A 72,089-nucleotide genomic window follows, 5' to 3' on the forward strand; every position below is an offset into this window, starting at 1 on the left:
GAAAAGTAACAGTACCTTTGATGATATCATGTAAACAAAAGGCTCATCAATATGTTGAACAAAACTATAAGATTTGACTACAGTGTCAAATCTTATATTCCAAGATCTAGATACATGTTTCAATTTATAAATGGAACGTTTAAGCTTGCAAACCTTTTGCTCTAACCTTGTTTTATGAATCCCTCTAGTTGATTCACGTAGATGCTCTCATCAAGATTGTCATTAAAAAAAGTAGTCTATTTTCCATATTTCATAATCATAATATGTGGCAATGGATAATAGAATGCAAATAGAATTTTAACATGGCAACGGGAGAGAAGGTTTCTTCATAATTAACCCTCTCTATTTGGGTATAATCCTTTCCCACAAGCCTAACCTTAAAGTTCTGTACCTTTCCATCAAAACCACTTTTTTCTCTTGTAGATGCACTTACAACCTATAGATTTTACCCCATCAAGTCTATCTACAAGATCCCAAACCGAATTCGACTACATAGACTTCATTTCAAGATCATAACTCATTCATCTTGTCAATATTATTCATTGCCAATTTAAAAGACAATGAATCCTCAACATCATCATCAAGTATGACGACTTGGGCTTCTGTTAAACCCATATATCATGAAGAACGGGATATAACCCTCCCACTACAACGAGGCTCTCTTAGTAACTCTTTTCACTGGATAATAATTTTTTTCATAATTCTTGAATTTAAAAAATTACATCGGCACTAACTAAAAGCTTTATTTTTTTTAATTATAGTAAAAGTCTTTTTTTTTTTAGGAAAAAAAAATACTCTTTGTGTCCTTAAGTTTTAAGTCTAGTTTTGTGGTTCCTAGCTTTCAAAATGTTGTACTTTTACCCCTAAGTTTTGAGTTTGATTTTTATTAGATCAATAGGTTTCAAAATATTACATTTTTATCCTTATGTTTTGAATTTAATTTTCATTTGGTCCATATGTTTCAATATTTTACTCCTTTACCTCTGAGTTTCCATAAAATGTCTTTGACAGTAACTTTCAATTAATTAATCAAAAACAATTATGAAGTGAAATTTTAAAATAAATTTTAATCATTTTAAAAAATTAATGAAAATTAATTAATTATAATTTTTTAATTTATAATAAGACATTATCACTAAAGATCGAAATAATTGTTTACTGAAAAAATCAAGGTTAAAAGTGTAAATCTTGAAAACCTAAAGAAAAGATGAAAATAAAACTCAAAACTTAAGATACAAATAAAAAATTATTTCATAGTCTAGGAGACAAATGAAAATTAAACTAAAAAATTAGAAATAAAAGTATACTAACTTTAAATCAAGGAACGAAGTAGAAACTCAACCTAAAACCTTGATCCGAAAAAATATTACCTTCTTTAATTTTGTGTAATTATGTTATTACCTTTTTCATGGTTGGCCATTAACTATATTAAACAAAAGGTATACCAACCAGCCTATCCTCGTCATTAAAAATTGTAAGAGATAACTCGGCCTTATTTGATAATCATTTGGGTTTTTAGTTTTTGATTTTTTAAAGTTAAATCTTCCCCTTTCACCTCTAAATTTTTTTACTTTATTGTATTTTCTATGATGTTTTAAAAACGAAACCAAAATTTGAAAATTAAAAAAAAATAGTTTTTAGAAATTTTATTTTTATTTTTGGAATTTAGTTGATAATTCAATTTTATTACTTAAAAATGATGAAAATTATGATAAGAAATTGAGAGTAAAGTAGACCTATTTTTTTTTTTTAAAAAAAAGCAAATAATTATCAAACGAGACCTCAATAATACATTTATGACTGAAGTGGAGATATTTAGAATTCGTTTAAAAAAAATGTTATTAAAATAATTTTAATGGGTTTTAGGAATTAAAGATATGGTTTTAGTTAAATTACATATTTAATTTGAAATTTGCATCAATTTAGTCTCTGAACTTTTAAAATATATAAAAACTTTCTACATTTTTAATTTTATACATAATCAACTTTTAATTTTCGATTCAATAGACCTACGAATTTGTAATTTTTAAATTTGAGGGATCGGATTCTTCAACACCATTCTTTTGGTTAAAGATCTCAATCAAGAGTTAATTCTTTGATTGAGATCTATTTAAATACTTGATGTTACATAAAGAGGAATATGAATTTGAATGTGAGAAAAAGAAAGTTATATTCAATCTCATAAATCCAAATTATTCATGACCTTATGACACAGAAATAAATGTCATTTGAGAGATTGAATAAGTGGATTCAATTATTCTTGAAAGAGGTTGCAACTACTAAATTTAAGAGAATATTAAATAGTTTCAACAACTAAAGGAATAAGTTTGTTCAAATGTTCATAATACCTTTTAAGATAGAAAGAAGCATATGGTAAATTTGTATATATGTGGAAAATTCTCATAAGTCAAAGATTTCAACTAAGGTGAGATGGATTTAAATGAATTTGAAATAAATAAAATTCTGTTAAAAAGAAATGCTTTTGGTATTAAAAATTTAGAATTTTAAAAGATAATGAATAATCATTTTACTAACAGATTATCAAACATTTCTCGATAGTCTATATCGATGACGTTATATCATTTTTTAAAATAATATTGAATTTTGTAACAATTCAATTGAGTTAAATTTAATAATTATATTTAAATTTTGTATTTATTTGTTTTGATTTTTTTAATCTTGTAGAGTTACTAAATTGCTATAAATAGCAATTTATTTCTTCATTTGTAGCATCTCATTCCAAATTGAAAAGTCATATTTTCATTCTTTCTTTTGAACTTGAGTTGAATTGAGTGCAAGTATCTAAACGTTCTACCAGATCCAAGTAGTTCAAGTGTTGCATTTCTACTAGAATTAGTCGTTGTATCCTATTGAGACTATCGTTATAATTTGCTTACAGCCTGTGCAAAACAAATAATTGTCTTTCAGACATCGCTTATCAAAAGCGTGCCTTGACCACCTTTTGAATCTCCACAAGTTTTTGAGATTTTTATAAGTTCATGGTTATTTCAATTTATGAGTATCGTAATACCATTTGGCTTAATTTGGAATGTGAATATTATTATTGTATACAGTGTGTGTATTGTATCTAATTGAGGTGTTAATCTAATTTCTAGCCTATTCAGTTTTTATATAATTTCCCCTAACAAATATTTCAAGAATCAATTTTCTTGATTACAAAACTCAAGGTCTTCGATCATTTTAAAACATGCTTTTTAAATCATACTAATGTCAAAACTACATAAAAGAATTAGATGCTCTCAACATACTAGCCACTAAAATATGCATAAACATTTAGAACATCAATCATTTACCATATAAATTCCAATTATAACATAAATAAATTTGGGCTTTATTGACCTACGATTTTTTACCATCAACTAAAAGTTTTTTTTGTTCATCAATAAAAAGAATAATAGATACTACCTATATTGACGAGCAAAAACTGTTAATGAGTATATTCTTTGACATTATTCAAATGTCAAAAAAAAATGTTTCAGTGCCTCAACAAATGGTATGTTGATATGAAGCCTCTTGAACATGTCTAGGAATTTAGAGAATTGTGAATCCAACTACCTTTAAAAAAGTCATACCCTTCTCTAGATTCTCCTTTTAACCCAAGAAGAGATGTGAAGCCAATAATTGTCAACCCTCTTATTGCAACTACTGGCCAACATACTCCTGTAATCCTATCTAGACATCCTAAAATAGTGTGCAATATTAGGGGCATTACATCATTACATGCTCATAATCTAATGCATGAGTCTGTTCCCAAAATCTCTTGCTCTGATACCAACTTGTCATACCCCCTCCCAGGTTCCATTCCTAACCAAGGAGAAGATATGCAGACAGTAGATGCCAACCCTTTAATGACAACTAGTGCCCCTCTTAACTCTCATCACCTGTTCGTAGACACCTGATGAGCAACTTATAGATATACACTTTCTCATACACTTTACATTAGATGCAACTAAAAGCACCTGCATAAGCTTATATATATATATATATATATACACACACATACATATACGCACATACATAATAGAGATATACACATGAGTTCATAACAGTAAGTCCCACTCGATCTACCTTTTGTCCCTAATATGTACATGATGTTCATTCTCAACAAGACAAGCTTAACAACCTAGACTTCTCTTTCTCTTCCTTTATTCTCAAACCTCGCACTTGAATGGCAAATAGCAGAACAATGACCTTCTGAGGAGTTGATCACTACCTGGGGGAAAAGAAAACATTGAAAACAATGAGCTACTAACCCAGTGAGTGACTTAGTTTTAAAAACATTCTCATTAAACATCAACTTAAATCATTTAATAAAAAAACATTCATAAAACATGTCACTCACAATCTTGGGCTATTTCCTCAAAGGTTTGTAGGCTTTCTCTATTTGTGTTTGCCTTGCGACATCCATAAATACCTTTGATTAATAAGACTAGCTCCATTTTAAGCTCAACTTTAACATTAGAACTTATCATCAAACTTAGACATTCCTCTTAATATATCATCGCATAGCCTAACTCAACTCATCACATCTCAACCCATCGAATCACATCATCAATACTTAATCAATTTACCTTACAGTTGGCTAAACAAAGGCAACTCTTGCTTATGGGTGCTCACTTAGGTGTCAGGACACGCTTGCCATGCCTATGCTACGAGGGTCCACTGCGTGTCTCCCTCAGCATGCCTTGGCTACTAACACCACACATTTCCATAGCCTCATGCTTCATTCTATCCGTGCACCTTACTCAACAACTTCCTTCTCTCGCGTAAGCCCTCGCTAATCACATATGCACATCATTGAAGCATCGTTGGGTCAGCTTCTTGTTTATTCTTTGGGTGTAGCTGCATATTTGTTCATCCATAATTTTATTCTAGATTTCAACTTCTAAATTCATAACTTAAATGCAGTCATTATATAACTAAATTTCCTTCTAAGAACTTAGTCATAAACATCGTAGCTTTATTATCTTAGAATTTGAGCTTCAAATTCCTTTGAATAGGCTGGAAATTCTCTAATCTCTCGTGCTTACCCAAGAACTCTTTAACACCTTCTAAACTTCAAGTGGCAGTAATCCCCTTCCTTAAGCATGTGCAAATTAGCAAACAGATTTCTTCTTCGCAAAACTTATTTATACTTGAGTTTGCATGTAAATTTATCTTAATTAAATGTCACCTAACCCATAACCCCTAGTTAATGTTTCTAATATTGCCAGTTGTCCCATTTACTAAGTGATTAAGTTGAACTCTTCCACTTAATTTCATCACATAGGGATTGCGATCATTTAAGTTCCTCCTTCATCTTTGCTTAACTCTAGCCTTCAATCATATCACCTTGTCTTAGGCACTTTCACAAGCCTTATCCAACCATCTTCCCCTGAACAATCTCCATAGCATACCTCGTTGCATCATCTATGTGACACCATTCCTTATGTCATCGCCTAATGTGTTCACGGTAGCCTTGCCTACCAACCTTTAAGCCTCTCAGCCAGTCCTTATCTTGCACCTCTCTTAGCACTTTTCCTTGGCATCACTTGGAGCATCGTCTAGGTGACTCGAATGCTCACATGTTGCCTACATTTAACCTTTATTTACATCACATGAAACTGGTTGCATACACCTTTTACCAGCCTTGGCCAACACTTTACTCACCCGATAGCCAACTTAACTTCCTTTATGGTCGTCCGCATCCATTATGGGCCATACTTAACCAAATCTTCCTCTTCTTAAATACCCGGCTACATAGCTTGGGATGATTGGCCGTATAGCTTGACTTGACTTTTTCGCATCAAGCTCACTGCTTTTCTTCTAAGTACTAATCCCCTCCCTCCCACCATCTCATCCGAGAACTTAACATCCCATACTTAGAACATTTTTTCTTCCTCTTATCATTTCATACATCCTCATTATACCTTCATATCATTTCAACTAACCCAACATCATTAGCTCATAATCACAGAAACTTATGCATAATTAATCAATAAAATAGGTTTAGGGGTTTACAGCTTATTACTCCTAAGTGTCACTACATTGAATTACTCATGAAGTCTCTCTCCAAATGCAATAGGAGTACCACCTACTTGGATGGAATTAACTGCAACAAGTTACTTCATCTTAGCCTCCATGTGGTGGATGGCTTTGTCATGACTTATCAATGTGCTCATTAAGCTTTACATAGTAGTTGTCATACTGTGCATATTGCTTGTGATGGCCCGCATAGTGGTCTCGAATGATGTTGTTCGATTCTTTAACTCCTTGGTGAAGTCAATCATTATTCCCTCAAGAGATGATTACTTCTCAATATCTACCGAACCTACAGCAGAGAAGCCTAGGGGAACCTACAACACATTTTTATTATTAGCATAAGAAAAACTTTCATGATTTTTCAAACATGAAGTATAATGTGTTGGAAAATGCTATTGTGAGCGTCCATGATGTCCTTGATTTCTGCTAAAAAAGTTTGTTTTTTCCCATCTCATTTGTCATAGCTACTTGGGCTGCTATGGATAGAGGCTTCATTGGGGTTTGACCATTTGTAGTTAGTTTGCTCAATACGTTAGTAAATGAAGCTAGTTGAGCTTTCAAAAAGCTTACCTCGTTAAGTTTATACAATCCTGCTACTCTAGGTGCAGATGATCTTTCACGGGGCTAGTTGTAACTTGCACTGGTGAGGTCCTCCTATAGTGCCACAAGATGGTGTGAGCTTCCTAGGTTGTTTTCGCGAACTCTTCTACAGTAGCATCCAAGAGAAATTTTTGACATTGGTCAAACTATTGTAAAAACATCTAGATTTGCAACCAGTTAGTATATATCCATGTTGAGGACATTTCCTGAGGAGTTTCTTGTACCCCTCTCATGCCTCGTAGAGATGCTCATCAACTTGCTAATGAAATGTTCCAATTTTTGTCCTCAGTTGGGATGTCTTACTTGGCAAGAAGTATTTATTAAAAAGAAAATGTTTGTGCTAGCTCATCCCACGTATTTATGCTATCTGTGGGAGATTTCCAACCACTCTTTTGCACTTGGTTCAACAATGAAAAAGGAAACAACCTCAGTCTAATAGAATTATTAGAAACATTGTTAATCTTTTCTGTTCCACAAATTTCATTAAATGGTCTAAGGTTTTTGTGAGGATTATCAATAGGATGTCCTCTAAAAGTGATATCTCGCCATTTGGATCAAGCTCGACTTCAACGTAAAGTTGTTTGCATTGATTGGGGCATGTACAATGCCAAGTCGAGCTGGCGGTAAGATAGGCCGGGAGTAGCCTCTTGTTGCCTTTAGTTGGTCTTTCGCATCTCTAATGATTTGTTTTTGTTGTCCTTCAATTTTTTCCTGAAAATTCTTTCAATTTTTTATTAATAGGTAAAATAATAGATTCTATAGTACGTGCATATGTCACCATACCTCCACAAAACAGCACAAAAGTAAAATACACCTTAAATTAAGATCTATCAAATTCTTTGAATATTTAACTAATTCGTTATTTTGATCCCTGACAACAATACTAAAAACTTGATGCCAAATCTTGATGTAACACAAGTGCATGTATCAAGTTATAGTATAGTAAAACGATCTAAGAGATCGAGTATCATTTTCTGGAGATCAAATGTCTGGATTATGCTTAGCTATTCTAGAATTGTGTTGATTTTATCTATGGATTGAACTTGTAATGAATGATTTTAATTTTTTTTAATTAAAGAAAACAAAGTAAAGAAAATTTTTGAAGTTCAAGAGACAAAGGTGTTTAAAGGTGTTGATTTCCTTAATTACTTCATTAGTCATGCAAAGGTTTCTATGGATTATTATATTAATTAATGATATGTTTATGTCTATAAACTATTGTTCAGATTATTATCTCTCAATAAAAAAAAAATCTCATGTAGATATAATTTATTACTAATTTTTTGAAACCGAATTAAGAAGTATGACATTAATAATAGTCATGATCAACTTTCATTACCAACCTAACTATTCTCATGATAGATTAGATAATGATCCAATATTATAGGTCCAATTAAACATACAGTCTTTCTAATTGAACATTTAATTTAACATGAATTGAAGATTAATCAATGTAGTAAGCACACTAATATAGAAAACAATCAACAACACAACATCCATAGAAAATACTATGAATTAATTGTTGGGATTAATGTCCTAAATCTTCTTGTAATCTCGTAGTTTGTAAACTTTGTATAAACATATTGTTGTTAATAAAATAAGTGTTATCTTATAAGCATATACATAAATTTAATAAACTAAGATCCTAGGTTATTTTATGTAATTTAAACAAGTATGTAAAGACATACAAGTAGATCTTGTTTAAATAATAACCTAAACGGTATGTAGTAGATGGATAAGGCTAGGTACCTTATCCTGGTGACACTACAGATACGACCCCTTTTGTAGGTGTTACAAGTGTTGTAAAGTGCTACAAATGATCTTATCCTGATCATTCTTGTAGAGACTTATGTGTGGAGGTATCCTATACGTAGAGTTTGTGTAAGACCGGACCACGAAATGATTAGTCTCTTTATATAACGCCATAGAGACTTACATGCCACTAGGATGACCATAGTTGACATGACCTGAATTATGAGTGAGTTGTGAACTCCTGCTCTTGAAGGTGGTCCTTTGATTTGTATGGGTGAGAGTGGCCAAATTGCCAACTCAATAAGCCTACCGTTGTGGGGACTCGTCTAACTGGGGAGTTGGGAACACAGCTACACGAGATGGAATTCACTCCTTCCCCGATATAGGGGCAAGTAGATAAATTGCTTCCTTAAAGGTTGATTCTGGGGCTTGAACATAATGGTCACACCCTCTCCTGGCCCGAGAGCAACTTAGTCATAGTTGTACTATGACTTATTGTTCATTAGAGGGATCAGTGGTACTTAAGGAGTTAGATGTATCTACAGGAAAAAACGGTAATTTTGACCCAGTTGTACTTACGAGTAATTTGTGAAGGGTTATCGCACTGTTGATTGGTTATATCTAATGGACATAGAAATTTATCTGTAGTGCGAAGAATACAGTTGTCGGTCTTTAGTGGAATGACCGACAGTTAGTACACATTGGCTAATTTAATTAAAGAGTTTAATTAATTATCCAAGTATTGTTAGAGCTTCAATCTCAGATCCGTAAGGTCCCCTCCGTGGCTCAATAGGAATTTAATTGAGAATTATTTTTGGATTAATTTGAAGTGTTCAAATTAATTGAGGGAATTAATTATATATGATATAATTAATATAATGTATTTGATACATATAATATAAGGTACTATGAGAGGAATTTGAATATGGTTTAAATACTAATTATATCAATGAGATTCATGTAATTAAGTTTAATATAAATATGATTTATATTAAATATCATAAATAAGTTAAGAGGAATTAAATATTTGGATATGATCCAAATATCAATTATATGAATGAGATTCATACAAGTGAGTTTACTATAAATGTGATTTATATTAAATATCATGTATGGTTGAGAGAAAATACATCTATAGGTTATATTGTATTTGATACAATATGTAACTATAGATTATGTGCTATACGAGATATAACATATAGTTTATATACATATAATAACAAATTATTATTAATTTAATTTTATTAAATTAATATTAATTAATTTTACAGATAGAGTTACAATTCTCTCTTCTTAATTTCTCCCAATCAAATACGTGATGAGAGGGGTCAGAGAAAAATCATGGTGCTTAATTCATCTTCCTCCATAAAAACACTGAGAGAATAGTTCTCTCTTAAAAAAATGGAAAGAGAAGAAAAGTTATTATCCTCCCTTTCCTCCTCTCCATCTCCTTTCCTCTTCCAAAATCCTAAGGCAGAGCCCACTCCTCATGCCATTCTCGATCTCTAAGGAGAATACAGGAGGCCCCGTTTGGTGGTGTCTCGTTTGGAGGAGGAGATCTGTTCGTGACTTGCTCAAGGGATTCTTGAAGAATAGTCTTCAAAGGTAAGGGTTTTTGAAACCCTAAGTTTTTCATTATTAATGCATGCTATAATTTATGTAAATGCATATCTTGTTCTTCATTTATTGTAAAACTTACATTCAATGAAAATTGGATTTGGGATGATCTTGCTTCCGCTCAAGATTCTCTCCTCATAGATTACTTCATTAACAAGTCTATAAAAAGTTCATCAACACCCTAAAACTAAAACGTTTGGCCACTCATCGTTGCTAACAAAATATTCTCATACATTGCAAAACCATGAAAAAGTAAAAAGAATAAATAGAAGAGGGAAAAAATACTATCGTGCTGAATCCTGTCGATGGAATGCATAAGAAACGCCTTAATTTGCACATTGGGATCTTGAACGGACTCCAAACGAAGCTCTAATCTTTAAATTCTTTTTTTTTTTTTTAAGATGAAACACTCTTTAAAGCTCTCTAATTTTGTGGTGTGCAGATTGAATTCGGCTGCCCAAAATCCTATAACATATAAAGAAAATAATTCAAAAAATATAGGATAGTGTTGTGGTGTTGGGGGTTTTCTTCGTGCATTGAGTGTTCTCTAAACAGCGTTGTATTGTAGCATCGTAAGACGCTCTAATATTGGCCTGTTTTGTAGCCACCTTGGTCTTTTTCTCTCTCTTTTTGATGCTTTAACTTAGTTTTGACTTCCTTAGACAAATTTTGGTTGTTGTAACTCTTTTTAACTCTAAATCTCGATTTCAAACACAACCCCTAGAAATAACTAACAAACTACGTCAAATCTAATAAAATTATATAGAAACTATTGTACATCCAAGGCAGATAATGCACATTGTAGTTGTGCTTAAGTGATAAAATGAGTGATTTTGAGGCTATTTGCAAATAATAAAGATAAACAATAATAAGAAACAAGGAATTCAAGTCAAGTTTCAACCCAGATAAACTTCCTTATGCTATGCAGCCCCATCAAGTCAACATCGACCGATTATGAACCGAGAACAACCCATATTCAACCTTGTATTACAAATACCCTTAGAAGCCTAAGTAATTATTCCTATATTTCTATAGCTAATTAGATATATAGAGTTTCATGCAATCCCTTGGTCCTATAGCGTGCCTTGTGTCTAAGGTCACCTGACATTCTATGTTTGTACTTTTAGTCCCATATTCTTTTGTGAGATCTATTTATATCTTAATATTCTTAGCATTAAGATGCAACTAGCATGCTAATTAAAGTTATCAGTTCAAATTAACAAGATAGCATAAGTTTCAATAAAAGAAATAGAAACTGAGAGTGATGCAATTCGATGTGGTTGCAATAGACTGAGTCATGTTATTTTTAGGGTATCTACCAAACCGAATCCCTCAGAAAGCTTAACCATGATTAGATAAGAATGAATAGATTTCATTAAATCCAATGTCATACGTTACGATGTAAAAATAATGAAATAACAAGAAAAATGAAAGAAAAACCACAAATTACTAAAAGAATAAAATATGGAAACAGTAAATAGTGATTTTGAATCAAGCCAACAAACTAAGGTGCCTTCTAAAGGCAAATACTTTATGTAATGCAAGTATCAAGTTATAGAATAGTAGAACGACCTAAGAGACCAAGTATCATCCTCTGGAGATTAAATGTCCAAATTATGCTTAGCAATTCTAGAATTTGTGTTGATTTTATCTAAAGATTAGACTTGTGATGAATGATTTGATTTTAATTTTAAAAATAAAAGAAAACAAAGTAAAAGCAAGTGTGAAATTCAAGAGATAAAAGGCGTTGGTGTTGACTTCCTTAATTACTTCATTATATCATGTAAAGGTTCCTATGGTTTATTGTGTTAATGACATGTTTAAGTCTAAAAACTAATTTCTTGATTATTATCTATCAACAACAATTTTTTCTCATGCAAACATAATTGATTACTAATTGCTTAAAACCAAATTAAGAAGCATGACATTAAGAATAGGCATTATCAAATTTCATTACCAACCTAACTATTTTCATAATAGCTTGATAATGATCCAATATAGTAGGTCCTATTAAATATACAATCTTTCTAATTGAATATTTAATCTAGCATGCATCGATGATCAATCAATATAATAACCATAATAATATTGGAAAACAATCAACAACACCCATATAAATTACTTGTATATTAACTTAAATCCATAACAGCTAAAATTGTTTAGCCACTCATCATCGTTACAAACATACTCTCATACATTACAATAATCATGAAAAAGTAAAGAGAACAAAGAGAAGAGGAAACACTACTACTATGATGAACCCGTCAATCGAATACATTAGAAATACCTTAATTGCACCCCAGATCTCAAACAACCTCCAAATGGGACTTCCATTCTCTGAACTCTTATTTTTCGAGCTAATAAATTCTCTGTGACTCTCTAGTTTTGTACTTGACAGAATGAATTCAATTACCTATAACCCAAGAACATATAGAGAAAAGATTTCCAAAATTGTAGAAATTTTTGTAATCTGCAGCGTTGGTGTTGCGGCACTCTTTGATAGCGTTGTGGTACTTTACAACGATGCAACACTTTTGCATAGTGATATTAGGAATATTATGTGTTAGAATGGTTGCCTATCCTAAATTTTGACTAGTTGGAATGAGTTGATTCGTTGGACTGTACTGTTGGTACATATTCTCAGTGTGTATTCCATGACTTTCGCAATGTGTAACTGATACACATAACGAAATCCAGGATGCATCATTGCCTTCTAAAAAGAAGCTAAGATCTTCATCGTCGACTTTGTCAATTGGGGAGTCAGGTGATGACATATAGAAATGCATGTCATCTTAGGCCTTTTATTTAGAATTATGAGGGCTATTAAATAGAATATGCGACAATTATGTTAGGAATTTATGAGAAAATGAGTTTGCGGCACTCTTTGATAGCGTTGTGGTACTTTACAACGATGCAACACTTTTGCGTAGTGATATTAGGATAAATTGGGGATACTTTTAAGAGTAATTGTCTTTAGAAATCGTACACAAATATCAAGTTTTAACCCTAAGCATGAAAATTAACTAATCTTGAAAGAGGAAGTTATTGATGATAGTATCTTCTTGGCTTATGTATTTTACATGATAAAAGTAGTTTTTTGATTGGTTGAGTTTATTATTTTATTGCATGAATCGTATCTTAAATTTTATCTCTAATTGTTGTCTCCACTTAGCTAGGAGTAGGAGTAGTAGTAATTTAAATAATTCACCTTCAAATATTTAATTTCTCTAGATAAAATGAGGTAGAAGTAATTTTGGTACTTAACCGCCCAATTCAGTAGACTATACTCAAATTCAATCACTATATTAAAACTTGACATCGTATATGTGCAGTTTTGCATGGTACAAAAGTCACACAACAATAATTACCCGTTGAATGCCGCTAAACAACCTCAATTTTGAAGGCATTTACAGAATGGGTAATGTAAATCCAAGGTCAATTTAGCATAGGTTGTCGATAAACAGTTTTCATCCATATACTAGCAACAAGAACATTTTTTAACTTCTTTGAAAGGTTAAGTATATTAACATAACTTTGAAAGTTTAAGGGTTTTAATACAACTTTTGAAAGTTAGAGGCATTATTCACACAATTTATCAAGTTCACTGATATTTTCTATAGTTTAACCTACTCGTTTCAATAATGTAAATTGACCTATTAAAGATAACATAAGACCATTGACGTAAATAGAAAAAAAAAAATCTATGTTCAAACTATATGAGGTCGATTTAGTAATTTAAGCTAACAATCCCCCAACCAAATAAAGTAATGGAAGACAAAACCTATCCTATATAGTACACATGTAATTGAAGGTTTGCCTGTTTCAATATTTTAACAATAGGATGGGCACAAAAATCCTTCAATTTTGGTCATATTTTTTCCTCATTCTTTTCCTTTCATCTCATGGATGTTTTTCCCAAAATGAAGAAGAAGAAGGAATCAAAAGATCAGATTTTCCAAAGCATTTCCTCTTTGGAACTGCCACTTCCTCTTACCAGGCACTCATACATTTCTTCTTCTTCTTCATTTTTTTTCCCTTTATTTTATGGGTCAAAATTTTTTCTTGTAATTGCAGATTGAAGGGGCCTATAATGAAGATGGGAAGGGAGTAAGTAATTGGGATGTTTTTTCCCATATTCCAGGTTAATCTCACCTTCTAATTTCTCAATTCCATTCAAACCCGCTCCTTTAGAATCTCGTGATTTTGAAAGATTTCAATTTATAATTGATTTCAAATGAATTTCATTATTTGTTAGGGTAAGAAAGATTATGATTTTGAAATCTAAAGTGATTTCAAATCCTTTTTTAACTTAAAAATTTTTTCACACTAAAATGGTTATTTAAAAGTAGATTACTTATTTAATCTTATCACATTCTAATCTTCAATTAATGTGTCACATTTTTGGTGTTCCAAATAAAGTAATTAATTTAAAATCATTTATTAAATTTTCTTGAATCTAAGATTAAGATTTTAGTAATATTTTGAAAATTTGCAGGAAAGATTAAGAACAACGACACCGGAGACGTTGCCAACAATCACTACCACCGGTTTCTGGTACTCTGTTTTTAACTAATTTTCCGATGAAGAGTAGAGTTGAAATTGAGGTGATTTTTTGTTTTTTGATTTTGGCAGGAAGATATTGAGTCAATACATTCCATGGGGATGAACAGTTATCGCTTTTCCATTTCTTGGACTCGAATTTTACCTGGTAAGTTTCTTTCGGAGTGATTTTATAATGATTTAAATAATTTTATCGTTTTCAAAATTTGTTTTTAATCTTTTTAACCAATTTTTATGATATAAAAATTGTAAAATTTAAACTCTGATGAGTAACTATTAGGTTTTTTATTTTTTATTTTTTTAAAATTAATTTTATAGACATACTTCAATCTCCAAATTTCTTCATTTATTATCTCCTTTTCAACAAAAATTTGAAAACTAAAAAAGTAACTTTTATATCTCGTTTGGTAACCATTTTGTTTATAGTTTTTTGTTTTTGAAAATCAAGCCTATTTCTCCTCTTTTCTTATAATGGTTAGTATTTTTATTAAGTACAATGGTTGAACTCTTAGTCAAATTCAAAAAATAAAAATAAGTTTTTAAAAGCTATGTTTTTAGTTTTCAAATTTTGACTTGATTGTTTTAAATCATTGGTAAAATATAGATAACAAATGAAGAAATTTGGAGGTGGAAGTAGTGTCTATAGGCTTAATTTTGAAAAACAAAAAACTAAAAATCAAATGGTACTTTAAAATTTTGTTTTGTTTTTGGAAATTGGCTAAGAGATCGAATATTGTACTTAAGAAATGAAAATCATTGTGAAATGAAAAGGAAATAGACTTAGTTTTCAAAAAACGAAAACAAAAATCGAAATAGTTACCAAACAGAGTCTTAATATTAAATTAATTTGATTGATTAAAAGGATATTTTAGAATGATTTTAAAAATGACAAAAACGATTTTGATGATTTTAAAAAATCACATGCACTCATAACTAAACAACTTTACTCCTTTCTCAAAATGAATAAGTTATTATTTTAAATACGATAAATTACGAGTCAAAAAAGTTTATTTCTATTTAGTGACTAAAGTTGAAATGATTTATGATTTTGTATATAATATTAGGTTTTGGACAATTTTTTTTTTTAAATGAATTGATATATTTAATTTAACTAACATAACCTTTTAAATATTTGTGTCTAATAGAGGGTTGATTTTAAAAAATTGGAAGTTAGAAATTAAATTTGAAGTTTAACTTTTTATTTAATATGTTATTACATATTACTTATTGTTCTACTAGCTCACTAACATAATTGGAAAATGTCATTTTCTTTTTAGGAGTGAAAAAAAATATCAATTATTAATCCCACATGTTAGTATTAACTTCTTTGACAATTATTGACTTTAGTAATTATTTATTTATTTATTTGAAGAATAAGATGGCAGCAATATTAACATTTATTGATGATGGAGACCTCTTTTTTTTTTTTTTTTTTAAGTACATTGATGTGAGAGTTGGGGTGGTATAGAAAAATACAATGAAACCTAAATATACATATTAATGGGAATTACTTTATTGTGAGGAAAATGTCTTTTATATTGTTCATACTATCAACCTCGTGATTTGAGGTTCGATTCCCCCATTCTACACTTTAATTATAATATCTTTAAAAAAAATGTCTTTTATATATTGAAATAATCAAAATTCAAATACTTTAAGATAAAAAAATGTCAATAAATAAATAGTTGATACATATTTTTGAAAATCGTTATCGTGAAGATAATTATTCGCTATACATGAATGGTAAGCTGAATACAATCATTCTCATAATAAGATTAACGACTAATCCAATAGAATATATTAATTAATTAAGTATACTTTGTGATAATAATGTAGAAGGAAGATTTGGTAAAGTGAACAGAAGAGGGATCACTTTCTACAACAAAATCATTGATAGTTTGTTGCTTAAAGGTACTTCTCTTACAAATTACTAAATTTAGTTTTTTTTTTTCTTTTCTAAACTATATAGGTAAGTGAAAGTTTTTTTAACCATATTAAATTGAATATAAGATTGAAAAAAAATAATTAAAAAAAATATTATACCTATACAAATTACTAAATTTCATCAACTAGCTAAAATGAGTATAGTCCAATTGTTTTATAGAAGATTTAACCAATCTTCCACATCTGTGTATTTGAACTTAAAAAGGCAGAATTTTCAATTTAATATCGAGACTACTAACAAGTTCATAATATTTATTATTAAACATTTATAAATTTGTTTATGGCGGAGGATAGGTATGGGTGAATAGGGTTGTTTAATCAAATTAATTACTTCTTTTTTTAATATTGGTCCAGTTAAACAAATTAACAATTTTTTTTGCTAACAGGTAATTTAAACAATAAATTCAACCCAGATAATTATGAAGTTACTCTTTTAAAGCACTCTATATGATTCTAATAACAAGATTGATAATGAATGTGAAAATTTAAGAACTACCCATCAAAATATACAAATATACATAGGCAATTAACTTCTAGAACAAATATTGCAATTAATTTCATATAATAAACTATAATAACACATTAATTGCAAAATTAAAGTAGTATAGAGATAGAGAAATTAACACCGAAAATTTTTATAGTGATTTGGATAAACTCGACCTACATCCACTTTTCCAAATGCCTCTTGGGATTTCAAATAAGGATCTCACCAACTCTTTCCATGGATTTGAGGCCAACCACTATACTGTTTTTTTTGTGAGTTCAGGAGCAAACTCAATCCTTTTCATGGATTAGGATTAAACCGTTATGACATTTTTTTTTTTTTTTTTGGATCAAGAGCAATCCTTGCAAAATGTTTGAAAAAAAATTAAAGAACACAGTTGAGAAACTCTCTAAAAAAGTGAATTTACAAATTTTGAGCTCACAACAAATTAATTCTCATCCTACATAAATCTCTTTCATGAATGAAATGAAAAAGAAAAAAGTTGAAGCTCAGAAAGATCGATGATAGAAGCTTAATAAATTATGGAGAATTGTAAAGAAAAAATGAAATTGTTGTTAAAAATTTGAAGAAATGAAGTGTTTAAAAAGGGAAAAAAAGGGTGTGAAAACCAAATTCAAATTGGTCCATTGGATCTGGTTAAAATTCAAATAATTGGTGGACATTAAATGAATTAAAAGTAATAAAATTAAATATAAGATTTAAATATATATATATATATACATACCAACTGTCAGAATTTCAATAAATGTAATATATATATACTTCAATTTGTGTCATTCATCATCTATGCCATTTTTTCAAGTTTATTTATGATAGACATTGTACTCTTTAAGTCCTACAAAAAGGAAAAAAAAACTATTGGCGTCAGATATCATTCGCATTTCTCATTTTTTGAGAAATAAACTTGTTTAATAACTATTCTTGTTTCTTATTTCAAATTTTTAAGAAATGTTTCTAAAAATGGTGCAAATTTGTAGACTAAAAAATAGTTTATTTCCAATCCATTTCATTTGCTATTTATATTATTTAATGTTTCGTTATAATAATCAAATTTGATGATTGACTTGTTGGTGTTAAGTCACTTATGAATTGGGTACTTTCAAGTCTTAGGTATGAAATTCAGCCTCATAATTCTTATTAAAAACAAAAAAAAGAAGAATATCCAAAAATTGGATAAAGAAAAGAAAATTAAAATAAAAAGAAAGTGAAGAAATAAAAATTGGAGAAAGTGAAGAAAATTAAAAATAAAAAGAAAGGATCCAAAAATCAGAAAAAGAAAAGAAAGAAATGGAAGAAGAAAATTTGAAGAAAATAAAAAAGACAAAAAAGGACAGCATTGGAAATTAGGCAAAAAAAATTCAAAAGTTGAGTTTCAATTTGGAATCGTTGTTTCGAATCCTATGCAATGAATACTTTAAATATTCAAATAGTTAACAAATTAATTTATCATCAAAATATTAATTAATTAAAATTAATTATTTTGAGATTAAGAGCTAAAAGACCACATGGAATATATATTCTCTAAACCAAATATCATTTTTAATACTAAATACCCAAAAAAAACAATAAAACTTCCATATACTTTGATAATTGTGTAATTGTGTGCATCCATGTTACATCAATCTTTAGATTTAGTATTTTTTTATGATTTATTATCTATAATACCTTTTCATTATTTGTTTGTTTATTTAGTGGATAATATGTTAAAAGTTTTTTTTTTTCTATTTTTAATTATAAAAAAATAAATTAAAATATTTATAAAATATAGTAAAATTTTAGAACTATTAATGAGGATAGACACTGTGTCTAGCATTGATAATTCTAAAATTTTATTATATCTTGTAAATATTTTCAACAGTTTTACTCTTCGAAATAATTTTTCCTTTATTTTTACCTAAGTTTTTGTCTTTTGTATAATTTTAAACTTCTCAATTTTTCACAATTATATTGAAGATTTTCAGGTAAGTTATTTTTTTAAAAAAAAAAGAAGTAAAAAACGTATCCAAAACTACTTAAAATTGTTGGCGTATTATTAAATTAAACTAAATTAAATTATTAATTATATTTAGACATACAAACTTGCTAATGGACTTGAACCTTCGTTTTGATGGTGTGGGTTGGGGTTTCCATGTGTGAGTAGTGCATGTAAATTTTCAATATATATATATATATATATGGATTGTTTTTAAATATAAAAAATGAACTAACTTATTTATATATATAGTGAAATATCATGGTTTGATTAGTGATAATTAAATAATACATCAATGTTTTATAAATTGTGTTACAATATTTTGACAACTTTTTTTCTAAATAAATCTAATCAAGAGAATCTATTAGAGGTAAATTTGAGAATTTTAAAAGATTAATAATGAAACTAAGAATTACCTTAAGAAAATTATGTAGTTTGGTATTTTTAGCTAATTGAAAAATATATGTTTAAATATAATACACATTAAATTTTTTATGGGTTGGTTCAGATTGATTTTAGAAAAAGTGTTTCTCAAAAACACATTTTTATTTAAACACTTTTGATATAAACTAATTAAAAAAATATACTTGAAAAGTCATTTTGAGTAGTTGTAAAACACTTCAATTTTTTTCAAAATGATTTATTTTTTTAATTAAACACTTGAAAATATATTCCAAATACACCCTAAATCTATAGAGCAATGAACATTCTAAAAACTACTTGAAATTAAAATAATTTCTAAGAAAGTATTTTGAGCAAGTGAATAAATGGGACAGGCATAGAGCCGTTCGTGACAATTCACCATTTTGATCTTCCATTTGAACTTGACCAAAGATACGGAAGTTGGATGAGCTCTCAAATGCAGTAATTGCTCTCTTCTTTTATCTATTCTTTCTTTTTTTCTCTCTTGTTTGTGGACATTAAATATTATAATTTTTTTGTACAGATAACCTTAATTTCACGATCATAGCGTTGCTTGCCCCAAGTTTTGAAAATAATGAAGTATGACCCTTTGTCATTGTTAGAACATATTAATAGTGTGTTAATTATTTCTATTATCTCTCATGATTCTAGTAGAGGTAAAATTAAGGTCAAGGTCATCTGTTGTGACATTTGAGTTCATTAGGGATACATAAATGAACAAAGATCACATTCGAATAAGAGGTTAAAGAAAGAAATTATAGTTAATTAGAAAATATTTTCGGTGGCTCAATCATAAGAACTCCAACATTAAAGGAATTTAGTTTGAAACAATTCTATTTTTGGTAATCTTTTGAAAATTTTAGTGAGGATGAAGCATCTTGAAAGGATTTATGTTAGTCATGCATATGTGTAGAAAGACTTCACTATAAGAAACAAGTTAAGACCAAGGTTGAAATATATCGACATGTCCATATATCTAAAATATATCCATAGATCAAGGGCTCGATGTCGATATTTTATATCCATGGATATCACCAATAATTTTTTTTTATATAAATGCTCATAAAAAAAATGCCTATAAATTTAATCCAATTTGAACAGGAATGCTAATAACAATATTCATAACTTTGTTTGAGAGTAAAAATAACTTAATTATTAATCTAAATAAATTTTACAAATTTTGTGACTTACAAAAGTATGCATATTTTAACGATATATCCATAAATTAAAATCTTGATATAATTATCGACATCCATAGTTTAATCCTTGGTTAAGACAAGTAAGGACGATAATGTTGTCGAGTCACTCTAAACCTTCATTAATATTACATGAGAGATAGTATAGATAATTGACATGTCTTAGTATGCTCTGACAATTGTTGAGGGTCGTATTTCATTACTTTCAAAATTTGAGGCAAACACTATTACAATATGAAATTTGAGGGGTCATATTTCATTATTTTTTACATGATAGGGAAGATTTTGTGTATTTTGCAAAAATTTGTTTCGAAGAATTTGGAGACAGAGTGAAGCATTGGATAACGATAAATGAGATAAATCAAATCGCAAAAGCGGCCTACTTAAATGGAGTTTCCCCTCCAGGCCACTGCTCGCCACCTTTTGGAAAATGCTTAGCCGGCAACTCGGATATTGAACCTCTCATTGTTGTACACAACATGTTACTTGCCCATGCCAAGGCTGTTAACCTTTACCGCATCTATTTCCAAGTAAGTTTATTTCCTTTTTTTCTCTCTCTGTTAGACTATAATTACTTTAATTGAAATTGAAATGAGCTAGAATCGAAACAATTTAGTATCCATGTTTTACAATTTGTAACAATTTACTCTCTACCGTGAAGAACATTAGTATAATTTCATGAACTTTCTTATCGTGTAGAATGATAAAATGACCAAGATTCAAATTTATTTATAAATTATAAAGATTAAGTTGTTACGTAATAAAAGTTGACACTTAATTTTGATGAATAATTTCACAACAGGAACTAATTCGTTACTTTTATAGTTATTAAAATAGCATTAAATTGTAACAAATTTGAAAATATAAAGACAAAAATCCTTACTAACTAAAATTCAGTAACTAAATTGTTATTTTCATGAAAGTTCAAAGACCAAAAATGTTGTTTAATCCTAACTTATTTTTATATGTGATTTAATATGAATATTTTATTTTAACGAAAAAACTATTATTTAAATATTTTATAGATTAAATGAAAATTTTAAATTATAATAAAAAGATTTGGGTGTAATAAAATTATATAGATGTATATACCTTTTTTATTAGAATCCATTCCCTTTGGGTTCATGAATGAAGAATCCCCTCCCTGCTCTTACCAATCTTACTTCTTAATTTATTTGTTTCTTTTTTGCCAAAAAAAAAAAAAAAAAAAATTATTTATTGGTGGGGTGTCCCTTCAATTGATTGAGTCTATTAATACCCCTTTATTTGCCTTTTTATACCCTCAATGTTCCTTAATGGGCGAAATTTTTTTTTGAATAACAGATCTCGTGGTTATAAAGAATAAAGATAAATATAATCTTTTAAAGAGGTAATTAAGATTTTAATAAAAAGTAATTACAAATTTGGCGAGTGTTCTAGGTTTTATTTATTTTATTTTTTTTTAAATATGGCAAATGACTTCCGCCTGAAAATTTGATTACTATTTGATTGTTATGTGATTGTCATACCTACAATTACAAAAAAGTTGAAGTCATAGATTTGGTTTCTTAAAATGTATTTGTCGTACAATGCAATTTTCCTATTTTAAAAATAAAAAGTCTATCAACATAAATGTAGCTCAATAATCAATAGCATGTACTCATTTTTGTAAGTTCAAGATTTAAATTTCCATATCCCACATTTTTATTGTACTTGAAAAAATTAAAATAACATATAATCATCCCTAGTAACAATTTCTGGTTTTTTTTTTTTCTTAACCTACCTAAATCTAAAGAACAAACAAAGATCACAAAGGCCTTTTAATAACCTTTAATAATCATAAAAAAGCTCATTTATTAACAATTATTAAACTCTAGTTTCATTTTTTTAAAAAAGAAGAGATAATTATTTGTAGGAAAAACAAGGTGGATCCATAGGAATAGCAGCAGGTGGAAATATGTATGAACCATTAACAGACAGCGAATTTGACAAACATGCTGCTGAGAGAGCCTTGATTTTCGACTTTTCCTGGTTTGTTCTTTTCTTATCAGTATACATTTGCTTATTATTTTTTTCCTAATCTTTGTCCAACAACTTTCCAATGTGGCTAACATTTTAATTTTAAACCGTGACAACACTTTCGGTGTGTCAGGTACGCTCTTATTGTGCGATTTCTTTTTTGTCATATTTCTATCTATACAATTTCGTATTAGCTAAATGACATTTCATACGTTTTTTTTTTGAGTTTTTATAAAAATTTGTGGTCATTTAGCAAAGGCGAAGTTTTATGCATTCCATGCATGATATGAGCTCACGTGGGCCTAGAGAATAGGGTTCATTGGCCCACTCAACCTTGGCCTCGACCAAGGCCGAGCCCAGCAAGTCAAGCCTTTTTTGCATAATTTTTTGGGCTGACAAGAGAAATAGTAAATTTTAAAGTTTCATTTGTAAAAATGATAAAAAAGTTTCAAAATTATAAAAATAGCAAAACGAATTTATATAATAAAAATATTAATTAGAAAATGACAAAACTACCCTAAAACAACTAAATTAAGTACAAATGAAAATGATACCCTACCTCAAAAACAACACGAATACTACAAATACACCTTACCTAGACATTCTAAAACCACAAATACATAGTATCTAAACATTCAAGAAGCAAAATTAAAAATCACCCAATATGGTTATTAGAAACTTATGGATGTATACAACAATGGATTCCTCCAAGGAGAGAAAGAAAAAAGTTGATTTTACCAATAAAGTTTGTTGTTGGCAAGTGAATATGTTAAAGGAATTGCAACTTCATGACGATGTGAACATTGGAAGTATGATTGTGTTTGACACCAAACCAGTTGTAGGAGTCTCATCATCTTCATTCCATGTGACCATTTTGCTCATTGAATCTTGAAAGTCAACTTTAAACACTATCAATCCCAAAACGTCATTGTTGAAAATGATGTTCAAAGTAGAAACAAAAGAAAAAAACATGTGTGTAAGCGAAAAAAGGTCGGCAACCTGGTGAGGATGGTCGTTAAAAGCTAGCCAGGATGATGAAATTCAAGAAAGAGTGGCTGAACCAACGATCGAAGACATGAGATTGCAAAGGAGAAAATGAGATTTTGGACTTCTAAATAAAGAAGATGAAGAAGATGAGATTTAGTGTTTTTTGTTATCTTCTTTTAATAAATAATAATAATTATGATGATAATAATAATAATAAGAATAAGAATACTAATTAATAATAATAATAATAAACTAAAAAATATATATACACCCCCACATGTTTCAAACATTTAAAATTTAATTCCCATTTATATGTTTCTTTTTAGGTTCAACAAGCCATTTTTACATGTTTGTATATGAAAAATTGAAAACATCGAAAATATGAAAAAAAAAATAAAAGATCAAATTAATTTGATAACAATATGTATAAAATAATAAAAAAATATTTTGATACAATTGAATTTGTAACAAACATATGAACAAATCAAAAGTTAGTTGGATATAATCAAATTTGATAATAAAAAATAAATTCAAATATAAATTAGAGAGAAAAAAGTAAGTTTTTGTTTATTATGTTTAAAAAAATCGATAGGTAGTTAGATAAAATCTAATTTGATAATAAAATATAAATTCAAATATAATTCAGGGAGAAAAATAAGGAAGGGAGTTCGTTTATTTACAATTATATTGTATTCATAATTCTGTTTTCATAAGCTTCAACAATTACACTGTATTTATAACTTCATCCACCACAAAAACCTAGGAAAAAACCTAACTCGTTCGTTGTAGAGGCCAAAAACAACAAGATTGCAAAAGTGAATATTTGTTTGTCAAAAAGACAAATTAATGATATAATAATATAATAAGATGATAATAAAATCCTAATTAAAATAAAAAATTTAATCCAAATTTAGAATAATAAAAAATTAATAAAATAATATAAAATCTAAAGATATATCATAAATTAAAATAAAAATGATGATAAATAAATTAAATATCGATTAATTCTAAATATTTTCGAAAAGTGGTTAAATCAAATCAAAACAAATAGCTAATTTGAATCATTAGGGGAGAAAAATGAGGAAGAGGTTGATTTATTTTAAATCAATTCATGAAGTAGTTATCAAAATCAAATTTTTATATTAAAAATAAATTTAAAGTTCAAAAAGGGAAAATGAGGAAGATATTGGTTTATTTTAAATCAAATCTTAATGGAAAAGTTATAGCAAATTTTCCATTTACTAATTTGAGCTTCTCGACCGATAGAGAGAAGCTTTGTGTCAAAGCCATTTATAAGCCCTCAAGTAGGTAACCCCGAAAGAGGGAAGAGATTTTTGAGTACGGGAAACCTCTGGATTTGAAATCACTACTTATATACCTGGTATTGGCCATAATTTACAATAGCTTGTTAAAGAAACCACAAGAAAACCTAAATCGATGAAACCTTTGTGTAAGTAACAAAAGTTATGGCAATGTATGGAGCAACCATTCAACTTATTCTTGTGCAATCAACACATGACCATTTTTTAGGAAGTAAACGTTAAAATAATATAAAAAATAACATATACAACTAATTTATTAAAAATGTGAGAAATATACAGTTAATTCATTAAAAATATATGTATACAATTATGAAAACAATATAGAGATTTGAATAAAATATATGGATAAAAGAAGTTTTAATAATATATGGATATTTCAAATATAAATTTGGTAGAAAAATTTGGATATTTTATTAAGGTGAGATAAATTCGAAAAGTGGTTAAATAGAATATCAAATAATAATAAAATATAGAGATTATGTTAACTACTTGAACAAATTAGGAGGCAGTTATCTTTGACAAATATCAACAATTATCCTATATATATAACCCTGTTTTCTATTTTGGAATTAGCTGGTATTTGTAGTTTCATCAATACGAACAAGGAAAGGGCAATTCAGGCATTTAGAAATTTGTGGCCATGTTGCATGAATGGAAAAGTGTAATTTAAAAGAGAATTTAGTTCAATTAATTAAACCTAACTTAGGAGACTTGGAATCCACTCATCTTTGAATACTAAAAAGTCGTTCCTTGCTTAACTTTATTCTTGGCTCGTTTACTTGTAAGTCCAAAGCTAAATAACCTAATGTATTAATTGATTTCTCAATTATCCTATATGCTCAACTAATTGGGTTCAAGCATCCATATTAATTCAACATACACATGAAGCCTAGGTATCTAGCCAAGACAATTGGCAATTGGAAAGCCATATTGCCAATTGATTTAATTCTTGATTTAGGTGAGTCATGCAATTAACAAACAAGAGTTGCCCTAAAAGACTTGAAAATTAGCCACAAACATGCAACAAATGCCCTAATGAGATTCATACGCAACGATGCACTCTCTAACAACAAAAGAAAATCACAAATGGGTGATCAAACTATCAATGTTTTCTAAGCATAGAAGTCAGAATTAATCAAGAACAAATAAAATTTAGCAGCAAATAAAATTTAAATTAAGTGTCACAACCAAGAATCAATAAGTATCAGTCCTATCCTAAGCTAGAGATATCACTTACCTTAGCCACTCATGTGCCAAGATGAAGTTCCAAATGTAAATAAATGAAGAATAACAAGAATTAATGTCCCAAAAGGGGAAAATTCAGAGAAAATGAGGTTGGTGGCGGCCAAATTGGGCATAGAATGACCTAAATTGGGCAAAAAAACATTTATACAAAAACAAAAACATAGCTACGCTAAGGGGATCTTTACAATACTCTTATTGAAGTGTAGCCCTCAAACGTAGCTATACCGATGTTACGTTGCCCATTTTGCACGCGCCTCCAATGCTCATTAACTTCTAGAGCATTGCAACGCTCCAGGGTAGTGTAGTGATGCTTCCTTATATGCACGCTACTACCTTTCAGCGTAAAAGATAGTGTAAAAGAGAGAATTGTGACGCTTCTCAAAGCCGTTTGGTCATTTTTCCTCCTTTCTTCACAATTGATGCTATGAAGTTCCATTTTGGTTCATTTTTGTCCCGTTTCGGCTCCGATGGTCCATTCTACCACTCAATTTCTTAATACCTAAATGCATGAACAGGCCTAAAATAAGCTAAGAAAAATAGCACTTTTAGGGTGCTATCGATGTGCTTGTATGTGATTCGCCAAGGGAAAGGAAAATAATAATCCCCAAAGCCCTAGACAAAGAAACAACTTAATGCAAGGAGTAGAAAAAGAAACCAGAGCACAAGGAGTTGCTAAAAAAAGTAGGGGGCCCAGATCTATGTTACAAGTAAACTCAGGAAACAACGACCAAAGACAACGTTGAGACCAAGCCTCCATTAAAAAAAAAAAAAAAAAAAAAAAAAAAAGAGCAGGTTGGATGAGACATTCCCCAGAGACAGGTCTGTGCAGCTAAATCGACAAGAGATGCTACAAAACAAAACTAGAGGCCGGATTGAAGTTGAAGACAAAGAGGTTCTATGAAAAGCATATTTACAAAGGATGTAACAAGAAATAGGTAATATTCAAGAGAATACATAATGCGATTTAATATTGAGGCATTGTAGGTAGAAGATATACCGGTTATGCTGCCTTATTACCCATAGTTAATGAGCTTAAAGATAAGAAAGTTTTGGGATCATTAGGAAAAAGGAAAACCAAATCATACATAGAATTGATTACACGGGCACAAAAGTATATGAGCATTTAAGAGCTACTATATTTGAAAAGGAGGATAGTCAAGACAAGAAGAAGATCGCCTTAGCCTTGAATAGGAAAATGTCGACCGAGATATTGCAACACAAAATAAAGAGGTGCAGGATGAATGACTGGGACCAACCACGGTTCAATAATACATCAAGAATAAAAAAAATATACACCAACCATTCTTCCGGTAGAGCAGAATCTTATGGAAATAAAACATGGGAATATTTTGAGAGAATCGAGCAGACAAATACTAGACTATACCAAAGAGATAAACAAAGATATTGTTTCTTTCATAAAGATTATTGGCACATGGAACAGGATTGCATTTAGCTAAAAAACGAGATTGAAACCTTAATTTGTAATGGATTATTGGATGAGTCCGCTTTCATTTTTACCAAAGAGATCTAGACCATAAAATTTTTGTTTCACTGGTTCATTAAAGAAACTAGAAAAAAAAGGCCAAAACCGACCTTGCAAAGAGAGCCAAGACCGAATAGGGATGACCAAGCCGAGGAACGATGTCGCCAAGTGCTCTGAAAGGTCAGAATAATCCTTACATACCAACTAAAGGTGGATCAAGTAGAAACCAAAAGATGATGACTTGCAAAGTAGGGTATGAACTGAGTGATCTCCAGGTACACTTATTGTAGATGCAGAGTTCAAGCCCAAGCATAGAATTCCTCAAAGAAGAAGCTCAAGTCCTTCATCAACTACATAATGATGCATTGGTTTTGATATTGATAGTAGCCAATGTGAAAATCCATCATGTTTTATTGATGGAGGGAATTTTATGACTGTTTTGACTTCGGAAGATTTTGATAAGATGATGTTAAATAGAGGGCATTTAAGTATATGTATGACTCCACCAATAGGTCTACGGGGAGAGAAAGTGGATCTAAAAGGAAGAATCAAACTCTCAGTAACTTTCGGGGAAGACCAACCCTGCATGAATTAGGAGCGGTTCCATCAGCTTATCATCCAATTATGAAATTTCTAACACCACATGTGATTGGAACAATCAAAGAAAAGGAAAAAAAATTCAAGAGAATGCTACGTTACAACTTTGAAAGATACAAAAACAAAAGTGCAAAATTCAACCTGGTAAAAGGAAGGTCAATGCCGATACTAGTGAAAATAATTTGGATCAACAAAACTAAATAGAAGATGAAAGATAACAAAGTTTCATTAGCTTGAGCTTGAGTTAGTACGATTGGTCATAATCATCGTTGATGTTGTAGTTCAAAAGAAAGACTAGAGTAATAAAGAGTAGAGAAGTGACAATAAAGAAGCAGCCACAAATAAAAGAAGAATTATTTAAAGTTAAAATTGAAAATTTGCAGAAGATCAACACCAAGGTCTATCCTGCTCAAAGGAAATCCAAGGCCAACCCTACTTAAAGGAATCTCGAGGTCGACCCTCTAAAAAGAGAGAGAGAAAAAGATAGGGAAATGGTTATCAAAATTTGAATTTGAAATTCAAAATTCTTAAAATCGAGATTGAGTCTTCCATAACTTGTTGAAGCAAGTGTCACATGGCTTTGAATGTTGCAACAGGCATGTAGAGATTCTAGCGCATCACTACTTGACCTCAGGCTCGAGGCCAGGGGATGACATAAGCTTCTGTCCTTGCAAACTGCATCAAAGAACAAAAGATTATGGTTGTCAACATGTGAGACAAATCATTAAGGCAAAATTGAACACAATGCTTGCCTTTGAGTCAAAGTCGACCACCCCTGAATGATAAGGTCAAGTGATGGATGGACAAGATTGTTACAGTTAGAGATAGGAATACAAAGTGAAAAGACTAATCACTCTTCAACCTAGGTCTCGAGGTCGAGGCTATCATCAAGTTACCACCCTCACATTGCATGTACAAGATAATGGAGAACCAGACTTCCTTTCTTTAACAATTCCTTTAGAATTTCAGAAGATGTAATATCAACCTCAAACCAAGATCGACCATCCATGGAATAACATGTGGTGAGTCGACTTGAACAACAATTTAGGCTAAGTGAAAAATCATAATATATGAAGGTTACAAAAACTGTTAGAAAAGAGGTATTTTGTTCCATGAGAAGAAGCAGAGATACATGATCACTACGGATAAAAGAAGCAACTCTTGCACAAAAAAAAAAGAAAAAAAAAGAAAAAAAAAAGCTACATGATAACTGGGTGCAGCCTAAAGCGACAACCCATCCAGGAAAATGATAGATGAAGTAACCATAACTTCTTCTATAGGGCAGGAAAGGATAACAGGGATCTAGTTAAGCCTTAATAGGTTTGGATAGATAATATTTCAAGTCTGCTTATGATGTGGGACTCACCTTAAATCAAGAGAGTAATGTTTTGTTGCCTAGGCTTATCCATGGGGTGGACCTGACACAATTTGGTGCATAACTCTGACAAGAGGCAAAAAAACGCATTGAAAAATTCATTGGACCTAAAAAAGGTTTGACTCGATAGGCTCAACACCCATAAAGTTTGAGATAAGTCTCGCGACGAGGTAATGTGGTGATAGAAGGTGAGATTGTATTCCCAAGTTCATTTCTTACAAGTAAAACTCGTGAAATATAACTAAACCATAAGCCTCAACTTGGGAGTGGACTAATGTTATTGGTACTTGTTGGGCTAAAGGGCAAAAACAACATAACAAAGAAGAAGAAATTACCGAGTTGGGACAAGAAAATGACGATAAACGGGCAAGCTAACCATGCCTAGAGGATGAAATTGGTATGGTCTGCCTGGTATGCATCCCATGCATGATATAAGCTCACATGGGCTTAAAAAATGTGGTTAACATGTCTCAAAGCCAATTTAGTCTGCTTGGCCTCGGCCTCAACCAAGGGTGAGTCCACTGAGTTAAACCTTTTTCGTAGAATGTTGCCCTAGAAGGAAAGATAACATCCTGAGATTTAGGGGAGAATCCTAAATACAGAAAGCTTTGCGTACCTAAACCTATAAATAGGGAAGGTGAGAAATATAAGAGGTAAGTTGTCTCTGCGCTAGGAATTTTGAATTTTTAGACTTCCTAACTTAAGCATTAAAGTTTGTGTAACCTACACCACACTAGTGTGTAGTTCTTATTAGCTTGCATGTGATCTTCTTCATAGAAAAATATAAATTTACAGCTGCTACCACTTCGAGTTCAGACCACTTTACCTGTTGATCTAGGTACTAAGAATTATAAAGTTGTCCTATATGAAGTTGAGGCAAGGAAAGTCTTGTATGATGCATTCTCAAAAGTCTTATAAAACAAACAAGCTTTATGATCTTTCATCGGTTAACTCTTTCAAAAGCTATGTCATATTAGTATATATAAATAATTTGAATTTCTTATCAATCTTCTTTTTTTAAATTAAAGTAAAGAAAATGTTGAAAAATAAAAGTTTAATTACCTTGCATGGTTCTAGGTATATTGCTCTAAGTGTACTTGATAAGTTTTTGTTTGGTTTTGTTTCTTTATCTTTTGAGCATTGGCCTCTTTTCATTTATTTAATAAAAATTATTGTTTCCTTTTAATCAATAAAAAAAGTTTAATTTTCTTTCTAAACATGAATAGGGTGTATGATCCTCTTGTATATGGAGATTATCCTAAGGAAATGAGAGAAATTTTAGGAAACCAACTTCCAAGTTTCTCAGACATTGAGAAAAATACTATAAAAGAAAGTTTGGACTATATTGGCATCAACCACTATGCTACTTTATATACAAAGGATTGTCTTCATTCCACTTGCTCCTTTGAAGGTTCATATCATCCTATACAAGGATTTCTTGAAACTACATGGTATCGAGATGACATTTCCATTAGAGAGGCATGTTCTTTCCCTTTTACCTCTACTTTTTATTTTTGTTTAAAAATTATTGAAGATCTTATGCTTAACTAATTGAATTAGGTAACTTAGACATGTTAAAATGAAAGTTAAAACTAATAAAGAAATTTCAAAGGCTATTTTCAATCATATTGTTGATTTTGCTTTTTCAAGAAAATATTGTATTGTTGATTAAACATACACGTATATACAACTAATACTTCATGACCAAGGACAAGTTCAAACTAGTTCAAATAGAGGAAGTAGTTTTTTTTTTTTTTTTTTTTTTTAATTACATAAACAAATTATTGAGAAATTGTGAATTATTTGAAATAATAAAAATTAACACTCAAGAAATAAGTGTAGGTCTCCTATATTAATTGTATGAGTATGAATGTGTTGGAATTATTTTCATAATATTATTTGTAGTACATGGGTAACAAATAAAAAGGCAATTATTTTTTTAATTATTCAATGGACATATCAAGTGATTTTGATGATGGGCTCATAACTTCTCACATTGAGGTGTGGTATGCTAAGAAGAAAACAATTCATTGATCGTGAGAATTATGAGAACGTTATGATCAATATATATAAATATAAGATTATGGTCTCTAAAGCACTAAATATTTTTAGCCTCCTATTCTCCACCTAATAATGAAGGCCTACCTAATTCATTATGATTTGTCTATCTATGCTTCCAAGTGACTTTAACCTCTCTATATATTTTTGTTTTCTTCTATGCTTAAATCTTTTATCTCGATTATTCTCTGTGGTCATTGTAGAATAATCATGAGCTTGGATTTTATTATTTTTCAACATATGTATATCCTAAAGTTACCTTTTTATATGGTAGACTAGTGAAGCAGCATTCGTTGTTGTTCCAAGAGGCTTGGAGGAAATAATTAACTATGCTAAAGAAAGGTATCCTAACAAGCCAATCTTTATCACAGAAAACGGTAAGCTAGCATAAAAGTATGATTGTATATGTAATTACATTAATGTGCGATGTCAAATTAAACCATTAGGTCTTGTATAGTAAACTATGGCGTATAAACGAATATTATGTTTGTATGTAAAAAGTACTTGTTTTCAATGTGTTCTCAAGTACGACCATTTTTTAAAATAAATTTTAAATTTATAACTAAATGCTATGAAGAATTTGAAATTTCATTGTAATTAACATAAGTTATACTTTTTAAGATATTGAAAAGTGTTTTCTTTTACTTTTCAGGTTGTTCTCCACCACTTGGCAATGGTAACAAAGTTGAGGACATTTTAAATGACACAAAACGAATCTATTACCACAAGAATTACCTTGCTTCCTTGGCTAAAGCATTGAGGTAATAAATAGCCCATTTATTACTTTTTCTATATATATATATATATATCTTTTTCATTTTTAATCTAAGGTTTTAGAAATATTATTTTCAATAATTTTGAGTGATTATGCCATATCTTCATCGAGAGTAGTTCATGCACATTTTTTAGACCTAATTTAATTGTTTTAGTGGTAATATTTTCAATCCAAACAACGCTATTATTCACATTTTTATTTTAAAAAAAAGTAAAATGTTAACATGAAAAATATCTTTTTCATTATTTTCTACTATTGAAATCAAACAACCCATACAATTTCAATTTATATGATGAAAATTTACCTTTCAAATAATTTTTTAAAAAATTATTTTTAATAGTTGTCGAATAATAAATTATAAAATTATAATAAATAATACATGTGTGTATATATATATATGATTGCATTGTATGTAAAATAAATACTTTTTAAAATAAATAGTAAAGTTCGTGTTGGTTCGAGCCATAAAATTTTCACTTATTTGAAATTTCAATCAAACTCAACTCAACCTATATGAATTGAATTGGATTGATTAGGTTTTCTGGTCATCAAGCTTTTTGAACACTCCTAATTTTCACTTATAATTGTTATTGTTTGGCCAACTATCTTAAACACATATCCATAATGGTACAATATTATCCACGTTGAATCTTAATCCACGTGAACTTAGTCTCCATTCCTAAGAAACCATGCTCATATATCTCAAATCTTTCCTATATATTTAATATTGTAATTGATGTGTTTGATGTAATATCTAGAGATGTTTTCAAATATAGAAAAATGAGTCAACTTATTTATAAATATAGTAAAATGTCACTGTTTAGTGTTTATCAGTGATAAACAATGATAGATACTAATAGAGGTCATTTAGTTATATTTGAAAATATTTCCAACAGTTATACTATTTAAAACAATTATCCTAATATCTATACCTTTGCATTAGATTATTTATCTGAGATATGTTCGAGTTAATAATAATAATAATGTCTTTTTTTATGATAGGAATGGTGGTGATGTGAGAGGGTATTTTGTTTGGTCCTTAATGGACAACTTTGAATGGGCTAATGGGTACACCACAAGATATGGGCTTTTGTATGTGGACCGACACACACTTAAGCGTCGGCCCAAACTTTCGGCCCAATGGTTTGCTTCTTTCCTCGGCGGCAACCTACAACAACTTGATAAATCTTCATCCTTCCTCAATACAAATGCCTCTTCCTCCCTCATGGATGCTTAAGAAGCCAAATGCTTTTGGAAACAAAGAAAGCAAAAAAAAAAAACTACTTTTATTCATTCTCATTATTGCATCAATTTCATTAATAAAAAGAAATCATGTTCTAAAGTCCTTGTTGCTAAGAAAGATAATGATCCATGATAGGGGTGTTCAAAAAACCCGATGACCCATGCGGTTTGGGTTGGATTATCAAATAAATGAAAATTTTATGGATTTGTTTGATTCATGGGTTCAGCTAATATAACCCAAATCAATCCATGAACATCCCTAATCCATGATTATTAACTTGATTAAATTTACTCATTATTTGTTTTCTTTTCACTTGTACTCTATGGTGTCACTACTAAAAATGTTATTTCTAGTCAAGGTTTAAGTGAAGGAGATCATTTATGTCTCTATTTTTCTATTCTTTTCTAATGTCTCTTTCAAATTTTCAAATATGCTAAAAATAGAGATCTTATATCCAGTATTCCCATGGCAAGTTTAGCTTTCCTATCTTTAATCTTTTAAATTTTTGTTATGACAAGATACTTTTCTTTGGAGCTTCTTGAATGTTATTTTGTGATAATGAACAAGCCTCTAGTTAGGGTTTCAAGTTTTCTCTAAAGTTTGCAAAGAGTTTCACGATTGCTTCGAGGTATACTTTGTGTTAATCTTGTGGATCATCTCAGTCTCTACCTTAGATTCATAGTAGAGTTGTACAACGACGCTAGCAAGAAATCTAACTCTTTTTCTCTTTATGACAAAATTTACAAACATATTAATAGAGTCGTTTTTTCTGGAAAAAAACATATATCATTTAACTTAAATGAAATTCACTTAACAAGCCTAAAAAGTTGGTGACGTAAACTTAGAAGAAATTGAGTTTTCTAACCAATCCTTCTTGACTCAAAAACTCAACTTTTTAGCTTTGATATTTTTTTTTTTTTTTTTTTTTTTTAATTCAAGTTAGAGAAAATTAGTTTTTTTGATCATTAGATTTGATTTAGGTTGCATTTTGGTGTTTAAGTTTTCAAATTTGACAATAATTTTACTACTGAAGTTTGATTTTGATTGCAACATTGGTTCCTCTGTTAACTTCTTTGTTAATTCCTAATAGAAAGTTGACATGACACTTTATTTTAATTTTTTTAATACAAAAAATACCTTTTTCATTTCGTTTTATATTTATCTCTCTCTTCTTCCTTGCTCCTCGTTCTTAATCATCTTCTTGTCCTTCCTCTGATTAATGGTTATAGGTTGGACTCTCAGCAACCTTTTTTTTTTCATTTTCTTTCCTTCTTCATCCTCACTTCTCCTTTCCTTACTAATTTTGTTTGAAAAGGGAATATGAAAATTGTAAATAATTGGGTATATCACTATATTTTTTGTATATTTTGATTGGTAAAATACACAGGAATTGTAAATAATTGGGTATATCACTGTATTTTTTGTATATTTTGATTGGTAAAATACACAGGTATTTATACACCAACGCCTACCTAAAAGTAGATACATAAAATTTGTAACCAAAGCCAACAAAAGTGTAACCACCCAACAACCCTTTTAACAATTATAACAATAACAATTAACATCTCCCCCTCAAACTCAAAATCCTAGAGTAGAAACCAACTTGAGTTTGCAAGATAATTGACCAAAGCGTGTAAGAGAGAGTGCTTGATTGAAGATATTAGTTGGTTGTTCAGTTGTGAATATGACTTGAAGGTGTAGGGTGAAGCTTTGAAGATGATGACGAACAAAGTGACAGTCAATCTCGATATGCTTCGTTCGTTCATGAAACACATCATTATGAGCAATCTGAATAGCACTACGATGGTCACAATGAAGAATAATGGCAACAGCCTGGAGAGCTCCTATATCAGTCAGAAGCCAGTGAAGCTACAAGACTTCAGAAGTAGCATCAGCAAGTGCTCGATATTCCGACTCTGTGCTAGAATGAGAAACAGTATTTTGTTTCTTACTTCGCCAAGAGATGAGAGAATCACCCAAATAAAAATAGTAACCTGAGGTGGACCGTTGATCAGTAGGATCACTAGCCCAATCAGCATCAGTAAGCTTAAGAGAACTAGGGAAGACTGACAAGAGAACTGAAGCCCATGTTCCAGGGTGCCTTTAACATATTGCAAAATATGAAGAACAACAATGAAATGAATAGTGTGAGAAGCAGACATGAACTGACTGGCCACATGGACCGTATAGGCAATGTCTGGACGTGTCACGGTTAAGCAAATGAGACTGCCAACAAGTTGCCGATACATAGTGGGATCCTCGAGAGTAATACCATCATAAGATGTCAGGCGGACAATGGAGTCCAATGGTGTTGGTGCAATGACAGCATCAGTGATGCCAAGACGCACCAAAAGGTCAGATGCATATTTCGCCTGAGACAAATAGTACCGTTCAAAACACAATGAGATCTAAAGACCAAGAAAATAACTGAAATGGGTCCCCTATGCATCTGTCGTTGGCAGTTTGATGTATGCGATGTTGTGTACTAGACCGAACATCTGCTACACTGTGGGGATAGTTAGTAGATATCTCGAGGGCAGGGTCACTGGATCGCTGTCAAGAACATCCTCAAGTATCTTCGAAGAACGAGGAACTACATGCTCGTGTATGGATCTAAGGATTTGATCCTTTTTGGATACACGGACTCTAACTTTTAAACTGATGAGGATTCTTGGAAATCCACTTCAAGCTTAATGTTCACTCTTAACGAAGGAGCTATAGTATGGTGAAGCACTAAGCAGGGATGCATCGCTGACTCCACGATGGAGGCTGAATATGTAACGGCTTGTGAAGCTGCTAAGGAAGCCGTTGATAACTTGTAGAAATACAAGTTATTTATGCCACCTTATCTAGATATTGCAGCCAAAAGTTACTAAATATGCGCCGATTGTATGAAGATTAGCTTAGAATTACAATAATTATAAATGATCGCAATTACACCCACTAATGCCATAAAGATGGAAGACAAGCCAAGTTTTACTCTGTTTTGCAGGAAACCAAGTCACCTCTTGTGCTCAAGGCTCACGAGAAACTAATCAATGCATCTCTGTCACATTGCGCCTGTCAATCAACAATGAAGAGACGATCACCACAATGACGGCGTAATGCGATAGTCGATCCAGAGTTAACTTTCAACTGCATGCGGTAATAAAAACAACACCACATGCAAATCCACTATAGAAAGATGCAGCTGAGCAACGCAAAAACGGAGGATTAAGACACGTGTACAACTAACGGTTGTGCAGAATTGATGGCCTGATTGTATAACAGAAGGAATAATATCCCTCCATCTTCGAAATTACCATAACCATCAGTGGGGACCACAAGGCCAGAGTCAAAGACCTGCACCTATAAATACCCCATAGATTTCAGAGAAAACTTATGCTACTTGATACGGGGCAAATTGCTACTAAAGTATTGAGAGAAAAGGCTGAGCTGAGTGCTTAATTGAAGATATCTAGGAAGAAGACGAGATAAGGCCGAGAGGTGAATATCAGATCTAACCTGCCGAATACCTGATCAGAAGCTCTATGTAAAGACCTCTGCTACCGGTGGAGCAAGCTTGAGAGGGAAGCTTTCCCTACCATCAAATCCATCCTATCCGGCAAGCAGATTTCCATCGAATCAGTGCCAAGACATTGGCACTTGTTTGTATCTGTTCTATCTCTTTCATCGTTGTATTTCACTTTCTTTTATCTTTTCATTCACACACCATGTATCAAACGCTTAATAGATATATTAAAGTTTCGATAGCTTTCATATACCATTCTTTGTCTATTTCCGTTCCTCCATTAATCATTTTCTCCATGATGTCTTCTTAATCCCCTAATAGTTAATATGAATCAAACAAGTACTTAATCGGTGTTAAAGGTATAAAATGCATTTAGCTAAGGCATGCTAGACGACATCTTCACCTATGAGAGCAGAAGTGAAGATGCCATTCTGATCTATCGAGAGAGGGTTAGAAGAATGCGTTAACTAAAGCGAGTAGTACTTCCAGCATGGAAGTAACCTTGTGTTCATTACGTTATTCCCTATTTCACCACAGACATATGGGAGCGTGGTCAATCACTGAAAGATGTACGCCAAGAGAAGAGCGAAACAGTATTTCTAGCTTCAATGCAATTGAGAACTTGCGCTGTTTATATTATTTATCATTCTCTTTCTATCCTATTCATAAGACTTGCCGCCGCATTCCACGTCTTTGCATAACTTTCACAGCCAACCTTGGCCCCAGCATCTTGTAACATGAAGCCAGTATCTTATATCATCTAGCTTAGGTTTATTGTATTTTATTTTATTATCGCATCTTTACTGCTTAACTTTATTTTATCGCAATTTATATACATGTACAAACACATTTTTAAAGATTGAAAACTTGGTCGCATATATCATGAACATATCACAATAACCTAAAACAATCCTTGAGTTCGACCTCGGATCACACCGAGAAACTTGCGGTGGAATTACACTTGGTTCCATCGTAAGGAAACTTGTGACAACGCATGGCATACTACGTGAACATCCATAATTAATGTATATCTAGTAGTAGTATCGCATTATTTCGAGCATATAACATCATCAATCATACCTATCAGCGATTAGTCAATAGCTGTTTGGCTCAAAAAGTTACTAACTGATCTGGAAGTTGTTCCAGACATGTTTAGGCTCATCACCCTTTATTGTGATAATAGTGGTGTTGTGGCCAACTTCCGAGAGCCCAGGAGTCACAAGTGCGATAAACATACAGAGCGGAAGTATCATATCATCTGTGACATAGTGCATCCAGGGGACGTGATAATCACGAAGATCGCTTCGAAGTACAACGTTGCTGACCCTTTTACGAAGGCTCTCACGGCTACAGTTTTTCAGGGTCACCTTCAGAGCATGGGTCTACGTGATTGCCCGCAGCTGAACTAGGACAAGTGGGAGATTTTTGTACTGGGCCTTAGTGTCCTAGTTTATTGTTTTTTACTTGTTGTTATCTTCTAAACCCACTCACATTAGGAAAAGTAGGAAATTGTTGAGGTTGATGCCCTAAACTCTTGTAGGGTCCTGTAGTTTATAAGCACCTGCACGAACTAACACTTGTGATGTAATAATATGAGATATTTTCTTCATTATTGTCTATGAAATATGAGATATTTTATTTGCATTTACCACAAACCAATAAACTACGATCCCTAGTTTTTGTTGCAACTTAAGCATGTATGTGGAGACATACAAGTGGATCATGCCTTAAGTGATAACCTAAATGGTCTGTAGTATATGGATAAAGGAGGGAAACCTTATCCTGGTGACACTACGGATACGGCCCGCTTTGTAGATGTTACAAGTGTTGTAAAATGCTACAGATGGTCTGATCCTGATCATTCATGTGGAGACATGTGAGCGGGGGTGTCCTATACAAAGGAGTTTGTATAAGACCAGACCACAAAGTGTTTAGTCTCGTTATATAACGCCATTCATGACAGAGACTTTCATTTCACTAGGATGACCATAGATAACATAACCTTAATCCTGAGTGAGTTGGGAACTCCTGCCTATGAGGGAGTTCCTTTGATTTGCATGGGTGCGAGTGGCCAGATTGTCGACTCAAACCTACCACTTTGGGGTTCGTCTGATTAGAGAGTTGGGAACTCACCTAATCAATATGGAATTCACTCCTTTCCCAAAGCAAGTGTAAGTAGATAGATTACTCCCTTAAGGGCTGATTCTGAGGCTTGAACGATGTGGCGCCCTACATCTTCTCATGGCCCGAGAGGTGTCCACTCATAGTAGGACTATGATGTATTGTTCATTTGAGGAATCAGTGATACTTAAGGAGTTAGATGTAACTACATGGGCAAAAACGGTAAATTGGCCCAGTTGTACTTATGAGCGATCTGTGAAGGGTTATCGTACTATTGATTGGTTATATCCGATGGACACAGAAATATATTTATAGTGAGAAGAGTGTAGCTATCAATCTTCAGTGGAGTGCTTGGCAATTAACGGATGATGGATCTCGTGATTAAAGAGTTTTGTCAGCTATTCACGTACTGTTGGAGCTTCAAGCTACAGGTCCATAAGGTCCCCTTGATAGCTCAATGGATTCAAGTTGAGAACCAACTTTTTGGTCAGTTTGTAGTGTTCAAATTGACAAGATGGAGTTTGATTATATATGGTATAATTAAATTGGTTCAATTATATGTGATATAATTGATATGATGTATGAGATACATTAATTGGAGGAATTTGATATAAATATGATTTATATTAAGTAAAGGAGAAAAAGATTATGGTTAAATGTTACATATGATGTGATATTAAAACTATAGGTTATAAATATAATATGATGAGTTAGTTATTATATTTATTTATAATTAAAATAGTTATGTGATAATTGTGGGTGGTTTCTCCTTTAACCGTGCATGAAAGTGGGATGTTATGTTCAGTTTTCATAACGGAAGGATAAAATGAAAAATATTTTCATTTTGTAAGGGATCGCTTCATTAAGAGCATTACTAATCGTTTAGCTCACAAGATACTACATGATAGCCTTCTAAGTGAGATTCTAAACGATGGTGTAAGCGCCTTTCTCTAAACGATCGTGTAAAGCATTTTACTAAACGATCGCGTGCCGAGCGAGATTCACTAAATGATCGTGTAAAGGATCAAGTCTAGTTTACTAAACGATCATGTACTTAGCAAGATTTACTAAACGATAAAGCACGAAAAGTCTATGCGATAGACAGTTCTTTCTCCCACTTGCTTGGTCGTTTGGTTCGATCGTTGCCTTCCTCCAACCCTCTACCAAATCCAATAGAGCCCACACCTCCTGGATTCTCACTCCGATAATACCAAGATTGCCGAGTGGTGGTGTCTAAGAGGGTGTTTGTTTGTAGAGAAGACTGTTCGTGACTATTAGACGATTGGGTAGGCGATCTGGGCAAGTGCGAGAAATTGTTGTCCAAGTTCTTCACGAGAGCGAGAGATCAGTAGAAGAAGAGTTCTTCAAAGGTATGTCTCTTGTTCCCTTTTGTATTTATTTACTAAAGCATGTTGTAATTTGTTAGAAAATGCATATCTATTCTGTATGTTTGTGAATGCATTTAATTTTGTCATAATGGGCTTGGATTGATCTAGCTTTCACTCACTAGTTTTCTTTGATAAGAGTTCCTTCAAGGGCAACCTCACCCTAAAACTTCTCAAGACAAGAGGCAGCGAGAATTTAAGCACGGAAAAAATCCAAGATATGACGATGTTTTTGCTCAACTCGACCATTTAGCTGGGAAGTATAAGGACATGAATGTTGGACAAGAGTGCTTCATTGGATGAGGAAAGAAAGTAGGTAGGCATCCTTATACTCCATTGCATTATTGATGCAAAGAATTTTGATAGTGCGCGAAAACTGAGTATGGACCATTTTCACAAACTTATTGTAGACTTGGGGTAAGGAAGAACGATTTTTCATAAAGTAAATCCAGGTAAAACAGGAGTAGTCATCAATAAATTACACAAAATATTGAAAACTATTGACAGTAGAAGTAGGCACTGATGTAAATGAGATTTACATTAAGTACCATGGAATAGAAAAAGAACTATGGTTTATATGTTTCATGAGATGAAATATCAAAACTATAGGTTATAAATATAGTATGATAAGTTGGTAATCATTTATGTTTATAATAATATTAATTATTGGATAATTAATTCTTTTTCTTTTAAATAACCAAGTAGTGGGTGGTTAATGGTCATGGTAACCGTGAGTTTAAAAGAAAAATTGGTTTTCCTATTTTGAAATAAAGGTTTTTACAAAACGATTGAAAAGGTTTTGAGTTTTCTCTTCGCATAAAAGAAATTCACGAAGTCGTCAAGTAAATTCGGATTTACTAAACGACGATTGGGCAAGCTATACGATCGTGTAGGTGCGAGCTAAACAATCGTGCAGTGTTTACTAAACGATCGCATAGTTTTGCTAGACGATCGCTGGCCAAAGTAAACGATCGTGTAGAGTCTGTAGGCGACAGACCGAGCTAGACGATAGGCTAAACAATCGCATAGCTTTTGCTAGACGATCACATAGCTTTATCTAAACGATTGGGCATCGACCTATACAATAGGTCTCCGCCATCTCCCACTTGCCTAGTCGTGTACGCAATCGTTGTTTCCTCCTTCGTCTGCCTCATACCAAGTTCGAACAGAGCCCACCCTCTGGATTTTCACACCGAGAATACCAAGGTAACCTTGTTGGTGGTGTTAGACTCAACTCGACACTGTCGAGGTTTTCTGGAGGTCGTTCGTGGTATTGTGGAGGAGTTTGTTCGTGTTGTAGAGGAGTTTGTGACCGAAGAGATCGTTGAGGACAAGCGCGAAGTATTCGTGCTATGTTTTTTGCGGTGTTGCGGTCGTGTAGATCGGGCACTCGAGGTTGTTGTGTTGCAGTTGTGTAGATCGGGCATTCGAGGTTACTGATTGTTCGAGCGTTCGTGTGCAACGAAGTGTGGAGACGTTTCTGCCATTGTTTGTACAGTTTTCACTTTGTGCTTTTGAGACTTTCATGTTGTAATTTCTGTATGATTTGTATAATCGTTTATGTTTGAAGTCGACTGTAAATACATGTTCATTCATGATTGTAATTTGGAATAATATTATTCTGCTGCTCATGGAAATCTCAGTTCCGATTTCCTTCAGGAACAGGGCCCCATATATCATAATGAACCAGACCAAATGAAGTCGAATAGTGAGTCAAAAGCAGAAAAAACAGAGCAGGCTGCTTTGCAAGTTTCCAATGTAAATAGTTAAAAGAACTTAATTGTGAAACATTATTCAAACTACTAATAGAAATTAAATAACGAATCTTGTCAGATGATGCATGACTAAGATGCAGATGCCACTGAAATGTACTAGTATCAGTGATAGCAGTAGCAAGAGGTGGGGGAACTGGTGACTAAAAAACTATGAGCTCAAATAATCTTCCCACCTTTCAACTCGTATCAACTATCTGACTTGTCCGCAGATCTTGAACCTGACAACCATGACAGGAAAAGAAAACAGTAAGTCCAAGGTCACACAACTGATCAACATAAGCAAGACTAAAGGTTCGATTGAGGACATGATAAATATTGGAGAAAGTTATAGTTGGTGTTTTAACAGGACCAATTCGAGAAATGGTCATATGGTTACCGTCAGTGGAGTGAATGGGAGGAGGTGATTTGACAGGGGTAGAGGTAGACAATAAAGCAATGTTTGAGGTCATATGATTGCAACAAGCTGAATCAAGGTGCGAAGATGTTCCTGGTGTGACGGTAAGAGCGGGTGCACTAGAAGATAACACCTGTTTGAGCAAATCCTGAAGGCCATTGATCTGGAGACTCGGGGGGGGGGGGGGGGGAAGATGTCACATCAACAGATGTTGTAGTAGTAACAACAGGTGGAAGGCTAGACTTGGTAGAATTCTTTGACTTAGTAGTATAACCAGGGGAGGCGGTCTGGTAGGAAAACTGTCCAAAATGTGACCACGTTTGTGCCAATATCTACACTAAATGGTAGGGCAATTAGTAAACTTATGACCATGTGATTTGCATTTTTTATAGAAAGATGACTTAGTGAAAGAGCGTGAATGAGTGATTGCAAGGGCAACCTCTGATGATAGAGAGAAGACCAGCCCAAGCCTTATTTTTTCAAAGAGGATTTCCTGGATTGTAGCATTGAGAGATGGCAGGCGATTACGATGCTATAAGGCAGCACAAATAGATTCATATTCTGGTCGGAGCCCCATAAGATCCTTAATGAGTCGTAAATGATCCAAGCTAATTTTGGTCTAATTTAACTAAGTCCAAATGGGCTAAAGAATAGCTAGGTACTTAAAAAAAAACAAAACACCTGGACTTAGTTTGTATTTATTAGACTGAATATACCTAAGTAAACACTTCAATAGGTGATTAATAATATATAAGATATAATGTTTTTAGCTCTCACGTCCCTAAGAGTTCACACTGTGAGATTCATGTTCGACTTCGAGTCACCCTGGGAGTGACCTCCATTCGAAAAGTGTTTGCATGGGTCAATATCAAGGTGAATAGGAGAAGTTGTTCATAATAAGTGGGAGAAGGAAGTGTGTCAACACATCTTACGGTCTCATCCATTAGGTTGGACCATGAGATTCCTATGTTGCGTCTACTTGTCATTTTTAGGCTACATTAACTAGTCATCTTTTAAGCGACTATCCCCTCGGATGGTTGTAACATAGGACTCGGAACAACTCAAACTTCAGAAATGGATAGGGTCTATTAGGTTGATTCCCAACCTTGACTCTCCAATTTGGTAGCATTGTTGGGGCCAACCTCTGAGGTCTAAAAATAGAAGGTCACACTTATAAGAGTTATTAAGTGTTAGTAAGTTCTTGACCGAAAACGGTAACTGAATAACTATAGGAATGAAGAGTTATTATGGGGTTAGTATTTTAGTCAAGAATGTCTTGCTTTAGTAAAGGAGTATTTGACAGCCTCTTGGTAGCATCTATTCTGACTCATCAAAGTCTTGTTGCAAATAAATAATAAAATTTGGGTACATTATTACTTTTGCTAAAATTTGATTGAGTTCAAAAAGTGATTTACTAATTAGAATTTGTTTTTATTTTCAACAATGTCAACTTCTTTTAAAACACTCTCTTCCGATAAGTTTAACGGTTTTAAATATTCAACATGGAAATCAAATATAAACATAATACTGGCAAATGTTGATTTAAGGTTTGTTTTAACCGAGGAATGTCTTCTAACTCCCAGCTCATCTACAAACCAAATAGTTTAGAATGCTTATGATAGATGGATTAGGGTAAATGATAAGGCTCGAATCTATATATTAGCGAGCATACCCCATATACTAGCTAAGAAATACGAAAGCATGGTTTTCACAAAAGACATCATGGATTCAATGTAAGCATTGTTTGGACAATTTGTCATGAACAATACTCTTGGTAATGTTTATAACTTTAACATACATAATAGAACCTTTGTTTATGAACATATTCTAAATATGTTAAAAGTAATAAACGGAACTGTCATAGATGAGGAAGTTAAGAAAGCACACAGAAGTAAATATGATTTATTGGTCGTTGAAACATGTTTAGTAGAAAATGGTAAATTAACCTGGACATTAGATTCAGAAGCCATTAATCATATTTGCACTTTTGCTCAGGAAACTAGTTCCTGGAAGCATCTTACAGAAGACGAGACAACTTTCAAGGTTGGGACCGGGGAGGTTGTCTCAGCTAAAGCAGTGGGAGATATGAAGTTATTTGTTAAAGATAGATTCATTTTACTTGAAAATGTATTTTATGTTCCTGCTGTGAGGAGAAATTTAATATCTATCTCATGTTTGCTAGAACAAAAGTATAAAGTTTCTTTTGTAGTTAATGAATTGTTCATTATTTTAAAAGAAATTGAAATATGTTCTATAAAACTAGAAAACAACTTATACGTGTCAAAACCAGCTGAGGCCAAAGCTGTTTTGAATATAGAGATGTTTAAAACAGTTGAAACTCAAAATAAGAGCCGAAAAGTTTCTCCTAATGCTTATCATTGGAAGACTTGGCCACATAAATGTTAATAGGATTAGGAGATTGGTTAAGAATGGACTCCTAATCAGTTAGAAGACAACTCTTTACCTGCATGTGAATCTTGTCAGATGACCAAAAGATCATTTACGGGAAAAGGTCTTAGAGCCAAAGAACCCTTAGAGCTCGTTCAGACTTCTATAGTCTGATGAATGTCAAAGCACGCAGAAGGTATGAATATTTTATCAGTTTTATTGATGATTATTCTAGATATGACTATATTTACCTAATGCATCATAAGTTCGAAACCCTTGAAAAGTTCAAGGAGTATAAGGCAGAGGTTGAGAACCAATTAGGTAAAAAGATTAAAACACTTCAATCAGATCGAGGTTGAGAGTATAACAGATCGAGGTAGGGAGTATATGGACTTGAAATTCTAAGACTATTTGACCAAACATGAAATTTAGTCTCAACTTACAGCACCCGGTACACCTTAACAAAATGGTATAACGGAAAGGAGAAATAGAACCCTGTTGGACATGGTTCATTTAATGATGAGTTATGCTCAATTGCCTAATTCATTTTGGGGGCATGCAGTAGAGACTATTGTTTACATTTTTGAAACACCATACGTGTTATGGAAATGGCGTAAAGGTAGTTTACATCACTTTAGAATTTGGGGATGCCTGACACACATGCTAGCTCATAACCCAAATAAGTTGGAACATCGTTTGAAAATATGCCTATTTGTAGGATACTTCAAAGAAACAAATGATGGTCTATTTTATGATCCTCAAGATGACAAAAAGTATTTGTATCAACAAATGCTACATTCTTAAAGGAGAACCACATAAGAAATCATCAACCCGCAGTAAGCTAGTATTGAGTGAAATGACTAAAGAAATTACGGATAAATCAACAAAGGTTATTGATCAGGTTGGTCCTTTAAGAAGAGTTGTTGAAACCGATCCATCACATCCTTCTCAAGAGTTGAGAGTGCCTTGACGTAGTCAGAGGATTGTTCAACGGCTTGACCGTTACATGGGTCTGACAAAAACTCAGATCGTCATGCCCTATGATGGATTGGAGGATACATTGAACTTTAAATAGGCAATGGAAGATGTGGATTGAGAACAATGGTAAAAGTCATGGACCTCGAAATGGAGTTTATGTACTTCAATTTAGTCTGGGAACTTGTAGATCAACCAAACAGGGTAAAATCTATTGGTTGCAAATGGATTTACAAGAGAAGACGAGACCAAGCTGGTAAAGATACAGACCTATAAAGCTAGACTCATGGCAAAAGGGTTTATCAAAAGAGAGGGGGTGGACTATGAAGAAACCTTCTCTCCAGTTGCCATGATTAAGTCTATTAGAATACTCTTATTCATTGTTGCTTTTTATGATTATGAGATATAACAAATGGATGTCAAGAAAACCTTTCTGAATAACTATCTTAAGGGGTTCATTGGACAGGGTCAAGAGCAAAAAGTTTGCAAACTTAAAAGATCCATTTATGGGTTGAAATAAGCATCTGGATCTTGGAATATAAAATTTAATATTGTGATCAAATCTTATGGCTTTGAACAGAATGTTGACGAATCTTGTGTATATAAGAAAATTCTAAGTTTGAAGTGGTGAAAAGCACTCAAAGAGTCATTTCTTGGGCTTAAAGTTTCGTTAGATTTCATGCTTAATTTTTGTTCTTTGATGCTTTTTATGTTTAGTATTTTCCTTTAATGATTCCTATAGATTTTCGCCAAATTCACCATTATAAACATTATATAAGGGGTGTTTGGCTTACCAACATGAGTTGAGTTTAGTTGGTATAATATTCAACTCATTATTTGGCCCACCAACTTTAAATGCTGGTGGAATTGAGTTGGTATATTTTACCAATTCACCCCAACTCATTCCAACTCTCCCTTCTTCCAATGTTTTCAATGACTTCATTCATTGGCTACCATCGGTGACTATCGCTGTCACACTCCGAGAGCCAACTCTGACAACCATTTCGACATGGGAAACTCCGATGACCAACTCCGAGCTCCGACAACCACCTCCGACGACAATTTCGACGACCAATTCAAATGACTACATTCGTGCGATTAACTCTGATGACCAATTTTGAGCTCCGACAACCATTTTCTATGACAACTCTGGTGACTACCTTCCTGCAACCAACACCAACGACCAATTCTGAGCTCTAATGACAACTCTGACGACTAACTTCGATGACCACCTTCGCACGACCAACTTAAACGAAACTTTTCAGGCTCCGATAGCCACCTCTAATGATCAATTTAAAGCTCTAACACTACCTCAGATATCAACTCTGACGACCAACTCCGAAGATCACCTCTAACTATAAACCCTGTCGAAAATCATCTTCAATGATCAACTTTGATGACCATCTTCGCACGGCCAACTCGATGACTAACTCTAAGCTCTGGCAACTACCTCTGATAACAAACTCCAACGACCAACTTTAATATCATCCTCGTGTGACCAACTTGGAGCTCTTACAACCACCTTCGACTACAAACTTTGACAAAAATCACCTTTGATAATCAACTTCAATAACCACCTTCGCTCATACATTCGTGCGACCAACTTAGGGCTCTGGCAACCACCTCTGACTAAAATTGGCTCATTGTTGGCCATTTTATATATGTATATGTTATTTGTGAACATGTAAATAAATCATTAATGAAAACCCTATTTTTTGTGCACATCCAACTCATATGGTCCATAACCATTAAAGTATGTTGTAAAGTTGTTGATTATGTAAATAATAGCATTTTGTCTACTTTAAGTGCAATATTTATATTTAGCAATTATAAAATAAAATTTTTTTAATTGAATTCACATATCAAATGAGTGTTTAAGAATTTGGAAAAGTATATATGTAGTTGAAGGGTGCAACAAAAAAGTTAAGAAAAAGCAAACAAAAACAAAATAAAAATAAAAATGAGAAATTAAAAAAAAAACCATAAAACGGGCATTTGTTTTCTAGAACATGTTCTAGCAAAAATTATGGGAAAATAAATATTTGTTCTTTGATGATCCTCCAAATTTAGAGAAATTGAAAGTGGAATTATTTAAAAAACGTGGTGATATTACATTGACTGCTAAAATGATAGAGAGATTAAACTAAAAAAAATGTCATGACAGATGAAAAATACAGAACAACAATAGAAATAAGAAAAAAAAAGAATAAGAAGATGAAAAGATGAAATTCGTGGAGAAAATTTAGGAATCAAAAGTTTTTTTATCTCTCTTTGGTTTCTCATTTTATTTTACCATATTCTTGCGAGAAATATAGTATTTAATTGTTGTTCATCAAAAAAATAATAATAAATAAAAGAAAGAAAGACACACTTTAAAAACTGCAATTTATATTTAATTAAAATAAGGGTAAAGTTTTTTAATAAAAATGTTTCAAAACAAAGATAGTAATTTTAAAAGTAGATTATGAAGAGTTAAAAAAAACTACACCAGATATCCTTGACATATGGACTTAACTCTACACCCCAAACACAGACATATGAACTCAGACAAAACAACTCTACACCCCAATCACAAACATATGAAACTCCACAGATATATAAACTCCACAGACATATGAACTTCAAATATCATATCTCAATTCAGTGCCCCAAACAACCCCACAGTGTGTTATCTAGTTCGTTCAAAATGTAGTTTCTGCATAAATAACTTGCATATTTCTATGAAGTGCAAGCAACATTTCTTTGTCAGCTTCCTCCTTCAATGTTATAATAGTATGTTCTTTCAAAATCTTGCAAAAGTAAAAGAATAATATTTATTCTTGACATCATTTGAAATCATTGCCATTAAATTTCTCAAAAATTTCTTTCATGATTTCCACTGATAGTGATACAAGGTTTCGTATCGTGATGACATTTATGTGAAATCGATCAACAAATATTTGTGAAACAAAATAAATAACTTTACTGAATAAGTTCTCACACAAAATAAAATCAACGAGGTGACCAATAAACTTGAGACATTATTCATTATGCTTGAAATGTAAAATGACATGAGAACATTATGCTTGATACCCATTATGCATAATAGTTAAAGCATGTTTTTTTTTTTAAATGACATTCATAGAACGAGTGAACAAAAATCAAAACACACTTAAGTAAAAGAATATTTTTAGATTGTTGCCAAAGCGAAGATCCCAAGATGTCATTGATCTCCTAACAGTTTTACAGATTAAAATCAAGTAAAATATAGAAGAAAAAAAAAAAAAGAACCACACTGAAATCAGAATAAAATAAATTCAAAATCATTTGAAAACACTCAATGCAAACACTTCATAAATTCATAATCAAGGGAACTTTTTCCTTCAACATTTTTCTCTCATAACAAAGTGGTTATATCCACTAAAATTCTGATGAAAAAACACAAAAAAGTGTGCAAGCCTAAACCCAACGTGAAACTTAGAGAAGATACATAAGCCTTATATCATAGAATGATGCATAATGAAAGTGGCATCAAACATAATATGAAATTTCAAAATAGGTATAACCGCCAACACATGAAAGAATTTTAAAAATTCTAGAGAAGAGGTGTAAACTAGATCTTGTATAATGAAAGTGAAGAACCCAATGTGAATCCATGATCCCAACAAAGCATAATACACATAGAACCAAAAAGAAACAAAATATGAAAAATAAAATTGTTTTAAGATTGTTATATCAATAATATCACATAAAATCAAAAAATATAGAACCTTGTATATAAAAGAGAATCTGAGACCAACGAATCCACGTTATCTCCTTGAAGGTGTGTTTAACCCATAGAGTTGTGAAGTAAGAGTTAGGAAATAGGAGTTGTGAACTTCATATTTGGCCCAAGGAGATAGTGAATCCCACTATTAAAAAACATCAATATTATATCTTATTAACTCCTTATACTGTGGGTTCCAAGAGTTCACAACTCCAAAGATTTCATAACTCCTTACTGAAGGATCTCTCAACCAAGAGTTTCATGAGCGCATTCGGATCGCTCCATTTCCACAGTGATCAAAATACATCAAATACGTTCAAACGCACAGTTATGCAAACAACCAGTTAATTAACGGCATGCTTTGAACAAAACAATAACAAGGGAGAGAGTTCACATACCAGTTGAAGACGGTCTTCAAACTTTCAAACTCAACGTAACGGATGACGTCTACCCGATCAACCAACGCACAGCAGAAGCATCGACTACAGCAGCACGAACAACCGCACAAACACGAACAACGCGGGGACGACACCACTAGAAAAGAGCCCCAGGTATTCTCGGAGTGAGAACCCAAAGCGTGGTCTTTGGTGAGTTTGGTAGAGGTAGAAGGAAGAACAGATTGTGTAGGCCATAAGCAAGTGGGAAGGGAAAAAGACGCTATCGTATAGCAAGATGCTTATCGTTTAGGAGAAACTACACAATCGTATAGATTTTACTGAACGATCGTTTAGAAAACAGAAGGCGATCATTTAGCAAACACGAAAAACTATACGATCGTTTTGGTAAGCTAACCGATCGTTTAGGACTTAGTGTGTGATCGTTTAGGCGCCAAGTAGACGATCGTTTAGGCGTTGAGCGACTATCGTATAGGCTCTCGAGATTAAGCGATCGATTACTGATAACAGGCAGAAATGCACGTTATTACAGTGCTAAGTTCTTAAACAGTTGGCTTGCATTGATAAAATATGTTAGATTATGTCCATAAAGCATTAAGTTCATAACATTGCGGTCGCATGCGTGCATCGCATAGAAACAGTTAACTTTTGTATTTTTATGCAGAATATGCATTGACGTAAAGCGAAAACGCGATCACAAGAAATCAACGATCGAGCGCAGCATTACTGCAAGGCTATCCGGTGATTTGTACTCGCAAACATCTGCTCAAGAAGTATTGCTGCATAGAGTCGTCGCAATTTGGTGGGCGCATTTGGGTTAAAGGCATAATTAATCACGATGGGATAGAAAGATGATGACGATCGAATCCGAATTAAGTTGAAAAGCCACTAACGATAACAACTACATTCAACTTTTCAGTGACAAATATTTGGTGCATCAGTCAGAGAATTAAAGCCATCTCATCCGTGCAATCATAAGAGAGAAGCCATCTTTCACCCTGAAGGCAACCTTCAGAAAAGGAGTTCGAACACTCAGAGAATTTTCACGGAAGATCGCTCTTGTTTTAAGGCGGAGCAAAAGAAGAGCCGAGACACCAGAAGATCACTCAGGAACTCGAGAGAGAACCCGGAGGTGTAAAAGCAGAGAGCGGGCCGACTCTCACGAGAGCGAGAGTATCTTTTGAACATGAGTAAAAAGATAGTGTAAAAGCCTGGGAAGCAAGAGATTGCTACCAGGCTCTTTATTCTCTTCTTGCATTGTTATTTTGTACTTTAACTTTATATTTATACAATGGAAGTTCTTATTCTACATCTGTTCACTCTCTTAGCACGCATGAGTAGCTAAACTAATCGAATGGGTTGAGAAGAACTAAGCTAACATGACCTAGGATCTTCATTGCATGCGGTTATCTTGTTTTATGTTGTGCCTAACACCCCTTTAGAGCTACTCAAGAGAGAGTCTAAAGAAAGAACCTAAAGAATCGAGAGAGCTAGGTTAGAATCTAAACTTGAGAGAGCAAGATTAGATCTGCATAAACAAGAGATAGGGACTTAGAGATAAGCTATGTTTGTCAACCTGCATCGCATGCACCCTAGAGATAGGTATGATATTATGTGGTCACCTTATTTTATGTGTGTGTCATTTTGTCATCGCATAAATAAGAATAAAGGCTTATGTGTAGGTCCTATAGACTTATCACATACATTGCATGCGTTCTAGCATTAGAAGCCATAGCATTCACATCGAGAGATGGTTTACTATTGTATGTGTGTTGCATGATCGCATAGCATGAACACATCCTAAGAAGTGTTAGCTGAAACCCTTCTCAACCCGTTCACCGCATACTCATTGCATCTTCCGTTTATCAACTCTTTTCGAACTCCACCGCATTTGTTTGTTTTTATTACCGCAAACAACAATCCCAACAACTATTGATTTATTTGGTTACCGCAAAGTTTTCCGAACAAATATTACCGCATACCGTTTTCCCAAGTCCCTGAGTTTGACCCTGGACTTACCAGGAAACTCAGTGGGGTTTACACTTGGATTCCACTGAGAAAACTTGAGTGATCAACACAACTCCATTATCGCATTTCATCCATAATTCCACATTATAAAATAATGCATCAAGTTTTTGGCACCATTGCTGGGGACTTCGGCAAATCAGTGTGCTAACGGTGATTTTTCTGATTTTTTTGTAGACTCTCAATCTCTGACGAATTACGACCCGAAGATTGAGAGAACATTTCGACCCAGACTAAGAGACAGCCGCCAACAATAAGAGAGAAGACGAAGAATGGCGGAACAATTGGAAGCAAGGGTCGCAAACGCAAAAAATATAATGGCCAACTCCATCCTTCTGGCGAGTGACCACAATAGACCCATTCGGGACTATGCGTCGCCCAACCTCTATGATTTCTCTCCAGGAACCATGAGACCAGCGTTAGACGGATCGAGGTTTGAAATGAAGCCGGTAATGTTGCAGATGATATAGGCTGCTGGGTAGTTTGGAGGGAGACATGGCGAAGACCTGCATGCCCACCTCCGAAGCTTCATAGAAATCTACAACACTTTTGTGTTCCCGAATATCTCTATCGAAGAAGTTCGGCTAACTCTATTTCCATTTTCTTTGTGTGATCAAGCAAAAAAATGGGCATATTCTCTCGAATTGGGAGAGATAACGTCGTGGGAACAAGTTGTTAAAAAGTTTATGAAGAAATATTTCCCACCAACCGAGAATGCCAGGAGAAGGAAATTAATAACCAATTTTGAACAAGAAGATGACAAATCACTCAGCGATGCCTGGGCGAGATTTAAGTGGCTGGTAAGAGACTGTTCACATAATGGCTTACCAGACTGCCTGCAAATGGAGATCTTTTACCAAGGACTGAATCCCTCTTCGCAGACCGCTGCCAATGCGGCAGCCGCTAGTGGTATGCTCGACAAAACATATGAGAAGGGAAAGAGTATACTTGATCGCATTTCCAAAAATCATGAGGATTGGCGGGAAAGCGATCAAAGATTAAGAATTAAAGATAATGACGCAAACAATGGGGTCATCACATCCCTACAAAACCAGATGACTGCAATGATGAGTTTGATTCAAGGCATCACAATTAATAACACGGGAGCGAAGAAAGGGCAGGTCAACGCAATTGCTCAAACGACCGCAAGTTACGTCATTTGTAGAGACTCTCATTCGATGGAAGAATGCCCAGCAAACCCACAGTTAGTATGCTTCATAAAGAACAATCCCTATTCTGATACATACAATCCTGGGTGGAGAAACCACCCAAATTTTGCGTGGAAAATTCAACAAGAATACTTCCAACCAGTGGCGCAGAGAGAAGAGCCACCTGGATTTTTCCCGCAAACAAACAGTCCAACGCATAGCCAAGCTAGCAGCTCGCAAACACCGCAATCTTCGTCCTTAAAGAGCTTGTTAAAGCAGTACATTGATAAGAACGAATCAGTGCTTCAAAATCAAGCAACATCCATTTGAAATCTCGAAATTCAGCTAGGACAAATTATGGGCGAGCTGAAAAATAGACCACAAGGAGCGTTGTCGAGCTCAGCTGAGCTTTCTTGCAATGCTGAGGGTACCGGGAAGGAGAAATGCTTAGCAGTCTCCATGCTAAGCAACAACATGACTGTGGAAATAAGGGAGGAACCTATCGCGACCAACTTGAATGCGTGACAACCGAGGACCTGTTGACCTATAGTTCGGAAAAGCTCGAGAAAATGAACCCTGAAGTTGCGTCCATCCTCAAGCCTCTAGAACATGAGATAGAAGAAGTCAAACTACCACCAACTCCACAAAGATTGAAGGAGAAACAAAATGATAAAGAAAAGATTGCAACAGTGGCCGCAACGCAAAATGCTATGATCCCACCTAAAATGGGCGACCCAAGAATCTTCACGATACCATGCTCCATCGGAGGGGCCTACAGTAGCCAAGCACTATGCGATCTTGGGGCGAGTATAAAGGTAATGTCGCTATCAATATTCAAGAAATTAAGTATTGGCACACTCACGCCCACAACAGGGACTCTCCTACTTGCGGACAGATCTCGAATATACCATGAAGGAGAGTTGAAAAATGCCGCAATCTCAATTGATAAATTCATCTTGCCCACAGACTTCATCATTTTGGATTGTAAAGCAGACGAAGATGCGCCCATCATATTGGGACGACAATTCCTTTCAACCGGTCGTGCTCAAATTGATGTATGCAAAGGGGAGATTGTAATGAACATTCATGGGGAAAAACTCCGGATTAAGGCAGTCAAGCACCTAGAGGACAAAAAAAAGAGGAAAAAGCCACCATGGACGTGAAAAGACCAGCTTAGAATAAGTAGTCCCTGAGTCATTTAGCGAATCAACCTCATCAGGGACGCAAACCTTTTTTAATATCCTTTTCCTGCATCAATACTTCATGAACTTTCATCATCATAGTATTATCTATTATCGCAATTACCTTGTTCTTATTATTTATCTACCTGTATTTTATTCTAAATAAATAAATAAATAAAAAGGCGATCGTGCTGAACGATTGCGGTAAACGATTTTGTTTTGTTTAAAATCATTTGACCCTCTCGATGTTTCTATGCAAACGATCAAGATACATGATTGTGGTGGCGTTGCACGAAGAAGCAACTTATCTTATTCTGTTACCGCAATCTAAGGATAGGAGAATGCCACAAAGAAAGATGCGTCAACAAACAATGTGGGCGACAACACAAATTTGGGGGTTGTATTCTTCCTTTACTTTATACCAAATTTTGCACTATCGCATTGCATTTTAATTTTGAGAGTTTTATCACCGCATCCTCTTTGATTATAGCATTCATTTAACATTGATGAATTTAGTCAGTCGCCGCATGCTGTCTCTTTGCCAATTATGATTTTAATGATGAAACACATGCTTCTATTTTTTTCATATATACTAGAATCAACTTAATCTTAGAAAAGTCACTTCATGAAATATTTCTAGAAGTTAGAGGTCTGCTAGCTTTCTTTCAAACTCTCTTTATGTAGCTTCCTAAGAACATCGCATGACTTCTTTCAATCTTTTGGCAATGGGGACATTGCCTCATCTTAAATTTGGGGGTGAGGTATTTATTTTTCGACCTTGCTATTTTTAGCTTTATGAAAATAATAATAATAATAATAATAATAATATATAGTTTGAGAATAGAAACTCCACTGTCGACGTAAGGGGAAAACCCATGTTGATAAGAGTTAAGTTGTGAAGGGCACTTACCCGTAGTTGGATGTCTGCATGACACACGTGGGGGCAAGCCAAAACGAAAGTAAGTCGCCAAGATCAACGCATAAATAAATGACCGCAACTCTGCTGCCAAATAGGTACGAGATTAATTTGAGAAAGAGCGCATTGCTTGTAGTTGGATGTTTGCATGACACACGTGGGGGCAAGCCAAAACGAAGGCGAGGCACTTGGATCAGCGCAAGGTAAGAAAAAGATAATAATGTAAAAAATATGCAAGGATAAAAAATCATTTGACACCCCGGTGAAAAAGTTTTCTTTTTGAAATAAATCATGCGATGTCCCGGAATTTAGTAAAGTCCTTTTGATGGTTAAGCTTGCGGTCCCTAGGTCTTAGAAATATTTTAAGAGGAGACTTGAATAAGACTTAAGGAAATTTTGGTGCATAAGATTCGAATGAAGTATCCTTGAGAAATCTAGGAAAAGAGATTTGCGGTCGACTTTCTAAAGGAAATATTTAGCTTATGCTTGCGGATAAGCATTGTTTAAATTTGGGGGTGTGATAACGGGCAGAAATGCACGTTATTACAATGCTAAGTTCTTAAACAATGCTGGCTTGCGTTGATAAAATATGTTAGATTGCATCCATAAAGCATTAAGTTCATAACATTGCGGTCGCATGCATTCATCGCCTAGAAACAGTTAACTTTTGTATTTTTATGCAGAATATGCATTGACGCAAGGCGAAAAGCGCGATCACAAGAAACCAACGGTCGATCACAGAATTATCGCAAGGCTTTACGGTGATTTGTGCTCGCAAACATCTGCTCAAGAAGGATTTTTGCATAGAGTCGCCGAAACTTTGTGGGCGCATCTGGGTGAAAGGCATAATTAATCACGATGGGACAGAAAACTGATGACAGTCGAATCCGAATTAAGTTGATAAGCCGCTAACGATAATAACTACATTCAGCTTTTCGGTGACAAATATTCGGCGCATCAGTCAGAGAATTAAAGCCATCCAATCCATGCAATCATAAGAGAGAAGTCGTATTTCACCCCGAAGGCTTTATAAATACCGAAGCAACCTTAAGAAAAGGAGTTCAAACACTCAGAGAATTTTCCCATAGTGTAGCCTTGTCCATAGTTTTCTTTTTTGTTTTAAGGCGGAGCAAGAGAAGAGCCGAGACGCCAGAAGATCACTTAGGGAAACTCGAGAGAGAACCTGGAGGCGTAAAAGAAGAGAGCAGGCCGACTCTCGCAAGAGCGAGAGTATCTTTTGAACATGAGTAAAAAGATGATGACGGTCGAATCCGAATTAAGTTGAAAAGCCACTAATGATAACAACTACATTCAACTTTTCAGTGACAAATATTCGATGCATCAGTCAGAGAATTAAAGCCATCTCATCCGTGCAATCATAAGAGAGAAGCCATCTTTCACCCTGAAGGCAACCTTCAGAAAAGGAGTTCGAACACTCAAAGAATTTTCACAGAAGATCGCTCTTGTTTTAAGGCGGAGCAAGAGAAGACCTAAGACACCGGAAGATCGCTCAGGAACTCGAGAGAGAACCCGGAGGTGTAAAAGCAGAGAGCGGGCCGACTCTCACGAGAGCGAGAGTATCTTTTGAACATGAGTAGAAAGATAGTGTAAAAGCCTGGGAAGCAAGAGATTACTACGAGGCTCTTTATTCTCTTCTTGCATTGTTATTTTGTACTTCAACTTTATATTTATACAATGGAAGTTCTGATTCTACATCTGTTCACTCTCTTAGCACGCATGAGTGGCTAAACTAATCGAATGGGTTGAGAGGAAATAAGATAACATGACCTAGGATCTTCATCGCATATGGTTATCTTGTTTTATGTTGTGCTCAACACCCCTTTAGAGCTACTCGAGAGAAAGTCTAAAGAAAGAACCTAAAGAATCGAAAGAGCTAGGTTAGAATCTAGACTCAAGAGAGCAAGATTAGATCTTCATAAACAAGAGATAGGAACTTAGAGATAAGCTTTGTTTGTCAACCTGCATCGCATGCACCCTAGAGATAGGTATGGTATTATGTGGTCGCCTTATGTGTGTGTGTCATTTTGTCATCGCATAAATAAGAATAGAGACTTATGTGTAGGTCCTATAGACTTACGCATATATCGCATGTATTCTAGCATTAGAAGCCGTAGCATTCGCATCGAGAGATGGTTTACTATTGTATGTGTGTTGCATGATCGCATAGTATGAACACATCCTAGGAAGTGTTAGCCGAAACCCTTCTCAACCCGTTCACCACATACTCATTGCATCTTTCATTTATCAACTCTTTTCGAACTCCGCCGCATTTATTTTTTTTTATTACAGCAAACAACAATCCCAACAACTATTGATTTATTTGGTTACCGCAAAGTTTTTCGAAAAATTATCACTACATACCATTTTCCCAAGTCCCTGAGTTCGACCCTGGACTTACCAGGAAACTCGGTGGGGTTTACACTTGGATTCCACTGAGAAAACTTGAGTGTTCAATGCAACTCCATTATCGCATTTCATCAATAATTCCACATCATAAAATAACGCATCAATTACATTTTTAGACCAACACGCTCTTCGATCCATTTTCAGACGATCATTCAAAATGAAACAAATTTCATTTTAATTCATTGGTTACAATAACTAACACAGTTCCCACTAACGCACGTCCGAACGTGATTTTTGGTTAATTATCATATAATTAACCAATTAAAATATTAATAAATATAATCATATTATATTTTTAACCTATAGTTTGATATCACATATCTACTATAGTAATTTATCCTATACTTGATATAAATCATATTTATATCTAATTTTCTCCAAGATAATGTATCCCATAAATTTAGCCAATTATATCATATATAACTAATCAGTCCAATTATATCATATATAATCAAACTTCCTCTTGCCAATTTAAACATTTCAAATTAACCCAAACATTGATTCTCGACTTTATCCAAGCTACCCAGGGGACCTAATGAACCTGTGGCTCGAAGCTCCAACAGTCTGTGAATAGTTGACTAAACTCTTTAGCCACGAGATCCACCATCCGTTAACTGTCAGGCATTCCACTAAAGACTAATAGCTGAACTCTTCTTACCACAGATATATTTCTGTGTCCATCGGATATAACCAATCATGAGTATGATGACCCTTCATAGATGCTCGTAAGTACAACTGGAAAAAAATTACCGTTTTGCACCTGTAGTTACATCTCACTCCTTAAGTACCACTGATTCTTCTAATGAACAATACAACATAGTTCAACTATGTGTGAACACCTCTCGGGCCAAGAGAAGGTATATGGCGCTATATCGTTCAAGCTCCACAATCAACCCTTAAGGGAGTTACCTATCTACTTACCCCTGCCTCGGGAAAGGAGTGAATTCCATCTTGTGTAGCTGAGTTCCCAGCTCCCAAATCAGACGAATCCATAAAATGGTAGTTTTGAATCGGTGATTGGCCACTCGCACCCATACAGATCAAAGGATTGCCCTCAATGGCAAGAGTTCCCAACTAACTCAGGATTAAGGTCATGTTACCTATGGTCAACCTAGTGAAGTGAAGTCTCTGTCATGAACGATGTTATATAACGAGATGTTAACACTTCGTGGTCAAGTCTTATACAAACTCTTTATATAGGAGCCCCCCGTTCGCATGTCCCTAACACGAATGATCAGGATCAAACCATCTATGACAAGTCACAACACTTGTGACCATTCCAAAAGCGGGTCGCATCAGTAGCGTTACCAGGATAAGGTCTCCCTTCTATATTTATATACTACAGACCATTTTGGTTATCACTCAAGACATGATTCACTTGTATGTCACCACATACATGCTTGAGTCACATACAGATAACCAGGGATTTTATGTTTATTGGTTTGTGGTAAAGCAAATAAAACAAGCAACTGAGCATAATACAAGATGTGAAGTAAATATCATATATTATACAACACAAGCGTTCGTACAAACTGTTTACAAACTACAGGACACAAGACTTTTGGACATCAACCCCAACAATCTCCCACTTGTCCTAAAGTGATGTGGGGTGTACAATAAACTAGTACAAAACAATAAACTAGGGCATAAAAGCCCAGTAGAAGAGAATCTACCACTTGCCCTAGTCCAGCTACGGGCGATCCTGTAGACCCATGCTCCATAGGTGACTCTCAAACACTGTAGCCATGAGAGCCTTCGTAAACGGGTTAGGAACATTGTGCTCCAAAGCGATCTTCGTGACGATCATGCCCCCTAGATGCACTATTTCGCGGATCAGATGATACTTTCACTCTATGTGTTTGCCGTGCACGTGTCTCCTCGGCTCCTTGGAGTTCGCCACTGCCCCACTATTATCAAAATAGAGGGTAATGTGCCTAAACATATCTAAAACAACTTTCAGTTCTGTCAAGAACTTCCTAAGCCAGACGAGCTCTTTAACAGCTTCACAAGTCGCTACGTACTCCACCTCCATAGTGGAGTCGGCAATGCACCCCTGCTTAGTGCTTCGCCACACTACAGCTCCTCCGTTAAGAGTAAAGATTGACCCTGATATGGACTTGCGAGAGTCCTTATTAGTTTGAAAGTCAGAATCCGTACATTCGGTAAGGATAAAATCCCTAGAACCATACACGAGCATGTAGTCCCTCGTTCTCCGAAGATACTTGAGGATGTTCTTCACTGTAGTCTAGTGACCTTGGCCTGGGTTAGACTGATACCTACTAACTATGCCCACAGCATAGCAGATGTCTACATGAGTACAGACCATTGCGTACATCAAACTGCCAATAGCAGACGCATATGGGACCCGTCTCATCTCCTCAACCTCTTGAGGCGTCTTAGGACACATGTCCTTAGACAAAGTGACCCCATGCCTGAAAGTGGCCCCTCTTGGAGTCTTGCATCAAGTACTTAAGCAACATCTTGTCAATGTACGATGCATGAGATAGTGCTAGCACTTGGTTCTTACAAACCTGAAAGATCTGTATTGAGCCTCTCCCAAATCTTTCATTTGGAATTGGGTCGCTAGCCAGTTCTTAACTATAGTCAGTAGAACTTCATCATTCCAATGAGTATGATATCGTCTACGTACAACACTAAGAAGACTACTGAAGCGTTGATGATGTTCTTGTAGACACAAGGTTCATCAACGTTTTGGTCAAAGCCATACGACTTGATCGCAGTATCAAACCGTATGTTCCAAGATCGAGATGCCTGTTTCAGTCCATAAATGGACCGATTCAATTGCAAATCTTTTGCTCTTGACCTTGGGCTATGAATCCCTTGGGTTGCATATATGAATGGTCTCCTCAAGATTGCCATTCAAAAAGGCCATCTTGACGTCCATTTACCAGATATCATAATTATAATAAGTTACAATGGACAAGAGGATGTGAATCGACTTTAACATGGCAACAGGCGAGAAAGTTTTCTCATAGTCGACTCCCTCTACCTAGGTATAACCCTTTGCCACAAGTTGAGCCTTGAAGATCTGTACCTTCCCATCAGCACCCTGTTTGCGCTTGTAGATCCATTTACAACCTATAGGTCAAACCCCATCAGGCTGATCTACAAGATCCCATACTGAGTTGAAGTGCATTGACTCCATCTCGAGATCCATGGCCTTGACCCATTCATCCCGGTCAACATCCTCTATAGGTCAATCCTCAACGTCGCTATCTGCTACCATAGCAAGGATTTCTATGAAAACCAGATAGCGAACGGGTGGGTTCACAACCCTCCCACTACGTCGAGGTTCCCTCAACTCGTGAGGTGGAACCAACCTACTAGATGAACTCTTATCGACAACTCTCATCAACGTCGAGGTTCCAGTAGTTTCATTGGAAAGCTCACACAACATGACTTTGCTTCGTGGACTGTTGTTGCGTTATTTTATATGATGAAATAATGAAGTTGTATGCAATGGTGGAATATGCGTTGAGCATGCAAGTTTTTTTCTGTAAGATCCAAGTATAAATTCTACTGAGTTGCCTGGAAAGCCCAGGGTCGAACTCAGGGACTAAGGAAAACAATATGCGGTAGTAATTTTTAGAGCACTTTGCAGTAACAATAAATCAAGAGTTGGTTGGTTTGTTGTTTACAGTATAAAAAGTATATGGCGGAATTGAGAAAAGAACAATTATGCAATAGATACACTGAGTATGCAAAGGAACGGGTTAAGAAGGTCTTTAGCTAGCGTTTCCCGAGAATGCGTTCAAGCTATGCGATCATGCTACACCCATGCGACTGCAACTTATTTTCCAATGCAAATGCGATGACTTTTGGCCTATGCGATGATGATGCATGCAAGGACAAGGCGACCACATACAATCATATCCTATCTCTAGGATGCAGCGATGCGTTAATAGCAAACATAACTTATTCCTAAGCTTCTATCTCTTGATTATGCGGTTCTAATTTGACTCTCCCGAGCCTAGATTCTAATATGAATTTCCTGAGCCTAGATTCTAATCTGAATTTTCCAAGCCTAGATTCTATCCTTAGACTATCCTTCCGAGTATCCCTAATGGACGAATGACACATACATAATACAAGATAATCACATAGAATGAAGATCCCAAGGTTATGCTAGCTAATTACTTCTCAACACATTCTATAGATTTAGTTACTCATGTGTAATGTACAGAGAGTGGACAAATATAAAGATGCAAATTCCATTTTTATAAATAAGTTCAAATTACAAAATGATAATGGAAATAAGGGTAGAAAGCCTGGTAGCAATTCCTTGCTTCCCAAGGCTTTTACACTGTGTTCTCTATTCCGCCCAAAAGATGTTCTTGCTTCTGCAAGAGTTGGCCCTCTCTCTGATTTCGTCGCTCCCTGACACTCTTCTGAGTTCACCGTTACGATCTCTCAGTGTAATCTCCCTTTTCTCGCCTCCACCTTCTAAGTATAAAAAAAAACTAAGAATAAGGCTAACTCTATCTATAGGAAAAATTCTCTAAAACTGAACTAACTGAACTCGTCTCCTTCACTGAAGGTGGCCTTCGGTATTTATAGAGTTTTGAGGTGAAAGACTTCTCTCTTATGATTGCACTGATGGGATGGCATTAATTCTCTGGCTGATGCGCCAAATATTTGTCACGAAAAGTTGAGTGTACTTGCTACAATAGGTCGACGGCTTGTCAACTTAATTTGGAATCAACCATCATTAGCTTTCTATCCCATCGTGAATTATTACGCTTTTCACCCAGATGCGCCCACCATGATGCGCCGGCTCTATGCAGCAACCTTCTTGAGCAAATATTTGCGAGCGCAAATGATTGCATAGTCTTGTGTCCACGCAGTCTCTTAATGCGCTCGGACATTAATTTCTTTGGATCGCATTTCCGCCTTGCCTCAACGCATTTTCTGCAAAAAAATACATAAATTAGTTGTTTTAATGCGATGGACGCATGCGATCACAATGTTGTGAACTTAATGCTTTTGGACGCAATATTGTATATTTTTATCATCGCAATCCTGCATTGTTTTATAACTTTGAACTGTAATAACGTGCATATTTGCCCATTATCACACCTCCAAATTTAAATAATGCTTGTCCTCAAGCATAAGCTAAAGATTTTCTTTAGAAAGTCGATCGCCTTCTCTTTCCTAGATTTCTCGAGGATGCCTTATTTAAATCCTATGCACCAAAATTTCCTTAATTTTTATCCAGGTCTCTTCTTAAAATATTTCTAAAATTTAGGGACCGCAAGTTTAACCTTCAAAAAGACTTTACCAGATTCTAGGGCATCACATGGTTTATTTCATAAAAAACTTTTCACTAAGGTGTTTTCAAATGATTTTTATCCTTGCATTTTTAGACATTTTTTTTAATTTTTATGACCTTGCGCTGATCCAAGTGCCTAACCTTCGTTTTGGCTTGCACCCACGTGTGTCATGCAGACATCCAACTACGAGTAAGATGCTCTTTCTCAGTCTAAACTCATGCCTATTTGGCAGTGGAGTTGCGATCATTTCTTTATGCATTTATCACGATTCCTACCTTCATTTTGTCTTGCCCCTATGGGTGTCATGCGGACATCCAACTACGAGTAGGATTTGATCGCAACGTTATGATTTTTTTTTATAAACTAAAAATAGTAAGGTCAAAAATGAATACTGCACCCCAAATTTAAAATGTGGCAATGCCCTCATTGTTAAAGGATTGAAAGAAATCATGTGATGCTCTTAAAAAGTTTCGTAAAGGGTCAATTTAAAAGAAAGCTAGCAGACTGCCTTAATCCGGAGCTTTTCCCCATGAACGGTCATCACGATCTCCCCCTTGTGCACATCAATTTGAGCACGACCGGTTGAGAGGAATGGTCGCCCCAATATGATGGATGCATCTTCGTCCGCTTTATAATCCAAAATGATGAAGTCTGTCGGCAAGATGAATTTGTCAATTGATATTGCGGCATCTTTCAACTCTCCCTCGGGATGTATTCGGGATCTGTCAGCAAATAGAAGAGTCTCCATCGTGGGCATGAGTTTGCCTATATTCAATCGTTTGAAGATTGATAGTGGTATTACGTTTATACTCGCCCTAAGATCGCATAGTGCTTGACCAAGGTTGACCCCTCCAATTGAGCATGGTATCGTGAAGATTCCTGGTCGCACATTTTGGGTGGGATCGTCGTATTTTGCGTTACTGACATTGTAGCGATCTTTCCTTCATCATTCTGTTTCTTTTTCAATCTTTGCGGGAATGGTGGTTGTTGGACTTGTTCTATCTTGTGTTCTAGAGGCTTGAAGGTGGACGCAACTTCTGGGTTCATCTTCTCAGGCTCTTATAAATCATATGTCAACAGGTCCTCGGTTATCACCGCATTCAAGTTGGTTGTGATGGGTTCCTCCCCTACTTCCGCTATCAAGTTTTCACTCAGCAAAAAGACTGCTAAGCATTGTTCCTTTCCCATACCCTCAGAGTTGCAAGGGAGCTCAGTTAAGCTTAACACTCCTTGCAGTCTATTCTAGAGTTCGCCCGCAATCTGTCTCATCTGAATCTCAAGATTACGGATGGACGTTGCTTGATTCTGAAGCTCTGATTCATTTTTCTCAATGTATTGCTTCAGCAAACTCTCCAAGGATGAAGATTGCGGCACCTACAAACTACTGGCTTGATTATGTGTTTGACCGTTGGTTTGCGGGAGAAATCCAGGTGGCCTTTCTTTTTGCACCACTAGTTGAAAGCTTTGTTATTGATTTTTCCACGCAAAATTGGGATGGTTTCTCCACCCGGGGTTGTACGTGTCAGAATAAGGGTTATTCTTTTTAAAGCATATTGACTGTGGATTTCTTGGGCATTCTTCCATCGGGTGTGCTTCTCCACAAATGACACAACTTGCGGTCGTTTGAGCAATTGCGTTGACCTGCCCTTTTTGCGTCCCTACTACTAATTGCCATGCCTTGTATCAAACTCATCATCACAGTCATTTGTTCTGAAAAGATGCAATGGCCTTGTTGTTCGCATCATTGTCCTTCATTCTTAATCTTTGACCGCTTTCTCTTCAGTCTTCATGATTTTTAGAAATGCGATCAAAGATATTCTTGGCCTCATCATAAGTTTTATCCAGTAGACCTCTAGTTTCTGCCGCATTGGCAACGGTCTGCGATGCAGGGTTTAATCCATGATAAAAAATCTCCATCTGTAAGCAATCTAGTAAGCCGTTATGCGGGCAATCTTTTACCAGCTTCTTAAACCTCACCCACACGTCGCTAAGTGGTTCGTCAGTATCCTGTTCAAAATTGGTTATCAACTTCCTTCTTCTGGCATTCTCTGTCGGAAGGAAGTATTTCTTCAAAAATTTCTCTACTACTTGCTCCCATGATGTAATCTCCCCCGGTTCGAGAGAATAAGCCCATTTTCGTGCCTGGTCACACAACGAAAATGGAAACAAAGTTAGTCGAATCTCCTCGGTGGAGATATTAGGGAACACAAAAGTGTTGTAGATCTCTATGAAACTCCGGAGGTGGGCATGCGGATCCTCGCCACACCTTCCACCAAATTGTCCGGCAGTCTGGATCATCTGCAGCATCACCAGTTTCATTTTGAATTCGATCCGTCAAGAGCGAGGCTCATGATTCCTGGTTTCATTTCAAATCTCGATTCGTCAAGAGCGGGCATCACCGGTTTCATTACGTTTTTAGACCAACGCACTTTTCATTCTTTTTCTAGACGATCGATTCAAAATGAAATAAAATTCATTTTACTTCATCTGTTACAATAACCGACGCAGTTACCACTAACGCACGTTCGAACGTGATTTTGGGTTAATTATCATATAATTAACCAATTAAAATATTAATAAATATAATCATATTATATTTTTAACCTATCGTTTGATGTCACATATCTACTATAGTAATTTCTCCAGTACTTGATATAAATCATATTTATATCTAATTTCCTCCAAAATAATGTATCTCATACACTTAGCCAATATATATATAACTAACCAGTCGAATTATATCATATATAATCAAAGTTCCTCTTGTCAATTTGAACATTTCAAATTAACCCAAACACTGATTCTCGACTTTATCCAAGCTACCCAGGAGACCTAATGGACCTGTGGCTCGAAGTACCAACGGTCCGTGAATAGCTGACTAAACTCTTTAGCCACGAGATCCACCATCCGTTAACTGTCAGGCATTCCACTAAAGACTAACAACTGAACTCTTCTTACAACAAATATATTTCTGTGTCCATCGGATATAACCAATCATGAGTATGATGACCCTTCATAGATGCTCGTAAGTACAGCTGGGCCAAATTACTATTTTGCCCCTGTAGTTACACCTCACTCCTTAAGTACCACTGATTGCTCTAATGAACAATACAACATAGTCCAACTATGTGTGAACACCTCTCGGGCCAAGAGAAAATGTGTGGCCAAGCCTCGAAATAAGCCCTTGAGGGAGCTTCTATCTACGTACCCTTGCCTAGTGGAAGAAGTGAATTTCATCTTGTGTAGCTGAGTTCCTAGCTCCTAAATCAGACGAATCCCCAAAATGGTAGATTTGAATAGGCGACCTGGCCACTCGCACCCATACAGATCAAAGGATCGCCTTCAATGGCAGGAGTTCCCAACTAACTCAGGATTGAGGTCATGTTACCTATGGTTCTTCTAGTGAAGTGAAGTATCTACGTACCCCCCACTCGCATGTCCCCAACACGAATGATCAGGATCAGACCATCTGTGACAAGTCACAACACTTATGACCAGTCCATAAAGCGGGCCGCATCCGTAGTGTTACCAGGATAAGGTTTCCCTCCTATATCCATATACTACAGACCATTTTGGTTATCACTCAAGACATGATTCACGTGTATGTCATCATATACATGCTTGAGTCACATACAGATAACCAGGGATTTTATCTTTATTCGTTTATGGTAAAGCAAATAAAACAAACAACTGAGTAAAATACAAGATGTGAAGTAACTATCATATATTATTCAACGCAAGCATTCGTACAAACTTTTTATAAACTATAGGACATGAGACTTCGTACGAGTGATTGTGTTGTATAATATATGATATTTTACTTCACATCTTGATTTTGCTCAGTTGTTTGTTTTATTTGCTTTATCACAAACTAATAAACCTAAGATCCCTGGTTATCTGGATGTAACTTAAGCATGTATGTGCTGACATACAAGTGGATCATGTCTTAAGTGATAACCAAAATGGTATGTAGTATATAGATATAGGAGGGAAACCTTATCCTGGTAACGCTACGGATGCGGTCCACTTTGTGGAACGGTCACAAGTGGTGATTTATCACAGATGGTTTCATTCTGATCATTCGCATAGGGGACATAAGAGCGGCGACATCCTATACAAGGAGTTTGTATAAGACCTGACCACGAAGTGTTAACGTTTCATTATATAACACCATTTTTTATAGAGACTTCACTTCACTAGGATGACCATAGGTAACATGACCTCAATCCTAAGTGAATTGGGAACTCCTGTCATTGAGGGCGATCCTTTGATTTGTATGGGTGCAGTGGCCAGGTCGCCGATTCAAACCTACCATTTTAGGGATTCGTCTGATTTGGGAGCTGGGAACTCACCTACACAAGATGGAATTCACTCTTTCCTCAAAGTAGGGGCAAGTAGATAGATAGCTCCTTTAAGTGTTGATTCTAAGGCTTGAACGATGTGACACCACACACCTTCTCTTGGCCCGAGAGGTGTTCACACATAATTGGACTTTGTTGTATTGTTCATTAGAGGAATCAGTGGTTCATAAGGAGTAAGATGTAACTACAGGGGCAAAATGGTAAATTGGCCCGACTGTACTTACAAGCATCTATGAAAGGTCATCATACTCATGACTGGTTATATCCGATGGACACAGAAATATATAATTGGTAAGAACAGTTCAGCTATTGGTCTTTAGTGGAATGCCTGACAATTAATGGATGGTGGATCTTGTGGCTAAAGATTTTCGTCAGTTATTCACGTACCGTTGGAGCTTCGAGCCACAAGTTCATAAGGTTGCCTATGTAGCTTGCATAAAGTCGAGAATCAGTTTTTGGGTCAGTTTGAAATGTTCAAATTGACAAGAGGGAGTTCGATTATATATGATATAATTGAACTGGTTAATTATATATGATATAATTGACTAAATGTATGAGATACATTATTTTGGAGGAAATTAGATATAAATATTATATCAAGTGGAGGAGAAATTACTATAGTAGATATATGATATCAAACTATAGGGTAAGAATATAATATGATTATATTAATTTATTAATTAAATTGGTTAATTATATGATAATTGGCCGGAAATATCTCCTGAATCGTGCATTAGTGGGAGAATTCAGTATTTGGTTATTGTAACAGAAGAATAAAATGAAAATTTGTTTCATTTTGCAAGGAGTTCGGAAAAATTGCAATCTGTGTGAAAATGTCTTGATCGCTTAGCTGAGATCCTATACGATAGAGCTTCATCACTTAAACGATCATACACCCGCGTCTAAACGATTGCTTAGCTTTCCTAAATGATCGCCTAGCATGCTGCGTTTTCTAAACAATCGTTTACCTATTACTAGATGATCGCTTAGTAAAACCTACATGATCGTGTAACTTTATCTAAACGATAAGCATCCCCACTATACGATAGCTTTATCTCTCACTTGCTTATCGTCTGCACGATTAGCCCATTCCTCATTCCTCTACCAAATTCACTAAAGACCACATTTTGGATTCTCACTCTGAGAATACCAAGGGCTCTAAGTGGTGGTTTCGTCCCCGCTCCTGCGTGCTCGTGCTTGTTCGTGTTATTGTCGTTCATGTAGATGATCGTGCTGTCATAGCCGACTGTTTTTTTGGGCAATAGAGAACATAGAGATTCTTATGTTGCGTTGAGTTTGAGATTGAAAAGAGTCTTCAACTGGTATGTGAATTCAATCCCTTGCATTTTATTTATCAAAACATGCCATTAATTAGTGTAAATTGCATAACTGTTTGTTAGAATGTGTGTGTGATAATTTTAGTCACAGTGAAATCGGAAAGATCCGAACGCGATCATGGAAACTCTTCGTTAAGAGTTCTTTCAATCACTATGACCAAACCTCTCTCGGATACCAGCAGAGGGTGTGGTGTCACATTGTTGAAGTCTTGGAATCAGCCCTCAAGGGAGCAACTTATCTACTTACCCCGACGTTGAGGAAGAAGTGAATTCCTTCTTGTGTAACTGTGCTCCCAGCTCCTCAATCAGACAAATCCCCAAAATGGTAGGCTTATTGAGTCGGCGATCTGTCCACTCTCACCCATACAAATCAAAGGACTGCCTTCATAGGTAGGAGTTCACAACTCACTCAGGAATCAGGTCATGTTACCTATGGTCATCCTGGAAAAATGTAAGTCTCTATTATGAATGACGTTATATAATAAGACTAAACATTTCGTGGTCCGATCTTATACAAACTTCTTTGTATAGAATATCCCCGCTCACATGTCTTCACATGAATGATCAGGATCATATCATTTATAGCACTTTACAACAATTGTAACATCTATAAAGCGGGTCATACTCGTAGTGTCACCAGGATAAGGTATCTAGTCGTATCCATCTACTATAGACCATTTAGGTTATCACTTAAACATGATCCACTCGTATGTCTCTACATATATGTTTAAGCTACAAGATAACTTTGGATGTTAGTTTATTGGTTTGTGGATTAATGCAACTAAATGTCAAATAAAACATCACATATTTTATTAGATAAATAAGATGTTTGTACAATACAATTACAAACTATAGGACCCTACAAGATTTAGTGCACCAACCCCAACACCCTCCTCCTTTCTCTTTAGTATAGAATTAAGAGAAGAGATCTCTCATAATAATTTTTTTTTGTAGAATATAGTATTAAAAAATCTCTTTTCAATTTTCTTCATTCTCTTGTTCCAAGAAAATTTTGGATCCAGCAATCCAGATTTTTTTTACTGAGAATAGCAAGGTAACTCTAGTGTTGGTGTCTGATCGTTGAGAATTTCTTGCTGAGAAAATCATTGAAGAACGACTCTATAAGGGTATATATTACCTCTTTCCCTATATTCTTTATTTTACAGTAATCATATGCTTAGTTAAATTGTATGTTTATCCTTCTCTTTTATTCTGTAAATTCAAATCAAATTCAATGAAACCTACATTCGTATGCTTCCACACAAGATTTGATCCCTTCAAAGCATCCATAGAAAAAACTATTGGATTAACATAATTCCATAAATAAGTTCATCAAAACCCTAGAATTAAAACGTTTAACCACATATCGATGCTACAATCATACTTTCGTACATTTCAACAACCATGAAAAGATAAAGAACATTTAGGGGAAAGAAGAAATGTACTATCATGAAGAACTCCCTTGATAAAGACCCGTTACAAGCTCCTTGATTTGCACCAAGAACCTTCGAATGGCCTCTAATCGAGCCCTCAATCACTCTCTCTTGTTTAAGACCAAAATTCACTCTAAGAGTCTTTAATTTCATAATGTTCTTCAATGTATTCCTCTGTACTTCCGTGCCTTAATCAGTGAGAAGCCTTGAGTTTCTAGAAAATAAGAAACTTGTTGCACAAGAACTTGCCAAAATTGCCAAAATTTCATGTGCCCTTTTGGCACCTTCGCCTTTCGGCACATGCCCTTTGGGCTCTGCAATACACCTGGCACCTTCCAGAGATGTATTATGGCGATATTTTCTGAATTCTTGGAAGAATCTGTGGAGATGTTTATGGATGACTTTTTCATGTTCGACAACTCATACGATATTTTCCTTTCAAAGTTGGAGAATGTACTGAGGAAATGTGAAGAAACTAACCTTGTCCTCAACTAGGAAAAGTGCCATTTTATGGTGACTGAAGGCATTGTGTTAAGAAACAAAATCTCCAAGGCTGGACTAGAAGTGGATCAAGCTAAGATTGTCGAAATCGCGAAACTACCACCACCCATTAATGTAACTAAGAAGTTTTCTATAGCATGTAGGATGTTATCAGAGATTTATCAAAATTTTATCCCATATTGCCAGACCTTTAAGCGCACTCTTAGAAGCCGACCGAACATATGACTTTGATAGTGCCTGCACTCAAGCCTTCATCCTTCTGAGTTATCAGACTGGTCGATCCTTTTGAGTTGATGTGTGATGCGAGCAACTACGCAGTAGGTGCTATGCTAGGTCAGCGCAAGGATAAAATCTTCCATCCAATCTATTATACCAACAAAACCCTAAATGACTCCCACGATAATTACACAACTACGGAAATAGAAATGCTTGTCGTAGTGTTTGTAGTCGATAAATTCAGACAATATTTTGGTGGGGTCAAAGGTTGTGGTTTATACTGATTATTCTACGATCATATATCATATGGCAAAGAAAGATGCAAAACCCAGGCTGATCTGGTGGGTGTTGTAGCTTCAAGAATTTGATTTAGAAATTAGAGATAGAAAAGGGACAGAAAACTCGGTGGTAGACCACTTATCAAGACTTGAGAATGTTGAGATTCAGAGAAAAGTAAAGGAGATTGAAGATTGTTTTCCAGATGAAAAATTGATGGTTTTGAGCGACAAAGAACCACGGTATGCAGACATTGTTTGTGCCCAAACACTAGAAGATTATACACAATAGCAGAAAAAGAAGCTTAGACATGAGGCTAAGTTTTACCATTGGGATGACCCGTTTCTGTATAGACTTGGACCCGATCACATTTTTAGAAGATGCATTCCTGAGACTGAAGTTCAATGCATCTTGGAGCAGTATCATGAGTCCCCTTATGGTGGACATTTTTGGGGGGTAGAGAACCGCTGCCAAGGTTCTCTAATGCGGCTACTTTTGGCCCACTTTGTTCAAGGATGCTCGTGCTCATGTTGTTAATTACAATCTTGTGTCAACAAACGGTAACATATCAAATAAGAATGAGATGCCATTGAC

General features: G+C 34.3%; 1 protein-coding gene across 1 annotated transcript; it reads left to right on the forward strand.

Annotated features, from left to right (window-relative positions):
• The first annotated feature begins 13,592 nt into the window (after positions 1-13,592).
• On the forward strand, positions 13,593-34,091 carry LOC120080863 (putative inactive beta-glucosidase 14). The gene is made up of 12 exons (XM_039035521.2): positions 13,593-14,008; positions 14,086-14,152; positions 14,507-14,565; positions 14,644-14,719; positions 16,408-16,482; positions 19,769-19,856; positions 20,889-21,141; positions 22,506-22,621; positions 30,845-31,097; positions 31,951-32,053; positions 32,329-32,437; positions 33,454-34,091. Exons 1-12 carry the CDS (start codon positions 13,853-13,855, stop codon positions 33,686-33,688), a joined length of 1,590 nt encoding a protein of 529 aa, XP_038891449.1. The 5' UTR covers positions 13,593-13,852; the 3' UTR covers positions 33,689-34,091.
• Positions 34,092-72,089: the final 37,998 nt, after the last annotated feature.

This window comes from Benincasa hispida, chromosome 7 (assembly GCF_027475165.1).
Source record: "Benincasa hispida cultivar pf3 chromosome 7, pf3_genome.v1.1, whole genome shotgun sequence".
Taxonomy (NCBI): Eukaryota; Viridiplantae; Streptophyta; class Magnoliopsida; order Cucurbitales; family Cucurbitaceae; genus Benincasa; species Benincasa hispida.

Excerpts from the sequence above, each read along its gene's own strand:
- LOC120080863 (XM_039035521.2), top strand. The coding sequence starts at position 13,853 with ATGGGCACAAAAATCCTTCAATTTTGGTCATATTTTTTCCTCATTCTT. Across the intron at positions 14,009-14,085 it reads CTGCCACTTCCTCTTACCAG|ATTGAAGGGGCCTATAATGA; the intron begins GCACTCATACAT and ends TTGTAATTGCAG. Across the intron at positions 32,054-32,328 it reads AATCTTTATCACAGAAAACG|GTTGTTCTCCACCACTTGGC; the intron begins GTAAGCTAGCAT and ends TTTACTTTTCAG.